This window comes from Crocodylus siamensis, chromosome 1 (assembly GCF_052110815.1).
Source record: "Crocodylus siamensis isolate JL-2025a chromosome 1, ASM5211081v1, whole genome shotgun sequence".
NCBI classification, from domain to species: Eukaryota; Metazoa; Chordata; order Crocodylia; family Crocodylidae; genus Crocodylus; species Crocodylus siamensis.
The window spans coordinates 233673645-233745268 of NC_143395.1; the positions used below are offsets into that span (position 1 = coordinate 233673645).

A 71624-nucleotide genomic window follows, 5' to 3' on the forward strand; every position below is an offset into this window, starting at 1 on the left:
GACATTTGAGTCCCCTTGGGAAATAGTGGGTTTCTCCTTGCAGGTGGGCAGTATTCCAGCCTGCAAGGAGTCCTTCTTGGGGCTGCCAGGAGATGCAGGGGCAGCGCCAGCCTCAGAACTGTCCAATTCCTGACTTTAGGTCAGGTGGCTCATCTAGGGACCATTGCAGGGGGAAGAGTCCAGAGGGCAGCTTGCCTCCACTCTTGCCTGGCTGGGCTCCACACCAGCTGTGTGTGGTGGGGGGGAGAGCAGGGAGGAGAGGCAGTCATGCCCCCCTCACCCAGCTGGGTCCACCCAGCCTCCCCCTGAAGGCCGAGGTGGGCCTCCATGCCCATGGCAGTGGCAGCGCTAGGAGAGGAAGGGGCCACTCTCCCTAGTAGAGTCCAGCTGCCACAGGGGGAGCAGGCCTCCAATATTGTGTTTGCCCAGGGCCCCAGTAAACCTTAATGCGCCTCTGGGATGGGGCCTCTTGCTCTGGCAGCAAGCATCAGTGGATGGTCAGAGGCATCTGTGTTCACTTTCTCCATCTGTAGAATGGGGACAAACATACTGACTTCTTTTGCAAAGTCCAGATGTGTAAGTTCAGGTTCTTCACCTTGAACTTGGGCTGACCTCGTGTTGTCACTGGTGCAATCTTGTGCTAGTCTCTTTTGAGATCTGCAGATGGAACGTGCTATGTAAGAGCTAGGCTTTATCATAAAGCCTACTCAACAGCTAAACGTCCTTCAAGTTCTGTGAAGAGGACTGTTAGGAAGGTGCCCAGAACAACAAACACATTGCCTGCTGGTACAAGATTGAAGGACCTCCAACTGAGTGAGCAACAGTTTTTCTCAAAACACTTCAACACACAAGTCAAGCAGAGCAGGATGTGTTAATGTGTGGTATACTAGTTTCCTTCTGACTCACAGCTGCAGTGGAGGGGAAGGGCAGGTGCCTGATATATTGGGTTGATATGAAACTGTGAAAAGCTTCAGTATGCCTCCATTTCCCCAGTGCTGTGACACATTCCCCAGAAAGCCCTGCAACCAAATGAGAAAACAGATATTCTCAGAAATGCAGTGACACAGCATATCAACCAAGGCCTCTGACTTGGCTGACTAGTAACAAAAACTGTGGGCCTGAAATGCTTAGAAATATGTGACTTTCCATTCATGTTTTCCACCCCTTGGGGAAAGCCAGTTCATTTTTGCTATCTTAGGCACCCTGTGTTATGATAAGTTCTGAGTGTATAAGTTTAGGGACAGACATTACACATAAACCGGTTTAAGTGATCAGAAACTGGTTTAAAACTGTAACAGAATAAAAGTTCAGTGCACATAAACCAGTTTCAAAGGGTCTGAAACTTTTTAAAGATAAATGTGGTTGAATGCAGTATCAGACTTAACTGATTTGGGTCCACCCAAATTAGCAATGTCTTTCCCACACCCCTTCCTGGTCTGAGTTAAATCAGAGTCCCCCAGTATCCCAGATGCATTGCAGCCCTGGGCTGGGCTGTCTGCTCCAGAGAAGAGGGCTGTTTCCACCCCTCTGCTCCCTAGCCAGAGCTCTGGTGGAGACTGCAGGCACTGCAGGGTCTGCTTGGCTTCCCTCTGCCTCCCTTGCCACTCGCTGCTTAAGCAGGGGTCCCCACTCGCTCCTTCCCATCTCCCACAGAATGGACCCCAGCTCCACAAACCCTAGGCATGTGGTATACTAGCTAATGCTGAGAGGTGTCTGTGCGTGTGTCTCCAGTTTCACTGGGACAGGACAAATGCAGCCTGAACAGTGTCTGCTTCGGGCTTTTTGGAGCTAATCAAGAGGTCAGCTGGTAATAGTGTCCTTCCATTCCTTCCTTGGAAAAAGCTGTTTAAGAAGATCATGAACTAATGAAAGAGACTTTTGTTTTCTTGATGGGCTGCTAAACACCGTGTTATCAGCTCCCTGCTGGCTACCTTGCCTGTCAGGTTTGCTGCAGGCAGTATGAAGAAGCAGGGAGAGGGAGATGGTTGGCGTCTGGCAACACTCCCACCCCTTGAGCAGTGAGCAGGGAAAAGCCTGGGGCAGTGCAGGCAGTGTGGGGGTTTAAACCTCTCCCCAATCAGAGCATCCTGCTGGGGCCTGGCCATGTCCCCCATCAGCTGAGCACTGTAAAAGGGAAGGGGGAGGGCTGCTCCAGCACCTCCTGGCTTCTAGCTTGAGCCACTGCAAGCATGTGCCTGCATTTCCTCAATCCAGAGAGAATGTCTAAGCACTGGCAAACTGGTTTAACCCGGGCAGGTTAGACTAACCTGTAAAGATTGAATCAATTTAGACTCAGGCTTTTTGAATGTCTGTCCTTAGACATGAAAGAACTTTCAAGAGCAGAGTACCAGTTAGCTTACAGGACCCAGGACATAGGACTCCTCTAAATTGATTTTTTGTTTGATCAAGAGCACATCTTGTAGGAAGGCATCCAGACTTAGTTTACTAGGCCTCTGTTAAGCAGGGTAAGGTTTGGTTAGTAATTGGATGGGAGACTTTGAAGAAAAGCAAGTCATACCCGGAGGGTGTCAGGTGTGGCGGCATGTTGGATTCTAAGTTAGCTCTGACCAATATTGCATTGTGGTTAGCAGGGGGTGTTATGCTGCTGAATGTGCTATATTTATAAAATATAACACTAAGATCCTCATCATTCATTGATGACAACCCACTATTTCTTTCTTTCTCTTGACCTATAGCATCTGTTGCTAGATCCCTGGCACTTACAAGAGCAGAGTGGTAGTCACAGAATCCCAGACACATTCCAATATAGGGAATTTTCTCCTGCTTCTCTAAATACCCATGCAGTTCCAGCCACACAGCTTGCGGTACAGTGCTGCTTTATTACCCTTCCTGTTTCTTTTTGACATGCAGCTCATTTTAGTGGTTGCTGAAGTGACCCTTTTGGTCTCTCTCTCAGTGCAAAAGTGTGTGTTCAAATGTAAGGAGTATTACTTGATCAGAGGCTGAGGAAATTTGAGGTTTTTGGAAGTATTTTGCCACCCCATGCAAGAATTGCCTGTACTCCACAATCCTACTAAGCAGTGCCCTTCTGTAGGCATTGAATATTAGCTGTATTCTTCCCTTTACCTGATATGGGTGCTAAGAGGTGTGATAAGAAATGCAAAAAGTTGGGGAAACTAAGGAGAGACTTGAGACCAGTTTTACTGAACCCTGAATCTTGGCTTCTAGCTCCTGTCCATCTGTTGCTGAATCCTTACTGAGAGGTGACATTTTTTGGGGGTAGGGGGAGGACGGGGAGAGGTATCAGTCCAAAGCCCTGTTCTAGCCATAGGGAAAAATAATAATTGTACTGTGAAGACAGCCACAGTCCAGACTAGTGCCATCCTCTGTCATAGTTCCTTGCTCTCTGGGCTACAAAGCATGGAGTGAGGGCAGTGTGGGAAAGGGGCAGAGGGACCATGTTATAGCTGTGACTGGGGTTTCCTGCCAGGCGCAAGGAATGGGTTTCATTTTTCTGCCCTGTTGTAGAAACAGACGTTGCCTGACGTCACCTTTGTGCTACCATAAAAATGTTTATGGTGGCACAAATGGTGAGCAACGCGTGTCGCTACCCTTTGTCATACCACTTCAGTGTGTGTTGCAGTGTAAGCTCACGTGGGTCCCAGCATGGAAATCTGACTGTGTGCCTCCAGGTTGGGTCCTGCACTGGGTCCTGTGCTGCCCCATGCTTCAAGCAGAGGCCTGGGTCAGCATGGATCCCAGGAAGAAGCTGCAGGGTGTGGAGGAATCACCCTTCCAGCCTGCTTCTGCTGTGAGCAGGCAGCCCCTTCTCCATCTGTTTCATTTAACACTAGGTTGTGGCCTGGGCTGGAAACATTCCTGATGGAGGGGGGACCTGCTCCCTTTGTCTCAGTTTCTCTGCCATTGCACATCAGGTGACTGGTCCCTTCACCTGGGAAGGTGAGGTCATTTGAAAGCACCAGGCATCAGCCAGTGGGGCTGCTTCTGGTGGGAACTCAGTGATGAGGTCACGACAGGTTATTTAAGGGTCCCTTCTTCCTGGAAGGAGCAGAGCCATTTTGGGGAACATGGCATAAGTACACAGCCTTTGGAGCTCTTCTAAGCTCCAGATGAACGTGTGAGTAACTTACCTGAAACTAATCTAGATATATAGCTTACTGTAATGTAGAAGCATGTCAATCAGCTACTAAGCTGACACTGTTTGCTGTAGATTATTCTTTGATACTTCTCTATTCTGTACCCTTCCCCAAACCTACCCTCTTACCAATAAAGCTCTCCACTATAACAAGCATGGTGGACTTGCTGGGAGAGGAATTGGACATGCCTTTTCTAGTCTGTATGCTTGGCTGACTAAGGGAGGCTACTTTTTGTGCTTCAGGCTAAAGGAAGTACGCCAAGTTCTCACAGTAAGTCAAGCATCCTCAAGGTTTACAAAGCCTGTGTACCCCAGGGGGCACAGGGCCCTATGACAAACCAGAACCCCTCGGTGGTGGCAGCAGTACCCCCAGGCTTGCAGGTGTGTTCCAGGAAGGGGGGTGGCCAGACACAAGACACCCAGAGCTTGATAGGTGGTTGGGCATGCTGAGGTTGGTGGGTCAGTGCAGGAGTGCCCCATACTGGCCCGTCACACAGGGCAGCGAGGGCCCCAGAAAATACATGGGCAATGGGAACTTGTAGCCCATTATCCTGCATTGAGCCCCACCCTGTCTTGATCTGCTCTGGTGAAGTCTGTTTTTACCCTTAGTATCTGTGGGGAAGAAGCCTGCAGGCCATATGTAGACACAGGCAGTAGATAAGCCATCAGCAGGTCCACGAAGGCAATAGACTGCAGGAACATAAAAAAAGGGGCAGGCAACAGTGAGCACATCTACACATGCATTAATGTGCTGTAGTTACTGTGCATTAAGTTTAGTACCTGTCATAAAAGGTACTACCTCAATATACAGTAACTGGCGCTACTACACAGTAGCCCTGGTATATACCTTTTTAGTGACACTAATGTTCAGCAGACTAATTCTACTACACATTAGCATGGCTTTTGCCATGATGCACTAATGCACAGTAGAATTAATCTACTGCACATTTAGCATCTTGTATAGATGCGCCCAACATGCAGAGTTGACGTTAATTTACAGTAGTGAGCAAGGCTCCTGCCCTATACCACTCATTGCCCCAATAACTGCAGGAGGGGAAGATGCCTATATATGTGGTGCAATGCCATGATGCAGTAGCAGCTCCTGTCTTTCAGGTTGACCAGTAGTTCAGTGCACCACTAGTGCCTCACTATGCTGAACAGCTGATGAGAGGAAAAGGAGTTGCGATTGCAGAGCAACATACTGTGCTATCTCATAGCTCAGCAAAAAGCAGGGAGATTTCTTGCTCTCAAAAGGGCTTTACTGTAACTGTTAACACAGGTAAAGATAGCTGACAACTTCCTGTTGATGTCATCATGTCAGCCCTCAGGAAGGGATTTAACCCTTACTACTACACCCCGCTTTCTCAGAAGAAACTTGAAAGATTTCCAGAGAACTGCAAAATCTTCTTGAGAGGAGAAGTTACAAGCACATCACTCTCTTGTGAGTCTTTATCATTCATTTCCCCACAAAAAGAGAACAGAAACATCAATAAACTTTTTGCTTTAAAGTGGATGGATTTGCGAATCAGTTTGGAGGGAACTGACACATGTTCTGACCTAGTGTAGTAAACAGGTGGAATATGAGAGAGGTGCTCTTGATTCCTAAGGAGAAGACCTCTAGGTGTCTCCAGCAGGAATGTAACTATCGTTTTAAAAAATATGAATTTAACCTCCTCTAATTCTGTTGGTTAAAAAATAACTACTAACACAGGGACTTGGACATAGCTGCTGCTGGGAGCTGCTCCCAGCTGCCCAAGCCCTCTGGGGGGAAGGTGGGAGGAGGTAGGCTCAGCCAGACAAGACAGGCCACACCAAGCTTAACACTGGGAAGGAGGGAATACCTGTGAATGATCAGCTAATTGCTTAATTGAGTCATTATTCAGCTGCTTCTGTTTTCCTACTAGGTTTTGAGTAGTAGTCTCCCCCACCTTTCCTCCCTCCCTCCTTCTTGCTCCTGCCTCCCTCCCTCTTGCCTGCTAGGCTGCCTTCTGATTCCTGCTGCGTACTGTGCAGCTTTCCTTCCCCACCCTTCCCTGCCTAACTGCGCCCACCCCAAGCTGAAGGATAACTGGTAAGCTAGCCAGTTATCACTGCACTTATCAGTTAAATGATTAATTGTTTAACCTTTCATATCCCTAGTCTCCACCCAGTATCAATGAGGGTTATATCAATGAGGGTTATCCACCTTAGCCTGGACAGTGCCTTGTATTCCTGCATCTGGAATCTAAACTTCCTGCTGTGGGAAAAGAGCAGGTACATTTCTTGAGGCAAGCCTGGTATTTTAATTCTGTCTCTGGTCCTTTACCAGTTTATCTTTCTCACAAAATTCCTGTGCATTAACAAGTTTGGGAACCGAGTTATCTGTCATCTGATGACAGAGTTGTATGGAGTTGGTGACTCATAAGCAACTCAGCTGGACCCCATCCATGCTGTTATGGTGTTGAATGGTATATCAGGAGAGCCTTATACAGATCTTCATTCTTCTGAAGTAAATTCTTCACAGTCCACACTGCATGTTCTGCTTCCCAATAACTATGTGGGAAATGTGGATTGCCGGTGATATGCTAAAAGTTATACTGGATTGCAAACTGCTTAAATGTAGCTCCAGAAAATTGTGGACTACTATCTGATCTTCAAACTGATGTTATGCCTTTGTAATCCACGTTGGTACTCAGTTATGTACACCCGCTCCAAGCAAAGGGATGTTAGCAGGTGCAGGTGAGCTGTGGGAAGCATAGCTGCCCTGCTGTGTGCAGCTTTCCTCCTCTCCCTATAGAGAAGAGTCAGAACATGTGCTGAGGCTTAACTATATACAAACTTAATAGGATATAAAAGTTATATTATTAACATATACAGGCAGTCCTCAACTTACAACTTTTCAACTTGCAATGGACATCACTTACGATATTTATAAACTGATACCCTATTTTGATGTTCCAACATAGATTTTGTCTTTATGACGGTTGATACTGTGTGCAGCTGGTAAGTGAGGGAAGAGGCAGGGGGTGGGGGGTAGATCAACAGACCCTGCCATGAGGGAGAGACGTGGGCAAGTGGTGCCCAGCCGGGGCCAGGTGGGCACGGGGAGAGGGGTGGTGGCGGCTCTTGTCCCTGTGCACTGCCCATCTGGCAGTTCAGGAGGTGGTTCCTGCTGCTGCTCTGGGGGGGCATGTGCCCTTAGATGTGCTTGGGGTGAGGTGGGCAGGGCCAGGGCTACACTGGGCTGAGCTCCAGGTCAGCAATGGGAGCTATGGTGAATTTTTGGGTGGCTGCAGTCCCCCCATAGCCCCTGCTCTGCTGCTCTCCCTGCCCCAATCTGGGGGGACATCCGCTTCCCCATGGCCTCCCCGCACTTGCCCAGCCAGGCAGGATGGGCACAGGGTAGAGTTGCTGCTGTACAAGTGACATGCTACAGCGGAAGTTGCCCCCCACCCCATGCCCTCCCCCGGACAAGCCATGGCTTTGAGGGCATGGGAGGGCATGTGCTCCTGGATCGGGGCAGGTTGGAGTAGGGGCTGTGGGGGGCTGCATATATAATACAGATCTATGCAAAACACACTCTATACCATTGAGGGATCAGGAGGTGAAAACAAGAGTCTTATTGAATATTATGCAGTCTTATATTCTAATAGGGTGCCAAATTACAAAGCATGAGACACAGCATTCCCAAAGTATGAGGCACAAGATTTACAAATGAAAAGGCACAGGGTTTATAAATGAAAAGGTGCAGGGTCTCAGAGAAACAAAGTTTAGCCCACAGCCTTAGTGCAACTGTTGTGCCCTGAAAGAGACTACCCCTGAGGGGAGAAGGGGGAGAAAAGGAGAGGTTGGATACCCTGATGCCCTAAGACAGGGGTGGTCAACCATGGGGTACTTGGGAAGGCCCCAGGGGGTATGCAGCAGCAGTGCAGAGAAGTGGGGGGTGTTTCCGATTTCGCTGCTGCCGTTTCTGGTTTTGCAGTCGGTGCTTCTGGTTTCACCACTGTGCGCAGGGGATCCCTCCCCACTGCTCACTGATCGTCACCAGGGACCACCCCCCCAACTCATCAACTAGCTTGGGGACTCCCTGCTTCTTGACTGGATGCCAGGGGTACACCAACCAAAACAAAGGTTGAAAACTCCTGCCCTAAGAGGCAGCCTTGACTCTGTCCAAATCACCCAGTTGGCCAGGCCCCAACCCAAAAGCCCTCTTTCCCTTGAGGCATCTCACTCCTCTGTGGGAATCCCCTTTCTTGGGTGACTTGTGACTCCTTGGGGCCTGAAGCAGCTGCACTCATCCCCCGGGGATCCCCTTCTGCAGGGGGACCTCAGCTGCATTGGGGATCTTCCAGCTTTTTGGCCTGCTTGTAGCCCTGTGCATGAGGCCTTCTGGGGGTACTTCCAGGGAGTACTCGGTCCTCCGCTGGCACTTCTGGGCTTGGCAATTAGCTGCAGGGAGCCCACAATTGGCTACAGATGGGTGGGAGTGTGAATGCAGGCAGGTGGGCACTGGAGACCAATGGTATGACCCCCCAGACTCAGGAGGCACCTGTCTCTCATGCCTTGCCTTGTGCAGGGGCTTGGAGACCTGGGCTGCTGCTTGTAGCATCGGGGTCTCAGTCCACTCCCAGACCTTCCATGCACCACATGCCCTGCCTCATGCAGGAGGTGAAAGACCTGAGTTGCCACGTGCAGCTCTGGGGTCTCGGTCTGCTCCCGGACCCTTCATGCGCTGACCTGTGCACTGGCTGCCCTGCTTCATGCAGGGTGTTGGAGACCCAAGCTGCTGCTTGCAGCACTGGGGTTTTGTTTCACTCCCAGACCTTCTGTGCACTGACCTGTGTACCAATGCCGTGTTCCCTCACAGTGGGGTTGGGGGATTTAGCCACTTGCCATTCCCCATTCACGTCATCTTCTGGGTTCTTTTGGGGCAACAGCTCTGCCCCATTGGCCAGCTCTTCTTAGCCCTTTTTTTCAACCCTCGTTGCAGCTGCTCATGTGCCAGGCACACTGACTTTTTAAACTCTTTGGAGGCTCTGCTCCCCAGATTGGAAACAGATCAATCACAGAGACAGAGGTGTTAGTCCCCTCTCTTCCCTTCATCCCTGGGTAGGGATGGGCAAGTCTCTCTGTGTCCAGCACTTGATTGGTGGGAAGGGAAGAAATGCCCCCACAATTACTTTAAACCTTTCTAAAAGTCAGTGTGCTGGGCTGCTGCTGGCAAGCCTGCCACAGAATGGTGCACATTCTCTTTTTGATTATATATTCTTCAACACCGTTATAACTCTCTCTGTTGTGGTATTCTGTAACTGTGCCATCTTTAAGTAATTGGAATAATAGTCAATAACACCAAGGTTAATAGAACCCTTCCAGGTCAGTAAGTCTATTCCCAGCATCTGCTCTGGATACTCTGTTAATTCATTCATAAGACTTGGCTCTGCATGGACTGGTCAATGTTGAACACAAACCTCTACACCTAGCCACCCAGTTCTATGTTATCAGTGACAGACAGCCACCAAACTCTGATGAGCCCTGGCTTGACATCTTGTAGTACCCGGAAGAGCTTCATAAATCTTCTCTAGGATGTCCTGGCATAGAATGGAAAGTATCAATACCTTGTTGTGGAACACGACTAAACCTATGATGACATGGAGATTGAGTTTCTCTTCTTGGTATCTTGCCAGCTCAGTCTTTGACTCTTTCTTGAGACCATCCTTCTAAGCAGTGCTTCTTTATCTTGACAGAAAGGATCAGCTTCTTGAGTTTCCTGGATCCTCATCTGTAATGAAGCAGATATGCACATCCCCACTGCATCCAATATCTGTGATATCTAAAACTAAAGGAATTCAGGAGCCGATGAGATCCTGAAAGGTATTTGTTTAAATTGGTATCATCCAAATGGAGCAATAAAAGTTGTCTTGCTGATGTTATCACATCACTTCTCAGGAAGGGAGTTAGTTAACCCTTACTAATATCCATACCAACAGTGCCACCCTTTGCTAGGCTTCCTAGGCAGTCCACATGTGACACAATGAATTCACTGTTCTTTAACTGACTGGAGTTGTCATGGCTCTGTGGGAGGTCTGCTCCCACTGTTTGTCCTGTCAAAATTATGTGCTTGTCTCCTAATCTGTGCCTGCCCAGCTCTCTCAGCTCATAGCCATTCACAAGCTTATCAACACTTACGTACATGCTAACATATTAGCTCTGTTGCTCTTGTAACCTGGCAGTACTCCGAGAGGTACCCCCTCTCCAATTGAAGGGATCAAAGCAGGTGCACGAGCGCTGTGGGGGGTGTAGGGACTCTCCTCCCCCTGCAGAGCCAGACCACCAATGGGGACTTAACCATATACCTTTTAATACTGGGAACATAACAGGCATAAATCAGAGGTTATAGTGGACTCTACAATGCCCCAATGGGGCAGGATTCAACAAAGGTTAGACTCTTACAATCATTGACAAAAAACAGGGTTAACAAAGTATAAAACACGAACAGCAGAACAAACAATACGGGTTGGTGAAATATAAAAAAGCACAAAATGCAAAGGAACTACAGGGCCTTTGTACCTGGAAAGGGAGAAAGACACAATGGCCCCCTTTCCACTGCAAGATTTGCTTCTTATTATCTCACTCACCCTGGCTGGGACTTAAACCCAGGTCTCCCATGTAGCAAGTAGAAGCACTGCTACACAGCCACCACTGGTAGCACTGCTCCAGGCTGCTAGGGGTCTTGACCTTCCCGGAGCCTGGCCTCATGTCAAGCTGCCTGGCCTCTGATTGGAGGAGCTGGAAGCAGAGCTGGGAACCCCTCAGGTCACTGTTCAGATCCTTCCTGGAGCTGGGGGAGCCTCTCCTGCTGGCTGCAGCCTCTCGTAGGGCATCCTGGAGCCCAGTGGGGAGCCCCTCCTGCCGGCCGCACACCGCGCTGCTGAGGGCCCCACTGCTGCCTGCAGGTCCTGCTCTTTCAGGGCACTGCCCCTGCCCCGCTGGCTCAGCTCTGTGACGCTCCTTCCTTGTTGTCCCTCACCGGTCTCTCTTCTGTATCAGCCCAGGCTGCCCCTTTTATCCCCCTCCAGGTGACCCAAGGGGCTAATTGGGACACGGGGGCGGGGGTGAGTCTCTGGGGCCTGATTGGTGCAGAAAGGGAATCCCAAGTCCTCCAATCATCTTTTACCCCTTCAAAACCCCTGGGCCAGGTCACTGGCAGCCAGCCTGTCACACTCTCAGAACCACAGTCAGGGTATTACTTTCCCACAAACGTAGTGTATGGTCTAATCCTCTCAGCTGTTCACCTTCCCCCTACTCACACTTTCAGCTTATCTTTGATACCCAGAGCTGGAAAGAGCCAATTATTCTTGTTTTGATGCTGTTCTGGTGGTGCTTGTGCTGTCCTCTTTGGGTTTCACTACCCCCTCCAACTTCTTGTTATTTTTCTGTGATGGTGATGGTGGTTTCTGAGCTCTGCAAGTTAGACCATTCTGTGTAAAGATGCCTTATTGCTCTTTTATTGGCTCTCCGCATCTCTACTACTTCTGTTTTTCCCCTCCTGCCATAAGCACAATTCACAGTTTGACTTCAGCTCTCACAGTTGCAGTGAGGACATCAGCTCCATCTAAGTCTGTTCCTGACCACTCTTTCCCTGCCTCTCTCAAATACATTGTTATAATAATGGTCTTCCCAAGTGGGGACATGACAGTATGTTTCTGTATAGGAATTTAAGCTCGGATACTCCCACACTGTGTTAAGTGCTTAAATCCCTTTAGAGGTTAGGCCTTAGGGAGCTCTACTTTCAGGAAGTCCTTGATAAGGGAGGACTTGTGTATCTTTGCAGGGGAAAGAATGAAATCTGAATAATACATTTACAGAAGTTTAGGGCTGGAAAGGACCTTGTAAGATCATCAGGTCCAGCCCACCCCCTCTGGGCAGGAAAGACGACTGGGGTCAAATAATCCAGCAAGGTGTGCGTCCAGTCTCCTTTTGAAGATCTCCAGGGTAGGTGCCGGCACCACCCCTGCTGGGAGTCTATTCCAGAGTCTGGTCCCACAAACCATTAAGTTTTTCCTTATATCCAGTCTGAAACCTTCTAGCAGTTTGACTGTTGTTCCTTGTTTTCCCCCTGGGCACGTTGGTGAATAGTTATTCACCCAGCCCCTGATGCTCTCCCCTGATATATTTGTAAGCTGCCACCAAATTCCTCTGAAGTTGTCTCCTCTTCTAGGCTGAAAGTCCCGTATCTGTCAGCCTTTCCTTATATGACTTGTTCGTTAGGCCTCTAATCATATGGCTCTGCTCTAGACTCTCTCAAGCTTCTCCACACGTTGTCTTAATTCTGTTTTTATCCTTTTGCTTGGAACATACATCAGCAGCTTAGCTTTCTTTTTGTTAAGATTTTGTTTTACATAAGATGGCTTTCAAAACCATCTGGGGCAGTTACCTGCTTGCCCAGTTAATACAGAAAGCTTATAGGGCTGAAATGCCTCTCTCATATACAGTAAAAGCTTTGTTATCCGGCACCCATTGGGAATGGGGGGTGCCAAATAACAAAATATGCCAGTTAATTGAGAGGCCCGAACAGGCGTTTTTGCGCCGTCGCTTCTCCCACTGCATCCGGGGCATCATCGCCCCTCCCATTGCATTGCCACCCCTCCTGCAGGCCCTGAGGAACAGGGAGGTGGGCCATGGGGGCTCAGCAGCGCAGGCTGCTTTGCTCCAAGCCGTGGGGGCTCAGAAACTGAAAGTGCCACAGTGGGCACTTCTGGTTTCACTTTACCTTGCAAGCCAGCATGCCAGTTAATAGAGCATGCTGTCTTGTAAGGTGCCGGTTAATGGAGTTTTTTCTGTAGATGCTTTTGGAAAGCATACAAGGGATCTCTCCAGGTCAGGAGACATGCATTCTTCTCCATATTTACAGGCCTACTACGTGAGGCCCTAAACATTGACCAGGGCCTTGACATACCATCCTGACTCAGACATTTCATAAAGAAAGAATAACCATGCCTCAGAACAACTGTCATGTTGGTCAGAGCAAACACACAGGCTGTTACTAGAAAAGAGGCATTATGACTGAAATGCCTCTTTTTATGACATTGCGTCATAACTAATTCTTTCAAACAATAGAAGAGTAATGATTTGACTAGTCATAGGGAAACTTCTACACTTTGTCTGACAATGTTTGCCTCTGACAAGGAGGAAGCCACAAATAAAAGATCACATAGTGCTCTACTTGTTTTACTTATCCTTCATTTTAAGAAACAGCTGGGGCAAGACATGAATTAACACTAACGTAGCATTTTTCAGCCTCTAAGAGCTTTACAGACATTAATTCCTACGGCATCCTGTGAGCAAGTGTTGTCTAAGGCAGGTAGAAAAATTTCCATCATAACCGTTTTTGGGGGGAAACAACGTTTTTACCTTTTTTGTAGAGCATTTAAGCTCTCCGCAGAAAATTTCAATATTTTTCCAAAAACAAAATGGGATGTAAAGTGAAAAGATTTCCAGCTGAGAACATAAACCAAAACATTTTTGTACCAAAGGATGCTACAGAATCACCTAGAGCAGTTGCCTGGGTGCTTCATGATAAGGGATCCTGGTTTTCTCTGTTAAAAATCACAAATTCTCTGATTCTTGGATTTTAAAAGCTCAAATTACATGTTTTTCCATTATTAAAAAGAAATAATGCTATATACGACTCAGTTGAACACAATGTGTTATTAATACATTTACGTTTTTAAAGGAATTTGGAAGCCTACCAGCACATAAATCATTATAATAAAATAAATTCTAAATACCTATATATTTTCGTGTTTGAGTTTGTTTTTTAGCATAGAAAGTCAGAGCTCCCCCTGTACAGCGCTGGCCACTTCTATCACAGGGGCTCCACGCTGTGCACCTGCAGCTCCCACACTGGTGCCAGGGAAGCCCCATGGGAAAGCAGGGAGTGGGGCTCCCTGCACTCCCAGCAGAGTGCGGGGACCTGTGCAGCAGGGGACGAGGAAGGCAGCTGGCTCCAGTGTGGGGCTTTCCCCACTGTGCATGCTGGAGCTGCAGGCATATGGCAAGGATTTGGAAGCTGCGGGGAGCTGCAGCGAGGTGCAATAGCAGCAGCCAGGTAGGCTGCGCTTCCCCTACCATGTGCAGCGCTGGCCGGACCTGTGCCCCACTTGCTGCCTGCCCCAAGCCTAAGCACCCTGACCTCCCTGCCTGCTGCTGCTGCTGACAGTAGGGGCTGCATATCATGGGAGTGTGTGGGCGCTCCCTACCCTCACACCCACACCCTGGCCACCTGGGATCCCCGCTCCCACTGACCCCCTAGGCACAAGCTCCGCACTTCCGCCTACTTGCAACTCCCCCCACACCCCTACCAGCCCTGCTGCTTTCCTACCTGCTGCCCTGAGTAAGCTGGACTTCCAAGAAGCCAAGCAGGTTCCCATGGGGCAGGTGTAGCTGGAGTCCCACCTGGAAGCTGCTGCTGGTTGGGCAGGGCCCTTCTGCCTAAAGGGGTGGGAGGCAGGGGCAATAGGGGATGTTGATGAAGGGGGTGGGGAGGTGTACATGTAGGTGCCTCTCTATGAGCCTTGTGGGGGAAGGGCTGGGTGGGGCACAATTTGTTGTGGGTTGTTGCAGGCTGGATGAAAGTTCCTGGTGGGCCGGATGTGTCCCACGGGCCATGTTTTGCCCTTGTCTAGACCAACTCAGCCAGGGGCCCTCTCCCCCTCCTTGAAAAGTGGTGCATCATGGGAAGTGTCGTTTTGGCAAAAGAACTAAGCCCATAGACATAAATATGACTGTAAGACTCCCAGAATCAAACTCCCATAGAGCCCTCTAGCACAGTGCAGCGCAGCACACTAAATCTCCAGTGACTGTTACAGATGGGCAGGCTGGGGCACAGAGGGGAGCAGTGTGCCCCAGGTCACATAGTAGGTCAGTGCAGCAAAGCCAGGCATGAAAGGCAGTGGTTCTTGGGTTCCAAGTTTGAGCTCAGTGTGCTGGACCACACTGCCTTTTATCAGCATGAGCTGTAGAAAATTTAGAGACAAACAAAAGGTTTGATTCCCAAAAGAATGTGGGGAGAATCTTTACCTGGTCTTCTCAGTGCCTTTCTGGATCTTGTGCAGGCATTGGACTGGGACTCTGCCAATCTTGGCTCAGTTCCTGGCTTGACCACAGACTTCCTGTATGACCATTGGCAAGTCACTAATCTTTGAATGTCTCAGTTCCCCAATTGTAAGTGGGGATGATAATGCTTCTTCCTCACTCTTACCATCTGTCTGTCCTGCCTATTCAGAAGGTAAACTATTTTGGGGAGGAATTGTCTCTGACTATGTATAAATGCAGTTCCTTGCATAATAGGCCTCCCATGGTCCTGTTTGAACCTCTACAGTTGGCTGGATTACAAAAATATAAATGCAAATACTAAATTCATTTAAAAAGCATGGACTCAAGACTATGTCTCTTCTCAAGAACAAGAGGGAAGACTCCTGTAGAGTTCTTTGCTTACATCAAAAGAAGATGGCCTCCAAAAATGTGAAAGAAGAGGTTTATGAAGGACTCGGAGGAACTGTGGCCATTGCCAAAAACATCCTAGTGTTTGGCAGAAAAAAGATGCTGAGGCAGCATCCTTCTAGTGAAGAAGGAATTAAAGATTGCTTACAACACAGCCAGCTAATGTCACTGCAATAGAGGACATGGAACATCTGTCTACTTTCCATAATTTCCATTGCCATAGTATCTAAGTGCTGCACAGCTCAGGTAGATCTGCAATACCAGGCCAGTACTGCACTTTATAGAGTCTTCTGACTTCTTTTCCAGGGAACCTTCTGACTATACAGAACTGGAGACAGACCCTAGTATGTCAAACTGCTTGTTTAAGTGTGTGAATCTGTGTTTACTCCCACAACTCGTAAGAGAAGACAATTATGTCATATAGAATTAGTAAAGAAGCAAGAGCCAGTGATCGCCTACTTTTCACCTAAATAAACAGGTGACTCTACAAGCAGGTATCTCTAAGCATGGGCTATGGGCACTACTGCACCTGGGAAGCTTCACACTGTATACATCCAAGTCACTCATCCCAGCAAAGGTATGTTATGTAAAAACAGAAGTATCTGGAGTTGTCTCAAGTGTGATTGAATCTGACTGTAAACCACATGCTGTCAACCTTCAAAAAACTCATGCTATATTGCAACACAGAGTGCAGAGACTGATTTCTCCAGTTGCTCAGATAATGACATGCTGACATCTTTCCTCCATGTTGGCTGCATCTACACGAGGCACCTTAATGTGCATTAGTTTAATTTAATGTGCATTATGGGCATGCATCTACATGTGCATGCCCTTGATGACTATTAAAAATGGCAAAATTAGGCTAATCACACCTCAATTTGATACCTGCAAATGCACCTCAATTTGATACATGGGATCATCTGATCCCTGCAGACTTCCTGCCTCTGGTAGGGGGCTGGACGCAATGATCTCACGAGGTCCCTTCCAGCCCCTAATGTCTATGAAATCTATGATGGGGAAGGGCTGCAGCAAGAGCATACACTCATGCCACAGCTGCTTCCTGATCTGGCTTTGTGGGAGGTGCATGGGGTGGGCAGTGAAGTGAACATAATATAATTATAATTAGGGGGTTTATTTAATTTGCAGTTTCATGGATTTCACAATTTAGAAATTGCAAAATCTGGGATTGTCCACAAAATCAATTAAAAAAATTAATAAAAATAACATACGGGCTCCCTAGTGGAAGCCAGTGCCCCTCACTGTTGCTGTGACCCAACTTTGGAGTCCACCCAGGGGGAAGGTGCTGACTGGCAGGGCAGCAGGAAGAGCAGCTGACACATGCTGTCTACTCCCTTATCTTTCCTCCCCCTGCTGGGGCCTACCCACCAATCAGCACTGAGGGGGCGGGATCAAAGGAGCACAATGAGGAAATAACATGGAATTTGGTTTTTATCCTGTGACCAACCCGCAAAAATTGTTTTATCTCACCACGGTTTAAGTAGGTCCCTTATGATAATGATCTAATCAATTACCAACATATGAATTGCGATGTTTATATTATAATATGAAGCTAATTTATATTAGCTTTTTAAATGGGGTGCTGCTCAAATTTGGAAAGTTTTGGAGGGGTGCCTCAAGTCTAAAAACAGTGAGCATCATTTCCCTAAGGCAGTGTTCAAGATCTACATGTGCTGGGGCAGCAGCACTCATCCCCCTGGTCACCATCACTTCCCTGCATTACCTGCTGCCTGGAGTGGTACAGTGGGGGCAGGAGGAAGTGGAGGAGGTGCTGCTGGAGGTGGAGGGAGTTGAGTAGTACCTGGGCAGGCAGGGCATGGCTAGTGCCAGGACTGGGGTCAGGATTTTGGGGCAGTAAGTGTGGGGCTGGGGCCCAAGGTAGAGCCACAATCTGCTCCTTGCATGCCCCTGTGACAGGCGCTGGTTATGCAGGCAGGGTTGTGCGGGGAGCATCATGGGAAGTGTATCATGGCTCTGCCCCAAGCCTTAGCCCCATGCTATCATTGCTGAGTGATCGTCAGGTCTCCGGGGAGACTGCCCGACCATACGCCTTGCCTAGATGGGTCCTGGCCCAGTCTCCATGGAAACCCCCGTGCCTGCTCCATCTGGTACCCCCATGGTGCAGGTGGGGCAGACAGGCTGGGGTGCCCAGGCAGTGGGGCCAGGTTTGGCAGCAGTAGCAGAGACGGGCAGCAGTGGCTGGAAGGAGCCACCATTGCTGGGGCAGCAAGGAAGCAAAGTCCAGCCACCCTGGTAAAGGTCTCTTGCTATTAGACCTGGGGGTGAGTGCTAATTAGTCACCCACTGGCAATTAGAGCTGCAGGCTGTGCCGGAATCAGCTACCCTCTTTCTCTTGAAACATTTGCCTTTCAGCCCCTGGGAAGCGGCTTACTGTTGTGCCACAGCCGAGCTAAGTGTAACCACAGCACTGAATGTTGTCCTGCTGGGGAAGCCGATCATCAGAGCAGCCGAGCTGCGGAGACAGTGGGTAAGAAGAGCAGACATGTGAGCCCCATTGTCTGTGGCTTCTGCTTATGGAAACAATACCAGAGAGACAGAAGGAGCGGCAGAGGTACAGGCGCCTTGTCTGTTCTGCTTTTGATGCAGCTCTTTTACCCGGTGTCAGGAACATAAGATTTACAAGAGGGAGATGGACTTACCAGTGAACCCCATCTTTAGCTGTGCTCCTCAGGAGTCAAAAGGCAGTGCTGGCAACACACAATGATCATGGGAAAACCCCATGTTTTTTCACCCTGTGCTAGTTTCCTGTCTGGCTTATTGTTGGTGCAGGAGGGCTGTGTGTATAAGGCTCTTCCTGTGTAGGAGTGACATGGGGACAGAGAATGAAGTCAGCAAGTGGGAAAAGCAAGGGTATATCTACACTGCAGTCACGTAGATGTGACTAAGTTGGCTCTAAATGAGCCATCTAGCCACAGCAGCGCAGAATTCAGCAAGGGCTAACCGCCTGTGCGTTTACCCTACTGCTTGGCCTCATCTAGCAACCCATACTGAGCTCTGTGCTGTTGCAACTAGACTGTTACTGGTACCTGAGCTAGCTAGCCTGTGCTATGCCGCAGGGGTAGATACTGGAAAGATTAAGAACCATTCTGAACCTAAGTTCCAAATTCTCACAGATGCTTCTTCCTAGGGCTGGTAAAATAATCTTGCTACGTTAACCTTGATTAACTTCCCTCATTCCTAAGGGCATCTCCTAAAATGGCATAAATCCCTGTAGCTCAGGGGCGGGCAATTATTTTGGCTGGAGGGCCACTTAATGAGTTTTGGTGAGATGTTGAGGGCAGCACACATACAATCTTTCAGAACATATAATTTTAACAAATTATAGATGGAAAACAAATAATATACCAGAAATCAAACATCTATTCTAACATATTTTAATTTTATTCACAAAATAATTTCTGTCCTGATTTGTGTGTTTTTGAGTTGTGCATATAGAGGTGATTGCATAATAGCTCAAAAAAAAGTCTTACTCTTTGTATTGTATGTGTGTGTGTGGGGGGAAGGGGAGAGTGTGGAGGTAGGGTGTGCACACGTGTATGTGGGAGGCTGCCCGCATGCTAGGTGCTGGGAGCCAGTCAGGGTTGGGGGAGGGAGAAAGAGGCATTGGGTGCACGCAGCAGAGCTCACACGTAGGTTGCAGTGCAGGGATGGTTCATCCTCACCCCCATCCCCTGCATCCTGCCCATGGCTGCCCCTGTGGTGCTCCATATGAAGCTAAGCCCCATCCTCTTCTGCCTGGGGCAGCCCATGCTATGCTCCCACCTGTGCCTGACAATGGCCCCAGCCCCAGCCAGCATACACAGCTTCTTGGTCGGGGGGTGTACCTGCAATGCCTTAGGCTCAGCTTCCCCCCACCTCCAGCAGCTCCTCCTCCTCTTCTTCTTCCTTCTGCCCCTGCTGCACCACTACAGGTAGCAGGTGAAGTGATGGCAGCCATGGGGATGTGTGTCAAGTATCTCATGTCGAGTCAGGCAGGTGGAACCTGCAGCCAGGTGGCTCCTGTGGCTGTATATGAGGCTCCAGCTTCCAGCTGATTTTCATCCACTCAGCTGCCCAGTATGATGATCAGCCACTTCCAGATGGCCAAGTGGGTGGAAGGTGGCCAGGAGCTGGAGCTGGAGCCCTCTGCACTGGGGCAGGAGCCACCCTGCCCACATCCCCATGGTTGCTCTCACTCTCCCACACTATCTGCTGCCTGGAGTAGCACTGCAGGGGCAGGAGAAAGAGGAGGAGGAGCTGCTGTAGGTGGGGGGAGCAAAGCAGTACCCAGGCAGGCACAGTACAGCATGGCCAGTGCCAGTGCCAGTGCCAGGGCTGGGATCAGGATTGTGGGGCAGTAACAGCATGGGGCTGGGGCCCAGAGCAGAGCTGTGATCCGGTCCTTGTATGCCCTTGTGATGGGTACTGGCAGGGATGTGCAGGGAGCAGATTGTGGCTCTGCCCCATGCCTCAGCTCCATGCCGTCACTACTGAGTGATCCTGGACCATGTGCCCTGCCTACATGGGTCCACTGCCTGGCCACGTGCCCTGCCCACATGGGTCCTGGCCCAGTCTCTTTGGAGACCCCACCTGCCTGCTCTGTCCCCCTGTGATGCATGTGACAGACAGGCTGGGGTGCCCAGGCAGCAAGGCCAAGTCCAGTGGCAGTAGCAGAGACTGCTAGCAGTGGCTGGAAGGAGCTACCACTGCTGCGGCTGCAGGGAAGTGGAGTCCAGCCACTGTGCTGCCCCAGCCCTGCTGCATGCCCAGAGCTGATGGGACTGGCTGCATGCACTGTTGCAAGGAAAATTAAATCTGTTCATGTCAAATTGACCAAACTCCCAGGAGCCTTTTCAAGATGATTCAGTTATGATTAGCAATGATTGGCCTAGAGTTAACCCCAGTAAATTGCCAAGGAACATAGTATCATAGTATCATAGTACTTAGGGTTAGAAGGGAGCTAAACAAATCATCAGGTCTGACCCCCTGCCCCGGACAGGAATGGGTGCTGGGATCATGTCACCCCAGCCAAATATCTGTCCAGCCTCCTTCTGAAGACCTCCGACGTAGAAGAGAGCACTGCCTCACTTGGGAGCTCATTCCAGAGCCTGGCAGCCCTAACTGTAAAGTAATGTCTCCTGATATCCAGCCTGAACTTTCTCCCTAACAATATGTGGCAGCTATACCTAGTAACCCCTGGTGGTGTCCGGGAGAAAAGAGCCTCCCCCAATTCCCGTTGGTCCCCCTTGATGAGTTTGTAAATGGCCACCAGAACCCCTCTCAGCCTTCTCTTGTGGAGGCTGAACAGGTTCAGGCCCTTTAGCCTCTCTTCATAGGGCCTGCCCTGCTGCCCCTTGACCATGCAAGTGGCTCTCCTCTGGACCCTCTCAGTGCTAGCCACATCCCTCTTGCAGTGTGGTGCCCAGACCTGGACTCAGTACTCCAATTGTGGCCTGACCAGTGCCACACAGATGGGAAGGATCACCTCCCTGGACCTGCTCGTGATGCATCTGTAGATGCACGACAAGATGCAGTTAGCCTTACTGACCACTTCTTTGCATTGGCGGCTCATTGTCATCATGGAGTCAACAATGACTCCAAGATCACTTTCTGCCACTGTGTTGACAAGAAGGGTATTCCCCAACCTATAGGTGTGTTGCTGGTTTCTTCTCCCTAGATGCAGTACCTTGCACTTGTCTTTGTTGAATTTGTCTATTCTCATCTGCCCACCTCTGTAATTTGTCTAGATCTAGCTGCAAGACTTAGCAGCAAGAAGTTGGATATCACTGCATACTTCACTGGAGCATAGACATGCATCTGCATGAGGATTTGCTCCTCATTTCGTACCTAGGCTGGCCACCTAGTGTAGTACTGAGCAACAAACTTTGGTAGCTATAACATCTGCAGAGTAATTGGGAGTGAGTGTGTGTGAATGTATGAACACTCTTTTGAATAATCTAAGCAATAAATGTGGCATCTTGCCTTATCTCCCCTTATAAGTCTCACTTGTCATTTTAAGCAATCTATCTATCTATCTATCTATCTATGATATGACACTCGGAAGCCAGGAGCAGGGAGAGGAGGGATCCAGGCACATGTGTGTCCCACACGCACGTGTGCCCCGTTACCAGACCGAGGTGGAGGCAGACGCAGCAGCAGCGGAGCCAGCAGCGTGGGCAGCAGCAGATGATCCCCATAAGGTAAGTGGGCAGAGGGACTGGACACAGATAAGCTGGATCTGGAGGGGAAGCTTGCCCGATCCCTGTTAGCTGAGCTGGTAGGGAGCTGTGCTCCCAAGCCGTGCTGCGCGAACAGAGCACGCCGGCGTTTGCATCGGCGTTCGTGCTGGCAGGCGAGCAGGAAGGTCCAGGAGAGAGACTCCTACTAGGGCAGGATGAAGGCACTGCACTAAGCTAAAAACAAGCAGCAACTCCTATGATGGCTGCCCGGGGTGAATAGCCTACCCGGGGCTTGTCTGAGGCCTCCACCCATACAGAGCCCATAGGGAGCTGCAGGGGTTGCCCAGCCAGGCCCGGGGGGGGGGGGGAGGCAGGGATTGGGGACCCCCTCACTTGTCCTGCAGGCACCCGCCTTAGTGCCCTGGAGGCTTAGGTGAGGGAGCTCCAGGAGGAGGTTAGCAGGCTGAGGCGAATGAGGGAGGTGGAGGAAGAAATTGACGGCTATTTCCTTTCCCTGCAGGGCCACACACCCAAGGAAGAAGCACCTCGGGAAGTGTCCTCCACTGCAGAGTGCCAAATGGTCACCTCCAGAACCAGGGCTGCTTGTAACACAGCAGTACCAGTTCCTCTGGTCCGGCTGGAGAACAGGTACGATGTCCTGGCAACACTGGAGGAGAAGGAAGGAGAGGAGGCAACCGGAGAGGAGGGAACTCCACACTCTCCATGCTTTGAACAGGCCAAAGGAGCTAAGCAGTCCTGGAGGAGAAAGCGTGGCATGATCGTCATAGGCGACTCCATCCTGAGAGGTACAGAGGTCCTGTCGCCAGGACCCCTCGACACACGAGGTCTACTGCCTACCCAGAGCAAAGATTCATGATGTGACGGGGATTATCCAGGCCATGATCCAGCTCACTGATTACTACCCCATGGTCCTAATCTATGTGGGTACTAATGATGTGGCCAGGAGAAGCCCTGATCACCTGATGGCGGATTACTATGCTCTGGGGGGCGTGCTGAAGGAGATGGGCGCACAGGTAGTATTCTTTTCTGTTCTACCAGTGAGCAGACGTGGTAGACGGCATGAGAAGTGCATCGCAGAGACCAGTTGGTGGCTTCAGGAATGGTGTCTTGAGGCAGGCTTTGGCTTCCTTGACAATGAGCCGCACATCATGATGGGAGACATGCTCGGGTGGGATGGGCTCCACCTTTCCCCTAAAGGTAAGTGAATGTTCTCTTCTAGGTTGGAGGATCTCCTCTGGTGGGCTTTAAACTAGGCTCATCAGGGGAAGGGGAAGATGAGGGAGGAGGAAGCCTTGGACTGCTAAACCAAGCGGCACTCACAAGTACAGCCCAGCCTAGACCGACGAGTGAACTTATACACAGGTAAGCAACAGGGGTCAGGGCAATGCTGTGATTAGGGGGCCAGTGCACACAGCCACAGGAGGCCTCAAATGCCTGTACACAAACACTTGTAGTATGGGAAACAAGCAGGAGGAACTTACCCTCCTGCTAGCCGACACCAACCCAGACATAGTGGGGTTCACTGAAATGTGGTGGGACCCAACTCATGATTGGGCCATGAATATCAAGGGCTATGGGCTGTAAAGGAGGGGCAGGACAGGGAGGAAAGGTTGGGGTGTGGTGCTCTACATTAAGGAGGAATACACATCCTCATCAGGTAGCACAGAGTCAGAGGAGGGGCACACGGATGTGCTGTGGGTTAGAATGCAAGGCAGTTGAGGGGAAAGAGCTTTAATGGTGGGGGTCTACTATAGACCACCTAACCAAGGGGAAGAGCTAGACCAGGAATTCTTAAGTCAGCTCACGAAGGTAGTTAGGTCAAAGGACATGGTCATCATGGGCGACCTGAACTTTCCAGACATCTGCTGGGAAGAGCAGTCAGCCAAGTCTGACCACACACGTAGGTTCCTAGCTGAGATACAGGACCACCATCTAACCCAGGAGGTGCACAGCCCCACCATGGAAAATGCCTTGTTGGATCTGGTCCTGGCCACGGGCGACAACCTGGTGAGGGGTCTGCGGGTGCTCATCCACCTGGGTGACAGCAATCATCACCTATTGGAATTCACCATCCAGCGCAGGGTGGCAAAGACAGCAGCCCTCAATGAACAGGCTTCAATGAGCTAAGGAGAATAGTTGGGGAGGCACTGAGGTCCCGGCGGGGAGAGGAGCCAGGTGTGCAAGAAGAGTGGTTGCTCCTTAAGGAGACGATCCTCCAAGCCCAAAGAGAGAGAATCCCAACATGGATCAAAGGGAGCAGGAGGGCACAAAATCCCCCATGGCTCACCAAAAGCATCTGGGAATGTCTTCTAGCTAAAAGGGAGGTGTACACCTAAAGAAAGGGAAGGGCCATCACCAGGGAGGACTATACTGCGGTTGCTCAGGACTGCAGGGGGACAGTCAGGAAGGCCAAGGTGGAGATGGAACTGGGACTAGCAACCTGGATCAAGGACAACAAGAAGTTCTTTTCTAAATACACAGGGGGCAAAAAGAAGGTACCGGGTAATGTGGGGCCCCTGCAAGACACGCTAGGAAATTTGGTCGTTGCACCAGACGACAAAGCTAACCTATTTAACGCCTTCTTTGCCTCCATTTTCATAGCAGGGACCAGATCAGCCCCCCACACCAGGCCCCCCTCAGGCCCCAGGGGAGGCACATCTAGGCCAAGGGTTAGTGAGGATCTAGTCAGGGAACTTCTGGAGGGACTGGACGTATTTAAATCAGCTGGTCCTGACGATCTCCACCCCAGAGTGCTGAGGGAATTAGCTGAGGTCATTGCGGGACCCCTAGCACGGCTTTATGAGCACTCGTGGTGCTCTGGTGTGGTGCCAGAGGACTGGAAGAGGGCCAACATGGTCCCCATCTTCAAAAAGGGGAGGAAGGAGGACCTGGGGACCAATAGGCCAGTTAGTCTTACCTCAATCCTGGGGAAGCTTTTTGAGAGAATTATTCTAGCACATGTCCGTGAGGGGCCAGCAGGGGAGATTATGCTTAGGGGCAACCAACACGGGTTCATTAGAGGCAGGTCCTGTCAGACCAACCTGGTGGCCTTCTATGACCAGGTCACCAAATCCTTAGATGCAGGGGTAGCAGTGGACATAATCTTCCTGGACTTTCAGAAGGCCTTTGACACTGTCTCTCACCCTGTGCTCATTAAGAAACTAGGGGACTGGGGTGTCAACACCCACACAGTCAAATAGGTAGCTACTGGCTGGAGGGCCCCACCCAGAGAGTGGTGGTGGATGGGTCATTTTCGACCTGGAGGGATGTGGGCAGTGGGGTCCCCCAGGGCTTGGTCCTCGGGCCCGCACTGTTCAACATCTTCATCAGTGACTTGGACGAAGGGGTAAAAAGCACCCTGTTCAAATTTGCTGATGACAGTAAGATGTGGGGGGGATGTGGGCACATTAGAAGGAAGGAATAGGCTACAGGGGTGGGCGGATGAGAACAGGATGGGGTTCAACACTGACAAGTGCAAGGTGATGCACCTGGAGGGGAAGAACCAGCACCATACTTACAGGCTGAGGAACTCCCTTCTCGCCAGGACAGAGGCAGAAAAGGATCTTGGAGTCATTACTGATGCCAAGATGAACATGGGCTGGCAGTGTGGGGATGCAGTCAGGAAGGCCAACCGCACCTTGTCATGCATCACAGGTGCATCACAAGCGGGTCCAAGGAGGTGATCCTCCACTTCCATGTGGCACTGGTCAGGCCGCAGCTGGAGTACTGCGTCCAGTTCTGGGTGCCGCGCTTCAAGAGGGACGTGGACAACATGGAGAGGGTCCAGAGGAGGGCGACTCGCATGATCGGGGGCAGCACGGCAGGCCCTACGAGAAGAGGCTATGGGACCTGAACCTGTTCAGCCTCCACAAGAGAAGGCTGAGGGGGGACCTAGTCAGAGGGGACCAGCAGGCACTGGGGAAGTCCTTGTTCCCCCGAGCTACCAGGTGTAGCTCCTGGTGACTACCAGGAGTGACCAGGAATAATGGTCACAAGCTGGCAGAGGGCAGATTCAGACTAAATATCAGGAAGCGCTACTTCACTGTCAGGGCGGCTAGGATCTGGAACCAACTTCCAAGAGAAGTGGTGCTGGCTCCTACCCTGGGGGTCTTTAAGAGGAGGCTGGGTGAATACCTTGCTGGGGTCATTTGACCCCAGTAGTCTTTCCTGCCATGGCAGGGGGTAGGACTTGATGATCTGTTCAGGTCCCTTCTGACCCTACTAACTATGAAACTATGTATATATTTGAATAAATACAGTACTTAAGGACCATTTGTTTTGATGTGGGTTTATGCAATGTCTCAGAAAGCATTTATAATTCTTTAAAAATGAGCATTCTTTCTAGATCTAATCCCATCTTCAGAACTGAACCTAAACTGTCTTTTCCTTGATATTCAGAAAAGGACCTATGTCTCAGAAACAGGGATATAGGAAGCCCTTGTTTTCACTACCACACTGACTGTGAGAAGGAGAAGGCCCTTGAGGGAGCTATCATTCTCCAGAGTGCAGAGTGTAGCCAGGAGATAGGAGGTAATTGCAATCTGTGGAGAGGTTGTTTATTATGTAGGGACGATAGGCATCTCTCTCAAAAAGTTTCAGATTAAGCCTATATGAGTGGTTGAGTTTGAGGACATGCCTACCAGAACTCGTTATCCAGCCCACTGATTATTACCCCATGGTGCTAGTCCATGTGGGCACTAATGATACGGCCAGGAGATGCCCTGATCACCTGATGGAGGACTACCATGCTCTGGGGTGCGTGCTGAAGGAGATGGGCGCACAGATGGTTTTCTCTTCTATCCTGCCAGTGAGTAGTTGTGGCAGATGGCATGAAATGTGCATCATGGAGACCAACTGGCGGCTACGGGAATGGTGCTTCGAGGAGGGCTTTGGCTTCCTCAGCCAGATCGGCACATCACGACAAGAGACATGCTGGGATGGGATGGGCTCCACCTTTCCCCTAAAGGTAAGTGTGCATTCTCTTCTAGGTTGGCGGACCTCCTCCAGCGGGCTTTAAACTAGGCTTGTCAGGGGAAGGGGAAGACGAGGGCGGAGGAAACATCAGACTGCCTGAGCAAACAGCACCCACAACTACAGCCCAGCCTAGACCAATGAGCGAAATGAATAAACAGGTAAGCAACAGGGGCCAGGGCAACGCTCGGACTAGGGGGTCGGTACACACATCCACAGGAGGCTTCAAATGCCTCTACACAAACGCTTGTAGCATGGGAAACAAGTAGGAGGAACTCACCCTCCTGCTAGCTGACACCAGCCTGGACATAGTGAGGATCACTGAAACGTGGTGGGACTCAACGCATGACTGGGCGGTGAATGGTGAGGGCTATAGGCTGTACAGGAGGGAAAGGATAGGAAGGAGAGGTGGGGGTGTGGCACTCTATATCAAGGAGGAATACACATCCTTGTCAATTAGCAAGGAGTCAGAGGGAGGGCACTCTGAAGCGCTTTGGGTTAGAGTACAAGGCAGTCAAGGGGAAAGAGACTTAACAGTGGGGGTCTACTACAGACCTCCCAACCAGGGGGAAGAGCTCAACCGGGAATTCTTAGGTCAGCTCATGGAGGTAGTGAAGGCTAAGGATGTGGTAGTCATGGGGAACCTGAACTTCCCGGACATCTGCTGGGAAGAGCAGTCAGCCAGGTCTGACCGCTTACGTAGGTTCCTAGCTGAGATACAGGACCTCCATCTAACCCAGGAGGTGCACAGCCCCACCAGGGGGGATGCCTTGTTGGACCTAGTGCTGGCCACGGGTGATGACCTGGTGAGGGGGCTGCGGGTGCTCGACCACCTGGGCAACAGCGATCATCGCCTGCTGGAATTCACCATCCAGCGCAAGGTGGCAAAGGCCTGCAGTAAGGCAGCAGCCCTAGATTTCAGGAGGGCAAACTTCAACGAGCTAAGGAGGATAGTTGGGGAAGCGCTGAGGTCTCAGACGGGAGGGGAGCCAGGTGTCCAGGGAGAGTGGTCACTCCTTAAGGAGACGAATCTCCAAGCCCAAAGGAAGGTAATCCCAACGAGGATCAAAGGGAGCAGGAGGGCACACAAGCCTCCAGGGCTCACCAAAAGCATCCGGGAATGTCTCCTTGCTAAAAGGGAGGTGTACATCCAATGGAAAGAAGGGAACACCACCAGGGATAACTATACTGCAGTCGCTCGGGGATGTAGGGGGGCAGTCAGGAAGGCCAAGGCAGAGCTGGAATTAGGGCTAGCTTCCCGGATTAAGGATAATAAGAAGTCCTTCAAATACATAGGGGGTAAAAAGAAGATTCCGGGTAATGTGGGGCCCCTGCAGGACACGTTGGGGAATTTGCTCGTAACACCAGATGACAAAGCCAACATGTTTAACGATTTCTTTGCCTCCATCTTCGTAAGTAGGGACCAGAACAGTCACCTCCCTGCTGGGCCCCCCTCGGGCCCTGGGGGAGGCACACCTGGGCCAAGGGTTAGTGAGGAAGTAGATAGGGAACTTGTGGAGGGACTGGATGTATTCAAGTCAGCCGGCCTGGACAATCTCCACCCTAGAGTACTAAAGGAGCTGGCTGAGGTCATTGCAGGACCCCTGGCGCGGCTTTACGAGCACTCGTGGTGCTCTGGAGTGGTACCGGAGGACTGGAAGAGGGCCAACGTGGCTCCCATCTTCAAAAAGGGGAACTATGAAACTGAAGGTAATCTTCAAGCCTGGCACAGCTCAGCCACAACTGGGTTTCAAAAACTTCTGCATTTGGGAATGACTCTGTTGTGAAACATAAAAGAGTGCTATAAGCAGAATGGTTAGTTCCTCTGTCTTCTCTAGGAAGCATGAACAACTGGTGCCTCCTGACACTGCGGGGGCACCATTTGTAGTCGGCAGCAAGTGGGACCGCCTGCAGATGCCAGCGGCAGTGTTGGTGGCAGTGAGTGGGGACTGCCCGTAGGCCCCAGTGGCAGCATTGGCAGCAGGGGGGGAAGGGGTAGCAAACAGGGACCTCCTGCTTGCACCAGTGCTGATGTCGGTGGCGAGGTGGGGGGGCAGGTGGCGAGAAGCAACTGCCCGCAGAAGCCAGCAACAGCTTTGGTGGTGACCGCTTTCGCCGGGGGCACGTTCAATGCCAGGAAGGCTGCAGGAAACAGGCTATTCTGAGCCCAACAAAAGATAAGATATTAGCACTTGTTCATGGTTACACTATTAAATTGTTAAGGGCAATCTGGTGTGGTTTGTCAAGCTATCACTGGCTTAGTTCCTTCAGGACTATTAAAAATTGCTTAACCTTTTATGCAAGTAACAGGAAGAAAAGGGAAAAGATAAAGCGCTTGAAATGTAACATATTAAGTAGAGCTTTGATATTAACACCACTCTTCTCTTTTTATATTAGAAACATTTTATAAGGAAATAAACTATTAAATGGCTATAACCATCCTCTTTTGCCATTTTGGTTGGAGTCTATTCCTGTTTCCATGAAAACAAGACAAAGCAAATGCACACAAAAAGGGAGAGAAAACACCAGTAAAGAGAGAAAATTCAGCTTCTGCTTCTGGTGCTGACTTCCATTTGCAGCCTGGCTATGGATAAACAGGCCAAGCACATGGTCTAATGAGTTGTACAATTTCATCAGCATTTAAGGCATTAATTACCTTTGTGACCTCAAGCTTACCACTAGGCTATGAGGAGTAGTGTTTTCTTGCTGGCTAAACCAAATTCACATTCGACGGGAGCAAACCCCAGCAGCATTAAATAATAACCTATGTTTTTGTCTTCTATAGACACCAGCAGCATAACCATCCGTTGCCTGGATCAGATCTCACTCTGGCACAATGCAGGCCATGGAACTGACCTTAGATGCAGTATTGTCACTGCCTCAAGTTAAACTGAGCACTAATAAAACCAATAGATTATACTACCTGGATAGCTGACAGAAACACTTTCTTCTTGCTGTATAGTGCTTCCTATGCCCTTCCTAAACCTGGGTCTGGGGAGCTCATAGTCAGTCTCAGTACCACAGGACATCTGTGTAGCGTGTTCAATGTCTTCAGGGACTTGGGTTATACTTTCAGTGTCAACTAACTTCCAGTACTGGACTGCATTTATTCAGAGGGTTAAGTGCTAACATACATCACAGGGGGGAAGAGATGATCAATGAAACACCCAGCCTATAATAATTGAAAAGGTAGGTCATTGGTAGGCTGAGACCACTGCCTGTTTTGTTAATCAAGATGGCCTTACTCTTTCCCTGAACCTTTTCCCCTTACTCTGTTTTATACTCAGACCATAAGTTCACAGGGGTAGGGACAGTTAATTTGTTCTGTATTTGTACAGCACCTAGCAGAGAAGGGGGCTGGTTCATGGCTGATGCTCCTGTACATAATGCAAATCAGTATCATTATTTAGTATTGCTTGATGACAGAAGACAGTGGTAAACAATTGTGGACCGGTGAATAGGCACCCACACCAAAAGGAGAGGAGTACTCACAGAGTCCTCTCCCTGTAGGAGCCCATTCTGGTTGGCTCTGACCTCGCTAGGAACCCTGAGATGCCTTATGAAACAGCCAGCACCTCACCCCTCCATACCGAGATCCTCTGTACTGACAGGAACTGGAAACTTTATGAGAACTAGAAACTGCAAGAGAACTGCCACCAGCAAAACTATGCCTGACATCATGGAAAGAAAGCAGCATATGCTTCTAATTCAGTTTTCTTCCAGGGCATTATTCTGCTGGTTTTACTCTGCCTCCATATGTAACAATGTGCTTCAGTGACAGTCCAAGCACTGCAGGTTACTGCAGGAATGTTTTGAAATTACTGCTGTAGTATTTCCTGATGTTTTCTCACCAGGATTTAGGAACCATGCATAAAGGAGGAGTTATGCTCTAGGTGCTAAAAGAAGTTTCTGGGGATTATGTAGGGGAGGGCTGTAGAGGAGGACTGGACAGGTGGGATGTCACTGCAGTGAGGTATGTGGGACTTGCTGGAGGAGGGATGTGACAGGACAGGACCCTTACAGATTTCTAAAGGGAGAAGTAAGTACTATGAGTGGGTTTAATTAGCAGATGAAAAAGTTCTGAAATACTGAAAAGGAAAAAGCCTGGAGGCCCTGGCCAACCTTGAGGGATGTATCCTCCTTGGATTATACCCACACCTTAGATTTACAGTTTGTTTTTTAAAATGCTTCATTTCCCATTTGTCCTGTCAAGGTGTGTCAGAGAGTCTTTCTGTTCCCTGTCTTGGGATAGGGAACGCTCTAACACACAGGTGGGCAAAATACGGCCTACAGACTGTATCCAGCCCACCAAGGGATTTTGTTTGGCCCGTTTTGTGACTGTTGTACCTTCACATCCCTTAGCATGCTCTGGTGAACACCTCTTATGTACTTATAGGCTGCTGCTAAATCACCCCTGAGCCTGCACTTCTCCAGGCTGAAGAGTCCCTTGGCTCTCAGCCTGTGTTCATAAAGCCTGTTCTCTCACCCTCTGATAAGGCGCATGGCTCTCCTCTGGACTCTTTCAAGTTTGTCCATGTCCTTCCTAAATTGTGGAGCCCACAATTGGATGCTGTACTCCAGCTGTGGCCTCACCAAGGCCAAGTACAGCAGGAGGATGACACCCTGGGTCTTGCTTGAGATGCATCGGTAGATGCAAGCCAGAGTTTTGTTCACTTTGTATTGCATTGGTGGCTCAGGTTCATCTTGTGGTTGATCATGACCCACAAGTCTCTTTTGGTCGTGGTGCTAGCAAGTGTAGCATTGCTGAGCCTGTAAATGTGATGTGGGTTTTTTCCCTCCCCAAGGTGGAGCACCTTGCATTTCTCCATATTGAATGCCATCAGGTTTTCATCCACCCACCTTGCAAGTCTATTGAGGTTGCCCTGTATCACCAGCCTATCCTCAAGTGTGAATATTCTTCCTCAAATTTTGGTGTCATCAGTGAACTGGGCTTGTCTGCTTCTGACACCAGAGTCCATATAGTTTACATTAAAGAGTACAGGTCCAAGAACAGAGACTCTGTTCAGGGATCAGAGCCACTGTCACTGAGTACCATGTTGATTCAGTTCCATCAACTACCACTCTCTGAGTCCAGCCTTGGAGCCAGTTCCCCAGCCATCAGACCAAAGGATAGTTGAGGCCGCAGTTGCCCAGTTTTTCTGTGAGGACATCATGGGACACCAGATCAAAGGCTTTTTTAACATCCAAATATATGATATCAACCTCTTTCCTTTTGTCCAGCTGATACGTCACCTGGTCATAGAAGGAAATGAGATTGGTCAAGCAAGACCTACCCACAACAAACCTGTGCTGGTTTATTTGATAATATTTTCCAAGTTCATTCCAGGGATTGAGGTCAAACTGATTGGTCTGTAGTTTCATGGATCACCTTTCCTCCCTTTCTTGAAGATAGGCAGTACACTGGCCCTCTTCCAATCTTCAGGTACTTCACCTGAGGAGCACCACCAGTTCTCGAATATCCTTGCCAGTGGCTGTGCTATGATGTCGGCCAGTTCCATTTGCACTCTTGGGTGCAGTGTATTTTGACCAGTTGATTTGTGGGTGTGTAGCCTCTCAAGATGCTCCCTCACAAGATCTACACCAATGGTAGATCTACGCCAATCACCCTCACCCTGGTCATCCTGCATCATGTTAGGCAGGGTGGTGAAAAACCGACACAAAGTAATCATTAAGCAGACTGGCTTTTTCCTGGGCGTAAGTTGTCATCTGCCCCAACTGGTTTAGCAGGGGTCCAATGTTGCCCTAGTTTTTCTTCTGACTCCCCAGGTATCTGTAGAAGGACTTTTTATTGTCCTTGATTAGTATAGCCAATTTGAGTTTGGTTGCAGCCTTGGCTTTTCTAGTTTGCTTCCTACGGGTGTGGACCAGTTCAGAGTACTCCTCCTTGGTGCTTCCTGTCTTCTCTTCTTTATAACCCTCTCTTTTTAGACATAGGAGGTCCATGAGTTCCCTGTCAAGCCAAGGGAGTTCCTGAGCCCTTCTATCACCTTTCCTAAGTGATGGAGAAGACAGCCTACTGACAACAAAAGTGAAGATGAAGCAAGAGAAGGAACCAGAGAGAGAGGCCAGGAAAAGAAAGAAAATGCAGGGGCTGAAAACGAGAAAAAAGAAACCTGTTAATGAGGGAGGTGAGTTGGAAAAAGAGCCAGAGAGCAGTTCCCTGCTGCTAATGCCTCTGGGCTCCATCCCAGAGTGGAAACCAGCAGGTGGGAAGTGTTGGGGAGGTGGGAATATGCAACGGTGATGCAGCAGCTTGGAGAAGCTACAGGAATGTGAGTGGTGGAGGGGGAGGAGTTGACCAATCTCAGCAGTGGCAGAGATGAATCTTAAAGGGACAGGCACACTCAGCTCAAAGCAAGCATAGACAAACCTTAAAGGACTAGGTGTGGTCATTTTAAAACAAGCATAAATGGTGTTGACAATAGTTTCACTTAGCATAGTAAGGAGTATCTTAACAAGGAAAAGACTGTAACAGATTGAATCAGTATTGAACCAAGTAAGGGCAGACATAATCTACCTATAAAAATGTGGTATACCACAGGAGCGGGGTTATAAATGCTTTAAGAAAGGGTGGAGATGGGAAACATCCTGATGGTTAGGGACAAATGAGAACAAAGAAGCAAGGGTAGCAATATTATTCAAGAACCCAGAGATGAGAGCAAAACAGGTAGAAGAGGTAAGCAGTGGCAGATTGGAATGAATGTTACTATCAGTTGCGGGAACAGAATTAGAAATTTTGAATGTATATGCACCATCAGAGAGTGACGGAAGGAATGCACTGCTTAGAATGCTAGTGTTTTATGTGGCCAGAGGGAGACAACGCAGAATAGCAGGAGACTTCAATTGTATAATTGAAGTAGGCGACAGAACAAGGGAAGGAGGAAATTGAGCATTAGACAGCTCATCCAGACAGTTAACAAATATAATAAAAGACGAGTCGCTAAGAGATGTGTGGGCAGGGGAGAAGGTTTTCAGTAGAACAGACCCCAGTGGAAAGAAACAGTCAAGAACTGACTTTGTGCATGTATCAAAAGAAATAGGGATAAGGAAGAAAGAAATCATATATGTGGCTTTTAGTGAACACTGGATGTTGAAGGTGGAAATTGTTGGCACTGGATTTATGATCCAGATACCCTGTTCTGGACGGCCCCAAATACTCAGACTGACCATGGCTTCTTCCATTTGATAATAGGCAAATTTTATTGATACACAGTGAGTAATGCAGGCAAGGCAAACAGAATAATCCTCCCGATTCTATATTTACCAGTCCTAGGGTTCACAGAGGAAAGGTACTCCTGGCAAGTGTGCAAGCTTTACCTTGTGGTTCTTTCTTGAATATCATCAGTCTTGGAGGTCAAGGGCTGAGGCCCACCCCCGACAGGGTGGTTGAGTAAGTTGGATGATGGTGTGCCCTCTGTCCATGGCCTTTTGATGCTCTGAAATCCCTCCTTTTGTATTCTTTTTCTTTGATGACACTTCATTCCCAGGTGTCGTTGATTGGTTTCCCTGTGGTCATCATACTGTCCAGGTTCTGTTCTGCCACATACCCCTTTATTCCAACAAACTCATCACATGCATACATCTTAATTTGGGCATTTACTGGTGTTTTAATTTGGGCATGCCCAGCCTCCTAATTTAGTCCATCCACCAAAACTAGAAATCACAGGAGCTCTGTAGCTGGTCACTGTGACCTGGCTTCAATGTTGCAAGCCCATCTTTTGTTAGGATTTTTACAGAACACTGAAAATTTCCCAGTCTGTTTGTCCATTAGCCTCGGACCTGATTCCTTAAAGGCTGTGAAACTTTGTGACAAACAGGCTTTTAGAAACAGTTAACCCTTTCTGTTGCCCTGGACCATTGTTCTAATGCAATATCTACTTTACCTAGAAGCCAGTTTCTAAAAGCAAATCTTTAAATATTACTTTTCAGCCATCAAAAATGAGTCTTGGTAAGAGCCCCATGAGAGTGAAGGGAGTGTGCAGCTGGTACAAGATGAAGGGACATGTCAAGTGTATACAAGACAGTGTGTGAAGAAATATTTTAGGAGTACTAGAGAATGGGGAGTACTAGAGAATGGTGGATGATGGTGAAGAAGAGGGTGGGAGAACTCTTCAGGAAGAAAGTCCAAAGATGCCCAAGGAAAAGAACAAAAGTGCTAAAAGAGCTGCAAAGGAAGTTCCAACACCTGCTAAAGGAAGACACAGAAGGAAGATAGGTACAAGAAGAGCGAGATAAAGCAAGATAGAAGGACAAGTGAAGAAGGTGTGGGGAGCAGTGGTCGGTAAATAACTAAAAGGAGAACATGCGGACCTAGTGTGGATGGTTGTAAGAAATATCTTGCCAGTGAGAGAGATGCAACACAGATGGAGCTTGACAAGCTCATCATAGGTGCCCAAGAGAGAGGTGCAGGGAAAAAGAAATGGTAGGACATGTTTTGGGAGCATACATATGCAAATGGAGTATGGGAAAAGGTCCACCACTTTCTGAATATCACCAGAATAAACCTGTTATTAGCACAGGAGATGGTACTATACGGACTCATACCAAAGGGACCAGAGGAAACACTATTAAGGACTGTATTAGCATGTGTTAAAACTAGTTTATGGAAAGTAAGAAACCTCTGGGTGTTTAAGGGATTGGCTTTCACTGAAAGAGAGTGTAAGAAGCTGAGGCTACGTGAACTAAAATGCTGCATCGATTGAGACAAGCTAGAAATTGGAGAGGAAGAAACTGAGTAGAAGTGGAGGAAAAAGGACTAGAAACATTTATTTCACTGAACCAACAGAGAGGACTGATGGGACAGGCAGAGAGTTTCAGGTGGTTACTGAGGTGGTAGTTTTTTCATGGGGTTCTTTATGAAGAAAAAGTTTTCTGTAAGTGTTTAGTTTGAAGTTAGAGAAGTCGTTATAAGCTATTTAAAGGTTCAGCTGTATATTTTTCATATGTAATTATTTCTGTGATATGAACTTTTGGTAAAATAATACGTGTAGCTTTGTAAGTGTAGGGTGATAAATGTGTTTTCAATAAAATTGGTTAAAAAAAAAAAGGCTCCCATCAGCATGTTTGCCCAATTCGGGTCATGTATGTTATAGTCATATTTAAGTGTTTGTTACATTTAATTAATTTTTTAGTTGGTTTACGTTACTGAGCACATGCTGCTTTTAGCAGCAGTTTAATAATAATGCATTTGATGAGGTCTCCTTATCTATAAGATGAGAAGCTTTTTCCCATGGTGATTGGGTGGGGTGGGGAAGATGAGGGGGAATTCATCTTGTATTTGAGTAAATACGGTACCTTATGAACAGAAAAGGGAACCCAGTTCCACCCTGAATGCTCTTGTAACAGAAATGAAACGTAGTACAAAAAACAGCAGGAGGAGGGGGTAGGAGTTAAAGGGCTGGACTAAGGTGCCGAAAGATTACTTGCTTGCAGCAGGACCTCTTGCCAGGAACTTTCTTTAGGCAAAGACGCACTGTGTGGATATATGGTCTTGAAAATGAACTTTAAGGAGATTTTTCTAGCAAAGTACCTGGAGATTTTATTTTTCAGTGTAAAAGGTGAGTTTTGTATTAGCTTTTGGCTCTTTCAGACTGGCTTTGCATTGCATTTATAGTGTTTAAACTAGTGGCAGAATCCTTGTATTCATACAAGGATTGGGGGCATCTTAATATGACAGCTGCATCTGGGGCACCTATATCCTGACTATAATGGAATCAGGGAATCCAGTTAGGTGGATGAGACCTATCTCACCATAATTGCACATTTGATAGATTTGAGCTAGTTATGAGGATTTGTAGTGGCCCTGTCTAAACTACAAATTTTAAACCTCTCTCATGACTTAATTATTGTTAAAACCAGGGGAGCAAGCTATTACCCATATGTTTCGGTTCATTCCTCTAATTAAACTTAAATATGTAGACTTAAATGTGACTGATAAGGATCCCTGCCAAACAGCTTCTGCTTTTATGGTTTAAATGTGAAAGCCTGAGGGACAGTAAAATGGGAAGCCACTTGAATCTTCTGTAAAAATCACATCCCATTCTTCCCTGGTTTCATCCAGCTAAATTCACTGGACTTATAACAGGGTAAATTTAGTCTTGGTGCTAGGAGAATTACTTAGACTTCAGAGCAAGTACATCAGACATTTAAAGGGTGTTATGTACCTTGTTATACCTTTGTTAGCCCCTCCAAAACAGCAAATTTCAGATATTTGGGGGCTGGAGTTTTGACACTGATCTCAAAGGAGGCAGGTTTTCACGCTAAAATTCCTAGGCTCAATCCTGAAAACTTCTGAAGTCTTGTCCCTCAGCCTGGCACTGTGCATTAAGTATTGACTTCACTTTAAGTTCACGAGGTGTCCCATTGACTTCAAAAGGATGGTTCACGTGTTTAAAGTGAAGCGGGTATTCAAGGCCTTTTCTGGACCAGAGACCAAGCACCCTGTCAGCTCCAGTCCATACTGTGGCTAATGATATACCTTTTCCTTTTGGCAACAGAGGTTACCTTCCTTAGTACTTACCTTCCTTTGCAAAATGCCGTGAGATTTTTGGAGTATTGTTATTTTGTTCATCCTTTACTCAAGGGAAACCGAAGACCTGAGCTTCCCCTTGCATTTAGAATAATAATTAGTGAACAGTTCTGTTTTCAAGTTCATGATCCTTAACTTGAGGACTGCCATCAGTGAAGCCATTATAGGATTTTTTTGGTAACCCTATTTAAGATATACTTTACTGTGCATTATGTAGACCTCCAGCTCTTTTATAACTGCTTACTTTTTACTGAAGGTAAACAGAATGATTGAAAGTGCAAGTTATATTCAGAAAAAGGTGGCAAAAGCACAAGAGAAGAGAGGGTTTAGGAAATAGTGGGTTTCATACCTACTGATACTATAAAAATTAGGTCTTTTTAAAAATTGTGCTCTAAACATGTAGCTAAACTGTTCACTCACAGATTAGAACAGGTGAAATGGATTCAGCCCACAAGAAGCTTTCACAGATTTATTCTTATCATTCAACTGTAGATCATTCTTGATGGGTGTTTAGGGTTCTCTATATTTCATGGCAAAATAAGTAGATAAAAAAAAATATTGTTATGAACTTGATGTAAAAAGAACACTCTTGATTCCTTCAAATGGAACTATCTGTTGAAAAGACTTAAAACCTTGAAACACAACAGTGCTTTATGCCTGAGAACATTGAATTGACTATGAGTGCACTTACAGTTCAAGGCACCTCCAGTATTCTACACGCCTTCTGATTGTAACTGAGCTATTTGCTGCTACATTTTGATTGCTCTGTCCCATAGCACTATCAAAAATGCTGCTTCATTATCCACGCAGGTGACTGTGTGCTGGGGGTGCTCAGGCCTCTGTTTCATTGATTTAGGAGATCATGCCAACATTTAAAGATGTAACAGCATTGTCTGCCAATTGGAATACTACAAAACTGTTGCCCCTCAAAATTTGCTTGGTTTTTCACATGTAAAATGCATATTATATAATGCAGAATACATGTAATAGTAAATAATTCTTGATATCTGACAGTAGTCCTGAGCAGAAGCAACTCAATGAATTACTTTTCTTCTTATCACTTAAAATGTATTTACTGGGAACATTAATTTTATTAAAACACTTCCCTCGAAAACTGACTGATTTCAGACTATAGTGTTAGAAATGCCCAATACTTATTACGGAACTTGAAAGTACAGTAATAACATCTCTTTGGTTTGGCAGGCTCTAGTAAGTGATTTCCCGGGTTCTTATGTTAATTATATAGACATAATACACAATATTTTAAGACTTTGCTTAGCTCAAATACTGCTAGCTCTATGGAGCAGCAATTAGGGTTTCATTTTCCTTTTGATGATATATTTCACTATAATCTCACAGATACAAATAACAGCTTTATAATCAAGGATTAGGTATTTTAATAAAGGATTATAATAAATGATTTATAAACACTGCTTTTCTCTACAGGAAAAATGGCTTAAAATGTTTAAAAATAGTTTGGTGTAACTTGTTGTGCTAATAAGCTTTATCCTGTAGATTGGAGGGGATTTAATTTAGTAAATGGAAAACTGAATAATCCCTGGTTATGAATGAACATTTTGTTGCTAATGAATTTATTTCATTTGAAGCTGGTAAGCACATGTTTAACCCCTGTCTTGTCTGTTTCAGTATCATTATTATTCCTCAACTTGACTGCCTAAGGCAGGCAAGGGGCCTACAGAAATATCTGCCTAGAGTCAGTTCCTCATTTGGAATGACCTTCAGGCTTCAAAAACCAAAAAAAATAAAACAACAAGCAAACAGGAAAACTCCGGTCTGCCTCTTGTGTTTGTAAGTGAGGTCTCCCTGTTGTGACTGTCACAGAAATGTGCACGAGATCTTACAGAAGAATATGCAATGTAGAAGCACAACAGGACAGCTCCGATCTCTAGGTAGTTGCGGGACAGCACTGGCTACTGTGCTGCCCATAGTGGTGGCTAGTTTTGCACCCCTTTCCCACAAGACAGTGCCCGAGGCTGCTGCCGCTGTGTGCCTCCTTGCTCCCAGTTATGTTACTGGTGCCATGGGAAGATGCATGCTCTTTTTTCCATAATAGCAAGATTCACACGTAGCAACTTTTGCTTTTCTTTACTACCAGTATATAGCCCTTTTGTGACACAATGGGTGAATCTACACAAGATGCTTTACTGTGCAGTACAGCAAATTATTGCATAGTGAGCATCTGCGTTTATAGTTGCAGACGCTTACCGTGCAGTAATTGCCTAATTGTGAGTAAATTTGCTACTTTTGAATGCCAGGAGCAAATATATTTGAGATTACTTACTGTGCGGTAGTGCACATGTACATGCCTAACTGTGAGCAAATGTGCTCCTGGTCAGCTAGGCTTGCTTCCTGCCCCAGGGAGCTGCCAGCTGCCAGGTCAGGGACAGTGTCCCCCTGGCCTGGCAGCAGGGATATCCTAGGCCCTGCTCCACTATCACAGGGCTGGTGCTGGGAGATCCTTATCTTCCAGTACTAGACCTGTGGGCTCAGGACCTGGGCTGAGAGATCCTTCTTTCCCAGCCCAAGCCCCATGGTTGTGGGATCCAGGATGGGAGATCCTTCTGTCTTAGCACCAGCTCTGCAGTCACAGTGCTGGTGTTGGGAGATCCTTCTTTCCCAGCCTGAGCCCTGCAGTTACAGGAGCCAGGCTGGAAGGATCTCCACACAACTGCAGGGCTTGGGAAAGATCTTCCAGCCCGGGCCCCATGATTGCAGAGCTGGGGCTGAGAGTTCCCTGCTGCCTGGTCAGGGAGACATTGTTTTTGCCCAGGCTCTGGTGGCAGAGCCCGCCCCAGGAACAGGTAGCTTCTGGTGGCAGAGAGCAATGCTCCAGCCCCTGCCAGGAGACACCTGTCTCCTGGCACCTGGGCTATGCCTAGGGGGGGCCTAGAGCTTCCCCTGGCTGCTGCAGGGCCGCAGGGAGCAGAAGCAGTCTGCTACTAGGAGCAGCAAATCTGCTTCTGTGTTTCTGCATGTGTAAATATGTGCCCAGGAGAGTTTAATCTTAAGTAGTTTCCTGAAAAGTAAACTGCTCCCAGATTATTTGCAAGTGTAGATGCGCCCAGTATCTTGTAGTCCTGAGCAGTCCATTTCTATACAAACCTTGCACTCCACCATGGGATAGAGTTGTTGTTAGAAATTTTGCAGATGGGAAATGGGGTCAAAGGGTATGTGTAAACAAGAAAAAAAATAGCTTTTTCTGCCATGATTTTGCTTTCTTATGATACAAAAACAACTGTTGAAAAGCTGCATGGTCATGGTTATCTGTTGCGTTTTCCCTCATTTTTTTCTGACAGAACCTATGCAACAGAGGTCCTGTGGTCAGAACAGTGAAGGAGGAGACTGGGAGATAGGATGCCTGGGTTTTAGTCCCGTGTCTGTCACTCATTCCCTGTTTGTCTATCATATTTTGCGTTTTTTTAACCAGCGAATTGAGGTGTCCAGTGGTATCCAGCTCAACACATGTTAAAATGGCCTCGTTCTCAGAAAACGTGAAACATTTGCTCTTTTAGGCTATCCCAAGCTGGGCACAAAAATCATGGCATTATAGATTTCATAGATTTCATAGACATTAGGGCTGGAAGGGACCTCGGGAGATCATCGAGTCCAGCCCCCTGCCCAAAGGGCAGGAAGTCAGCTGGGTTCATAGGATCCCAGCAAGATAAGCATCCAACTGCTCATCACTTGAAAATGTCAGCCTTGTACTTACATAGCTGAAAGTGTCTAGTGCTTTTGGTTGCCCATCTGGGGACTCTTAGAGATAGATCCTATTCCAGCTATTAGACATTTAAGTAGACTTAGGCGCATAAATGTGATTCTATTCTATACTGTTCATGTCCATGAACATTTGTTAATTTGGGTCCTTTTCCTCCTTGCTGCTTTTTGTGACTTGATTGGAAGGGGCAGATGCTGGGGCATCGACCAAATGGGCATTTACCAAAGTAGATGATTTAATGCAGGGGTCAACAGCCTTTTACTTAGGGGGGCTGCAGCTTACAACCTGGCTAATGCTATGGGCCAGCATTCACACCCCCTCCCCCCTCCCAAGCCACTCCAGGGATGCTGAGCACAGGCTGCAACAAAGAAGAACAGCTTTCCACTCAGGTTAAGACAGCTGGCTTTAGCAGCTGGAGGTAATCTGTGTGCCCTTAACAAAACCCAGGCCATATCAAATAGCTAGGGACTGTGCTCCCTTAGTAAAATGTAGACTGAAGCAGACCTTCACAGGCCAGATCCAATCCCACATCTGGCCTGTGTGCCGTAGACCCCTGAATTAATGGGTTTTCAGGACTTGAGCAGGATAGAATAGAATTGTACTTAGGTGCCTAGATGCCCAACAAACTCTGGCCGGTACAACGTGGCCAGATTTTCAGAGGCACTGTGCACCTAAAACCCTTACTGACTTCAGGAGCTGTGAGTGCTCTGTCATTTTGAAATCAGGCCCAAGTTTCAAAATAACCCCCCTTGAGCTACCTGCTGGGAACTTGCCCTTTATTTCTCAATGCATCAGAATTACAGCTGTGTACTGGGAGGCATAACTATTTAATGGCTGGTCGCTGCTGTTCAGACCATGAGATGAAAACATCCCTATTAACACGTTATTAGTGAAGAGTGGCTTGGAGATCAGTGGGGAAGCATTTGTAACCATGTCATTTAATATTGTAGTGTTAGCCACTAGCCCTCTTCCATAGACTCTTTGGATGTTCACTAATCATCTACATTGCAATTTTTCTCTTTTCAGGTTCACTTGGAGAACCTATGAAGGTTCCAGCGATTCTGAGTGAGTCTGTTCTCCTGAATATTTCTAATCCCCTAAATGGAAAACCACATGAGATAAGATGGCTCAGAGATACACATATGATTGCAAAACTCACCAATTCTTCAACAAAAGTTTATTACTCCAACAAAACAAAGTATTGCCTTTTTCCAAATGGGACCCTGAAAATTGAACAATTGGTGCAACAGGATGGTGGAAGTTACACAGCTGAAATCTATAACCCTGATGGTATTCTATCAGAGAAGAAGGACATTGTTCTGAGCTTTATTGGTGAGTCTGTGGGCTTCTCTTCACTGCCTGCTTAGCTGGTAGAGCCTCCTTTGTTATTATTCTGCCCTTTTGCTAACTGAGTGTCTCACCATTCCCTTTCTCCCTAACATTACTTCTTGCATGACTACCTGGCAGGGTTACTCCTCCTGTCCCTATTCCCTTTTTCTGTTGGTGGGTAAATACTGCTAGGTATAAAACCCTTTTTCCATCCCAAGCAATGCTCTCCATCCTCTTTTTTTCCTCTGCTGAAGACTGGTGCCATGGCAGGATATTTCAGATGCTGTTGAGTCCCTCTGCTCCCTTCTTCTCACCCTGCTGTTTGATTTCTTCTATCAACTGCCACATTTCCGTTTCTGCCATGTAAGCACCCCTCCATCAGTGTGTAACAACAAATTTTTAGCTTATGGTGAGTGTTTGCTTTGCCACACAAAATACCCAGACATTGTCTGTGGAGGGATAGGAGGTAGAGGTTGAATATCGGAGGAGGGAAGGGTGTGGAGATAGAACTCTTCTAAGCTCTTCATGAAAGAGAGTAAAATGAGAAAGATGTTTGTAGTGCTCTTTGAAACATGGTCCTACATGTTTTGCTGGACTCATCTGGGTGCCATGTACTTGACTTCTCTTAGTAGGGTTCATATACACTGTGGGTCCCTTCATGATTATGTAATCTTCTCTTCCCTTTGTGGGGACTTAACTTCTGGAATGTCAGAAGCCACTTTGGGAGAGTTGTAGTGTACCCATTGACAGTTGATAGCTCTAGCCAAGCCTTTATATCACTCTATGCAGAGATCCCTTTCTTAACTACCCATTCAGTGCTCTGATAAGGAGTAGCTTCTTAGCTTGCTTAAACAGTGTGTAGCAGTGTTTTAGGAAAGGTGGTATAGAATTGTGCCCTATGCATTTGTGAAGCCTTTTCCTTCTCTAGTCAATTTTCTTTCTTTTTTTCCCTCCTCATGCTTAGCCTTTAATCCTACTGTTAATTCAGTGAAACTTTCTCAATGCAGGATGTAAACATGGAAACTATTTTCAATTGTGCATGATGCATAATCATTAGTAAATGATGAAGTCGGTGGAAATGTATTTATTGTAAATTTCCCATGTCTCCTGCTTTCTATTCCTCAGTCCATCCTTCAAAAGAAGAACTGGTTGAATTTTTTGTTGTTTAGTAAATTTGGACCAACTTTTAAATAGAAAATACAGGGAACGTGTTGGAACATGTTTAAAGTTTCTTTTTCTTTGACCGATTATGAGAGCTGGCTGGAATTTCCTGAATTTTCTGAATCTCAAAGATTTGATGATATCTAAACAGTCTTTAAAGAATGGAAAAAAGTAGGGGGAATTAAAAACACTTATTTTGACAATCCTTTCTGCAATTTGAACAACTCTTATGAATCCATTCAGTTAGTTTTGGCACTTCTTAGCATTTTAAAAGTTTCTTGTGCTGGCTTCTTTGTGGCTCATGAATCATTGTCAGTAACAGAGATCTGCATTTATATCATAGTAAAAACTTTACAGTGAACAAGTAGAAATCAAATTACTCTGTCAGATATGCTAAAGTGCCTATATTCTATTCTGTATAGATTCTTATTCTGTGGTCATTGCCATAATATATGAATGCCCTCCAATAGCACAGTAAGCAACAACTAAGACCTGTCAAGTCTCCGTTTGCCTTTCATACATAGCAGAGTGATGTGCCTTTTAGGAACACATGACAGAAGAAGTAGCATACAGTCATACTCTCTTTCAAAGCAGTAACAGTGACACTGAGTTTGCCCAGGAACAGGCCTGAGTTCTGAGGAAAGTTGCCATTTTTACAGGAGTGTTGATTATAGCCGTTGTGGTCTAAGGGCATAGGCACACAAGGTTCTTTGGGTAAATGAGATATCTTTTATTAGACTAACTAAATAGTTGGAAAAATTGTTCTTTGCAAGCTTTCAGGCATAAGCACCCTTCTTCAGTCTGTTGGTGTTTGTGTGCTCTCCTGGGTGGAATAGAAGCCAACATGCAAAATGCAGGTTGGAAAAACAAAAATGTGTAGCAGTGAGGATCAGAGGCCCTGGGAGACAACAGGTGTGAGACAAGTAGGTGACACCCAGGAGAGCACACAAACACCAGCAGGCTCTCCTTATGCTAGAAGAATTGTGGTTGTGCTTGAAAGCTTGCACAGAACTATTTTTCCAACTATTTAGTTGGTCTAATAAAAGATATCTCATTTACTCAAAGAACCTTACCTGCCACTTTTACAGACACTTTTCTGATCACAACTGCCCCTTAAACTTTTTCCTCTTTCCTTTATACTTATTACCTTTGGGTCCCTACTAAATATTCTCCAGTCTTCTAGGTGCTCAAACTTGAGTCCACCGTTGCAGGTACCATCACGCTAGAGCTGTATAGCAGTGTACTCTTGCCTCTGTGCTCCAGTGACGTAAAGCCTTTCTGTTGTTTCCTTTTTCCACCCCCACTTTCTCAAATGTGGCATTGCTCTTCCTCCAAAGCAACTGCAATATACATTTGCTTGGATGTAACTTTGCAAGTAGATCTTGCTCATTCTGTGTGGAAAAGAGGACATTGCTACCTCCTCTCTTCCTTTCTGTCACAACTGAGTGTCTATTGTTATCTATAGCTGGATGTAGTTGCCCAGGTAATGTGGGCTCTTTTCTCTGTCCTTAAGCTCAGATTTTTACATACAGTCCCAGCTGGGAGAGTTCACGTCCCACATTCAGACTCCTCTCTGTGGCCACGTCTGCTTAGCATAATTGCGGTGCTCCAGAGCCATGCCTTTACACTGGCTATACTGCTCTGGGCAGAACAAGACATAAAACAATGTAGCTTTCCTCAGGCAGTGTCACAGCTGGGTGAATTAGCATGGAGGCAAGCTTACTAGCCAAGTCAGTTAGCAGTGCTAATTAGCTAGCCCAAAGCACTGTCTGGGGTAACTACACTGCTTCCAGTTGAGAAGGGATTCCCCACCCAGAGCAGAGCAGTGTGCTAGAGGGAAGCTCTCTAGGGGGAGTGGCAAGTTTATTATGTAGATGTGCCCCATGTTTGCCAACTTAGTTACTGACCAACAAACAATACTCAGACTATGAGGAGCATATTGCTGGCTTCCTCCAACTCATGCTGCTGTATCCCTATGGAAAGGCCAGCCCATGCATCAGCAACAGTTGCACTTCAATCCATGCCAACCAAGCTTGAGTTTAAAGCACTACTTCATTCAAGCCAGGGTTTTGTGTATGGATGGGAGTTGGCCTAGGAATAAAATGCATGCTGGAGCTAAGAATGAAGGAAGGATAAATTGAGAATAGAACCAAGAGACTGGGATCCTCTCTCTGTAGGTGAATAGTGAATCTTATTTTAGCAAGGAATGCTCTATGGCTTAATAGGAAAGGAGGAGAGAGGAGAATGGGCAGTAAGCCTAAAAGGTGTTAAACGTTTTATGAAAAAACAAGCCTGAAGATCAGTCTCTTGATGGCCTTTTTTTTCTTATTGCAGTAGGACACTCTGATCAGGTTCAATTTGCTGTCCATTCTCCCTCCATTCTTTCTGTTGGCATTGCTACATCCTGGCTTCCTCCTTATCAAATAATCTGTGTTTCAATTTATTTTACCTCAGATCCTTCCACAAAAATAATTTGTTGCATGCTTTACATGCCTCTAAAGTCTTCTACATTCCTTTATCTCATGGTGTGGATATTTCTGGTTCTGTTTTAATAATGAATGCTGTAAAACAAAAAAAAATCTTCACAACCTGCTTGTCTCTTTTCTGTTTCAGTGGCTGTCCCACAACCACTGCTCACATGGGATTGTACTAGAAAACAACTTAAGTTGACATGTGAGGTAAAGCAGCAGCCTAAACCAGTTTCTCAGATCATTCATTATGATGACAAACCTCTCAAGGCGACAAAAGAATGGAAATCTCCAAATGGCTCTTGGAACGTGGAATATCAAGGGACTAAAAATGCCTCTGGGAAGTACAGGTGCACTGTTTCAAATGGCATTTCCAGCAAAAGTGATATCAAATACATCAAGTGTGCAGGTACAAAGTCTGTGCTACAGAAATGTCCTCCTAAGATGTACAAGCTTACGAATAGGTGCCAGGCACTGCCAATTCCCAAAGCAGTAGAATCTCAGTAAAATAAAATGGAAGAGTGGGAGGGAAGAAAGCATTTTTGACAGTGTACAGTCATCTCTAGCAGGCATCAAAAGTCCTTTCTTAAATTATTATTCCTTATTATGTTTGATCACTAATGTGCTGCTGACGTGCCAGAAACTGCAGAGGTCATTTTAGTTGTAGGGACAAAATGACCCAAGTTGAAATTTGGCTGGCCTATCAGTTGACACCCCACATTTGCAAAGAATAGACTTGATATTTCTCTTTTTTATTCTAGCTGTGCCCAAACATGGCATTAGTTTCAGTGGAGTTGCTCCTGACTTTTATTAGAAGAACAAGAGGACAAAGAGTTTTCCCCCCTTTCTTTTCTTTCATCTGCAAAATTGGTGGTGTCCCAATGGTGCATGGATTTCTTTTACAGCTAGAAAAAAGTCTGTCGTATCGGTATCTTTCTTGCCATGTGCATACCTGTGGGTGTTTGCAGGAAATTAATCAAGCCTGAGAAGCTCAGCACAAGGGCATTAAGTTAGTGCAGTGGGAGTGAAATGAAATGGAAAATACAACTGAAATTTACCCATTCTTTGAACTAAACAATAGCTTTCAGGGAGGGGGGGCAGATCTTGTGCTTGAGGCACTGGATGCAGGAGGGCTGCAAGAGCTAAGGGGAGGTATGTTTCACAGAAAAGCCTAAAATGGAATAAAGTGAGTCAGATTTCACACAGCACATGGACAGACTTCTACGCTATAGGACTGACTGAGCCAAAGGCATGATGGCCTGGCAAATTCAAATACAGAGTTTGCAGTTTGATGGAGGAAGTGGTGAGTGAGGCATATCTACATGGGACACTCACTGTGCCAGGAAGTGGAACCCTCCAGCATGCTGTGCTCCTTCATGCAGGCTGTCTCTTGCATAGTGCCAGGACTGCACTAATTATGTTGAGGACGAGCTATTGGCATGGTTGCTTAGCATTGCTAATTAGCCCAGTGGAAGTCCCATGCAACTCTGGCTACACTGCTTCCAGTTGTGGACATGGCCTGCCCAGAGCTTGTTTGAGGCATGCCACCACTGAACATGGTGAGTTTGCTGTGGAAATTCAGCAGTAAGAGCAGGTGCAAGACTCAAGGAGTGAGTCTGAAGTGTAGCCAGAACTAGACCTAAATGGCTAAACCGATGTGAACACCAGGTGATGGATTTACTACAAGGTATATTCACTGTAGTATATCTTAAATGCTTGTACCTTTTGTATGAGTTTGATGCTTTAAACACTGGAAATTAGGTCCCCAGCTGGAGTAAATTCACACTGTTTCATTGGCTGCAATGGTTTTAAGTCAAGAAATGGGATTCAGGACTAGTGTATAAAGGATTAACATGACAACTCGTTTGGGGAATGACAGAAAGGCTTATTTACTACAAGTATTCACTGTTAAACACACCTAAAGCAAAGAAAAGTCCAGTACTTAGCTGTAAAAGTGACAGTATCTCACCAGTACAGGCAAAGAGGTAGTCTCAGTTTTGTCAGCTTCTCAAGATGTGGATCCATTTAAAAGATTAGTTGGCCACAGTAGCAGTTCTTATCAGAAGGATGTCTCATTCTTGAAGCATGCCCTGTTAGTTGTTTTGTTTCCTTTTTTATTCCCCATAGCTCAGAATCTTCAAAGCATTCTTGTAGTTGTGTAAATCAAGATAGGATCTCAAGCAATAATTAACAGGAAAATCCTGTTAATCATGCTCTTCATTATTGGTTATCAGCAAGTCCCAATTTTGATTGAATTACTTTCCTCAGTAACAAGAGGTTCTCAATTCTACTAAATTGGAACATATCAAGAAACTGATTGACAACCAGGAAAAACACAAGGTTTTTGAGGAGCTGTCCTTGGAAGATCAAGGGGACCACTGAGGCAAAACAAGAGAAAATCAGGAGGAGACACCTATCAAAGACCATATGGAAGCTGTCTCTTCCTATACATATATACGAGTTAATTGCAAAGAAATATTTACTATACTAATTAATCAAGGATAGACATTTCACAGTTACATACCAGACAAATAGCAGCCTGCCTAAAATCATCATAAATATAGTAAGATAAGCTGCTCACTATTTCTTTTCAGAAGGTCTAGCCGCAAACTTACAACCCTCTTGCACTATGCATTTCTATTTTAACTTTTGTGAGCAGGCCCAGCTCAGCTTGAGTTTCACAGTCATCAAAGGTGCTGGGTTGATTTGCATTGACTATGGATATGGCCTTCTGTATTCTTCACTGTGGCTAAGGAGCTGATCTGTATGAACCAGATTCCGGTCCACCTATTAAGCATATAGGTGGACTTAGCAACTTAAGTGTGAACCTATTCTGCCCTCACCAGTCCCTGAAAAACCGCTAACACAAAAATGGGTGGGTCCTTCTCTTCACTGCTTTTGTGAGACTCAGTCATAGGGTAAGGTAGTACTGATTACATGCGTGGGTGTATTAATGGATTTTCAGGGACTCCAGCACAGAAAAACAGACTTACACTTGGCCATGCAAGTCCATTTATCAGCCTAATAGGTGGGTCAGAATCTGGGTTTGTACATCAGTTAGCGGCGTGTGGAGTTGTATAATCTGGTACCCCTGAAAATTAGTAACCATTCAGGATGTATGTTGGCTTGGCTTGGTGTCTATCTGCTACACTGACAGCTAACAAAAGCATTTGTCATGGAGGTTGTGAAGAAACAAATATAGCAGAGGTGTCAGAGCCTAACAAAACACAAAAACCATTGTGGCTTTTTTTCTGTTCTAGTTGGAAACCCGGACAACTTTTTTGGCCTTGGGGGGAAAGGTGAGCTGCCCTTCTTAGATTAAAAGGCCTGCAGGTTATAATGAACACTTTACCACTTACATCTTGTAACTTGTAGTAGTTTGGTATGCTGTGGGTGTAGGCATGGGAAGCTGATGCAAGCTGCACACAGAGAAACAGGTAGAAAATGGCTGTGTGTTACACCCTTCTACTGGGTGCCTTGCCTACTTCCCCACTTCCCTTTTGCCAAATCTGAGGTCTGTATTCAGATCAGTTCAATGAGAGCTTCGAGTAAGAAAGGGCTGGCTGAGGACTTCAGCCTTTATCATCATATGGGACTCACCTGCTTGTATGTTTTGGCCAGGCTACACCCAGTAAGTAACTTTGCACCTCAGGCAAGCCCTTAAAATCTTTGAAAGAGCTCTTGAATGAGGACTTTCAACTGGGCAGTCCGGAGGCTGGGGGACACTCCAAAAGCACTGTGGTGCTGGAGTGAAGAAGTGGGGCTGTGGTCAAGCCTATTTAGCTAAAGAAAGGAATAGTCCCCATAAACTTGCCCCCTCAAGTCAAACAAGACTTTTTATTCTGAACTGCATAAGGTCTGGCTTCTCGTTTTTGTGTTCCTCACTATTTTGTATTTGCATGCATCTCTTCCATCCACGTTTCAGCCAACACTGGAAGAGGGAGCTAGCTCTCTCTTGTAATGTTTCAATCTGTTCTCAGTGTATTTCTGGCTCAGTAGGAAACTCTGAAAAAAGCTTGTTTTTATCAGATGCAGACCCATTTTTGTGCAGTCAGTGCATTTGGGAAGTCCGTATAACATTCATGGGGGATCCAAATGTTTGGTTGCCTATATATAATCAGATATTTAGGGTATGCCAATCACTAGCAGAAGGTGTAACTGACTGTTACATGGATAAAATGCCTTGGCATTCCTATAAATTCTGCTTTAAATGTTTACTTCAACTCTGGCCACATAAACTATATATTCCATGAAAATTTGGCAGGAAGGTGGAAGCGTACCTCTTTCTGTTTCAGTAGCATTCTATAATATGCTGAGGTAGCTACTAGGAACCAAGCATCCTGGTCTCTATTCCAAACTTGGCTGCTCTACAGTTGTGAGCAACAGCAAATCATGTAACCATTTGCCCCTGAGTTTCTGTAAAGTGGGAATAGTAAATCTTAACATTAATGTCTCATGTGGGTGTTCTGAGCCTTAATTCCTTGCTGGTATAAGTGTTTTGAGATTGTGCTGTATACCCACGGTGTATTCATGCCATCAGGATCTATGCTGTAAGCTTTACACATGTATGTCCTCTCAAGAATTGGGACCAAACTCCTGACTTAGCTTTGGAGTTGTTTTCTCTCTCTGTGACATTTGTTTTTTTTTCCCCCTCTGATTAGCAGGTCTGGACCTCCTTCTCATCCTGTGCATTGCAGGAGGTGCTGTCGTCTTTGTCATTATTTTGGTTCTGCTGATTTATTATATCAGGAGGAAGAGAATGGAACACTATGAAGAAGAAGATGGTAAGAGTTTGAAGCATTCATGTTGCTGCCCAATCGCCTAAAATCTTTCTTTCTCTTTCAAAAAACCGTCTATCTAGAGATGAAGGATATACTGAAGTCTTGAAAGAGAGTGAGAGAGAAAGAAGGTATGGGGGAGAGAGGGGTCAATTAATTTTCACAGAGATTCCTGTCCAACAGTCAGTTTTAATTCTGGTTTCTGATGATTATTTTTAACAAGATGATCCTGTTTTGAAGTTATGTTTATTTATGAATATTGGGAAAATGGACTCTCAGAAATCTTAGCCCATAAAAGCACTGATTAGTTTTACATACTGGGTGTTTGTACACTTTATGGTCTACATTTGGGCTCCTCAGAACAGATTTTCTAATAAAATGAAGCCATCTGCAACCTCACATTTGAAAGTGTAGGCATTATAGAGGCATGCACATATAGGGATTGGTAGGGCTATGCGGAATTTCAGCAGCCGTTTCATTTTAGAGGTATTTTGGCCCGTTTTGGCGCCCAAAACACCGAATCTGAAATGTAACAGAGGCTCCGAAACATCTCAGAAATGAAACAAGACGAAACAAAATGATCCAAAACATTTCAGAAATGTTTCAGAGGTGTCCCTGGGAAGAGTCTGGCACAGCCTTGCAGCCCTCCTTTTAAAGTGCTGGGAGGCTGGGGGTGGGCGGGGGCTGGGGCTGGGCAGGGCAGCCATGGGGGCTTCTCCTGCAGCTCCCCCCACCGGGGCAGAGGCAGGCACAGCTGGAGGGGCTGCAGGAGAAGCCCCCCATGGCTGGCCTGCCTGGACTCATCCCCCACCCTCCCAGCACCTAAAAAAAAAATGTCCCATACTCACTGGCTGCAGGAGCAAGGCTCAGGGCCTCTGAGGGCTTGTGGCAGAGCCCCCCTGCACAGTGTGGGGTAGCAAGGATTGGCCCCCCTCGCTTGGCACCTGCATGGCAGATGTTGCATAGTGTGGGTGCAGCACAGCTTGGCAGGGTGCCACATGCTGTCTGGGAGCTGGTGCTAGGCTCCAGGTGACTGCTGCAGCTGCCACAGCTCCCAGACAGCACATGGTGCCCTGCCAAGCTGCACTGCACCCGTGCAATGCGACAGCTGCCACATGGGTGCTGGGTGGGGACGTTATTCCTGCTCTCCTCTGCTGCCCCATGCTGTACGGGGGGCTCTGCCCCAAGCCCTCAGAGGCCCTGATCACTGTTGCTACGTCTGGCTTTTTTAATTTAATTTTTATTTTAAAGTGTTGGGAGGCTGTGGCCGGGTGAGGGATGTGGCTGAGGCTGGCACAGTCAGAGGAGCTGCGAGAGAACCTGCAGCCACCCAGCTGTGCCTGCCTTTCCCTGGCCAGTCCAAATCTCCAAATTAGCACTGAAACAGCGTCAGAAACCCTGAAACAGATTCGGCTGAATCAAAATGGAACAGTGATCCGAAACACCAAAACAAATCACTGTCCTCTGAAATGGTGGAATCTGAAACTGAAATGAAACACAGCCATTTCGCACAGCCTAGCTGATGTTCATCAACTTTTTGACACTTATTTTGGAGACCTCTCCTAGGGCTTGTCCTACTAAAAAATAAGGTTGTTTAGATGCCCATCAAAATTCAGCTACCCAATTAGAGGCACTTTAAAGAGACCAGCTATTCAGAAAATGAAGGGCATTCATTCTTTCTCTTAAATTCTAGCTCTGTTAAGATGTCTGAAGTTGGACATCAAAACACTGACACTTAGTAATCCAAAGTTACTAGGCAGTTTTCAAAATTTAGCCTATGATTTTTTAGCTTTGAGTATCACAGGAAAAGAAGGAATGCTATGTAATGCTGAAGCTCTACTAGATTATGCAATGTGGTGCCTGCAAGACCAGGGGGTTGGGGTTGGTGGCCCAGGTGTTGACCCAGTTGTTCTGCATTCTAATTAAAATATTGCAGCATCACTGCAGTGTCATGTGTATTAAGGCACCACACATTTATAAATGGCTGAGGGACACTTTAACTAAACCTTGCTGAATGAGATTTAGATAAAGCTTCCTGCAACCATTTTAAAGGCTCAGGGGTTTAATACACATGACAGTACAGCGTTGTAATTAGAGTAGCTCTTGGGAATCACTCTTATTAAAACACCACTGCCCCCCCAACTCTGAGCACATGTGTAGGCAGCCTACGTTCCTAAATCTAATTAAAAATACAAGAGAAATATTGATTAAAAAACCCATTAACAATGAAGCTGTCATGAGAGGTGAATTACATAATTACAATAAACAGAGCATAAGTTAATGCCACAGTCTAATTAAATATTTTCATGTTATGTGTAGCTTTAATAACTATGGCCAATGGCATAAATTTCTCTGTAACTTTTTTCTTGGAAAATGTTACCTTCACTTTGCAGACCTGAAAGACTTAGATAGTTTGGCATCTAAACTTCTGGGTGCTTGTCTGAATCACTTCCAGACTTCAGAATTACTGAGCTTGTCTTTACCAGAAATATAGACATGCTCATTTATGTTCTAATTAGAGCCTTACCATCCTGTGTATAAGCCCTTGTGCATTTTAAAATGGCTGCAGGGGTGCTTTATTTAAACCTTATCAAAAGAGGTTTAGATAAAGTGTCCCATGGCCATTTCTAAATGTGAGGGGGGCTTAATACGTGTGACAGTGAGCCTTTTTAATTACAGCAGCTGTCTGGGAACTGCTGTAATTAAAATGCCCCTAGCCCCAAGCCTGAGCACATGTATAGGCAGTCATAAGTTTTACTGGAATACAGCCACCATGACTCACAGTGGGGCCAGATCCAGGGAAGGTGCAATGGTGTGGTCACATTTGTCTGGTGTTCATTTTTCCAGTAGTGGAGCGGAGCAGAGAAAGGTGGGGGCAGAACACAGCTGTGAGAGGTGTAGCTACCAGGACAGATTAAATATAGTTAATGTACACAGGGCTGTTGCATATAATATGTCAGCTGGTGACACATAAGCTCTATTGAAACCAAAAATACATCCATGGCCAATAGATGTGATGTTGTCTTGGTTGACACCATGTATTCATGTGCTTTACAGGTTTTTTAGTTACTATTAAGGTGTATTCTAACAATATTTCTCTAGAAGGACCAGCTCTGAGGCAAGCGACTTCCTAGGTTGGATTGGTCTGGAAATACCCTACCAAGAACCTCTCTCATATTATGGGCCTGCTTTTATTGCAAAAACCCTCAAGTTATAATTTAAGTGCTGCTCCTAATTCTCTACTATCCACATACAAAATGTCTTAGCTTAAGTATGGAGGTGTTTTTAACTTGAGTTGGCTAACCCATGTGGGGGAGTGTAGGCTAAGGTAGGAAGGAAGGGGAGTCCAGGGATAAAGATTGTATCCTAGAGTTTAGGAGGTGTAGATCCAAGTCCCTGCTCTGTGACTGATTTGCTTTCTGACTTTGTACAAGTCTATTACTATCAGTTCCAACCTGTAAAAAGGGGATGAGAGCATTTCTTTTCTTCACAAATGTGTTGTGAGGATGAATGCATTACGGACTGCAAGGATCTAAGGCATGGTGGGCATGTGTACATGTTGCCTTACGTTGCTGTAGGCATGAACAGTGCATGCCCCTGGTGGCTCAGGAGGCACTGCCGGTGGTAGGGGGAGAGGGTGGTGAGTGCCGGCCATGGGTTGGCAACCACCCTCAGGCACTGCCGGCAGCAGAGGCAGTGGCCAGGGGCGATCAGGGACCGCCCAAAGATGCCAGTGGTGAGTGGCAACTGCCCACAGGTGCCACCAACAGTGTCGGCGGTGTCTTTTTGCAGGGGGTGCACTGACATGCACAGGGAGTGCATGTGCACCCATGTGCACCCCCTATGCATTGCCTCTGGTTGTAGCAATGCACTACATTGCCCTGTGATGTGATACAGCGACATAGTAATCACATGAGTCTACATGTGATCAGCTGCTACTTCATTGTAGCAGCACACTGCCCCATTTTAGTGCACCACTATGGTGAACTAGCAGTGAGATCTAACCATGCCCTGTGCATACAGCGCAGTATGGGTGGTTACTGTGTCATGCTTTAGTACTTCCAAAAGGAAATAGTAAAGCACAGTGCAGTAACAACATCATCATAGGTGATGTGTAGACATGCCCTGTGAGTACTTTGGTGTAAGTGGCTTACCTACCCAGCTGGCTTCTGTAGGTGGGCCTTTGCTCCCTGAAGAACCCCTCAGCCAAACCTCTCAGGAAATTCAGTCTTTAGGCCACCAGCAAGCTACCAGATAAACAAAACAAAATCTTCCTGTCCATCCCAAGCATTCGAGGAGAAGTGCTTTGACTCTGGCTCTTAGCCCAGTAGCTTAGTTCCGTTCTTGTAGCAAGCAGTTGCATATACTAGCAGTCAGGACCCTTTTACGGCTGTAGGCTGGATTGAACCAGTTTGGGTCAAAGGCAGGTTGGCGGATGGGTGGGCAGGCACTAGGACCCAGGCACTGTTGCTGCTTTCCCCTTCCTCCAGCATGTGGAAAACATCCACCAGTGTCACTTTTCCCTGAGGTCGCATAGGAAAAGTGCCTGCTGCTGGCATGCCTGCTGTCACTCTTCCTGTGGTGACACTGGAAAAGCGACTGCTATCAAATACCCCCATCACCCAATTGCACTGAAGCCCCATGTCTGCAGGCTGGATCAGAAGGCTCAGCACCTTCAGGCTGTAGGTTGCTACCCCTTGGCATACACAGCTTGTTTCCTCAACCCCAGCTTATTCTTCTGGTAGCTTTGCAACTGGGCTTCTTCAACAGGGCTGCCTGGTCCCTCTTAAAGGGACAGACCACCCCGTTACACTTAGGTATACAGATAGTTTGAGTAAACAGAACTCCTCAGCTCTTAAGATGGCCAGGTGTGGACACATGATAACTGTATTTGACTATCTGTGGGCCATCAGTGCCTTTCTGCAATTCCCCATATATGACTTATCAGGTTCTCCCACAATTCACAGGGAAAGGATTCCAATTGTAGGGCAGCTGCAGTACAAAGGATCATGGTATATGGCTGTAGCATTACACATGATCACATGTCATGCTAGTGAGTGCTGTGCCAGTGCCAGTAGCAGTGCCAGTGCTTGAGTGTTATCTTGCAGCCTGGCTGGTTTCACTCAAGACAGTGCTGACATACTCTGAATGCTGAATGTGAGAAAAAGTTTGAGGTAAAAGGTTTGAGCTTGGCTGTTCTTGAATCTAGCATCCTCCCTTTATCTGCAGGAAAGGTACAGCGTAGATGGTAACAGAGCAATGTTCTTTCATATAGTTCCCTTCTAGACTCCACCTAGTCTTCAAGGGAACATGTTGAGAGGAATCAAATCTCCATTACAAATTTCACACTTGGCAGGGGGGTGAAGCTGACTAAAGTAATCTGCGAGTGCCCTCCCCTCAGCTAGTCAACACTGAGGCCTTAGTGGCAGTCAGGAGGAGATGGTATATACAAAACTTACTATATTATTGAAAGAAGTAGATTCCCTGACACCATTGTGGTTATGTTCCAAACCATGAAAGCTTTTGACTGCTTGGCACTATCCAGGTCTCCTTTCTCTTGCATCAACTGCTCACCATAACCAATGCCACATTCTGTTTTCAGTCAAGCTGGGTTGCTAACTAATTGTTCACATGTTCTGTTGTTGCAGATGAGGAGATGCCAGTGCAGATTTTTCCAGTGGAAGATGGAATGAAGCAGCGGGAGCTTCCGCCTCCTCCAGGTCATGCTCCCCAGAGGCAGCCAAGGCAGCTACAGAGACCACCTCCCCAGTCTCAGCCTCAAGCACAGCAACTCGCAGCGCCCCCACGGCCCAGACCACGCACTCAGCAGAGACCTCCAAACCGCATAAAGGAGAGAACATAAATGCTTGGCCAGGAGGAACAGACACTGCCCCACAGTCTTCCCTGATGTGAGCCACCAAAAAGATAGCCTTGCAAATAACCAGGAAATCCTTCATACTTTCAGGACTCAGCAATGCAATGGCAGCATTTGTTGAGGAGGATCACTTCATATACACTTATGTCCTATACACTGAATCTGAAGAGAGCCAGTGATGTGAATTGAGTTGATCAAGGTTCATCATCTTTGTCATTTTCCCCCTGCGTACACCCTGCTAATGTGGAGCCTTGAAATCTACTTCATTGTGCTTTGCTTGGTTTCACCAGATTTTACAGTCTTTCTGCTCTTGGGAGAGATTCTATCTAGAAGTCTCTACAGCTCTAATGAGATGCCACCAACTCATTCCTGTTGCATGATTTTAACACATGAATCACTCTCAACACCTAAAGGCATGCAAACACTTCCTGAGCTGTTGCAACCAAATACTTGACCTGCTGATGGTCAGAAAAATAGCCCTGTGTATTACAGTGTGGGTCTGATGCACAGGAGTCCTGGCAAGAAATTGAAACTGTGTTTCAAGGCCCCTTCATGCAAACTAGATCAGGGTTTCTGAGGCAGACACACATGTCAGCATCTATTGCTTAGTGAGATTAATGTTACAAATCCCACCCAGAACCAAGCAATCCAATTAATATCTATGTTCACTGAATCTGGATGGCTTTCTTGTCATCACATGGTAACCTCTTGTTCTTGGAACGGGTCTATGTGTTGGCCAGTTCAGATGCTAAGGCTGGTGTTCCACCTTCAGCCTCCTTGCGTGTGCCAGAGGGGGATGTTTATTATCTTGTTTTTTCTGCAAGTGCTCCTGCAGCTCTTATACTTGTCTGCCAGGTCCCCATCCAAATCAAAGGCTTCAGGAGGTCTTGTTTGTTCTTTTTGTCCTGTGAACTATTTAGCAGAAATCTGACACTGTGCTTCAGGTGATACCCAGAAGGTCCTTGTTTGAGAGTTCTGGATACAGATAGGCTTGTCTCATGACACATATTCACTGATTTCTGTGCTAACTGCTACAATAACTACCATGTCCATAGAGGAGCAATCTATTGAAAGCTCTCTCTTTAGTAGAGAAGACAATGCTTGGCTGGACTGCAGGACTTTGTATGTCACGGGAAGGCATTTTTTCTTATTCTTCTGAACCTTGGAGACTTCTCTAACTTCTCTCTTTGGCTCTCAGCTGGGACAGCAGCAGAGAGCCCAGCCTTCTGTTTTTTACTATATTGTTTTGAATGGATAAAACAGGCCCTCTGACTGCGCACTGAGCAAGGGGTGGAAATGAGATGTAGTGTGAATAGAACCTCTGCTGGAATTGCTACTCATGGAGCATTTCAGTCGTGGCTCTTCTACTTAAAGCAGATGAATGTATTGCATGTTTCTGGGCTTGGAGTAGTTAATGTATTCCACTGGTGTTAAAAGATGTGTTCTGACTTTTTTCAATGCACATGACTATTTTGAGTTTGCCAGTGTTGTTGCAGGTGGAGGGAAAGGGACTGGGGAGAAGATGGATGCCCTGCCTGTTGAGTTGCTTTGCTTTGTTTTTCTTCAGATGCTACTCAATATGACCTCCTGACTCCATTTCCTGCAGTCTGTCCTAATGCTTCCATTATTTAAAAGTTTATTGTTTCAATATCCTGTACTTTATTTTGCATGTGAGTATTAGTGTGGTGAGTAAATAAATAAAGATTAACAAATGGATGATGGGGCTTTAGCTAATGCAGATCCTGAATTTTTGACAATAGGATTTCATATTCTTATCAATGAGGCCATGAAAATTGTGTGATCCCAGAGTTCAAAGTGCAAAACTGTCGGTGTCTAAGAGGAAAGATCCTTATCACTTTAGTGGTAGGGAAAGGTACCTGATATGTACTGCATGGGAGAAGAGTGTCTATGTCACCTGATGTTCTGAGATGGATTGCTATGCCCAGCCTGGATCTCCAGAGGTTTATCTGAAAGGTCCATCCTTAGTTACCATGAATTCATTTATTCCTTCAAGTGAGAGCAGGGGGAGGAGGCATGAGTCTGGGTAGAACTGAATAGGGAGAACTAGGCCTAAGAGTGGGTGAGGATTTCACTGTCATCCTGATGCCCAACATCCTGTAACCCAGTGTTGGGGGTGGGGGCGGGTGGGCACCCTGTACCCATCCCTGATAATGCACTGTTATGGGTTAAAAGAATAGAATAGAGCCAGAATAATGATCAGCTACAGCATTTGCTCTATGAACATGTTATCCCTCAATCCTCTCGCTGCCCTATGCTGCCCCTCCTCTTTCAGAGTGATTTCCAGAAGAGTTGAGATATCTGCAGGGTGATGGGAGCTGACCGAGCTTCTTCACTGCCACAGGAAGACCCTTTTAACAAATTTTCACTGCCCAGGAAGGTGGTGTTACCTCTCAGATCCATGTTCTTGGGGAACCCTAACACAGGACTCAGCCTGTCTGACTCGCAAAGAATTTCCCCCTGCCTCTCCCCTCCTCTACCTGAACAAGAACTGATTATGAAAGACAAGATGCAGTGGGAGACACACCTAAAGCCCTCCAAGATAGGGGTGACAAGAGTGAAACAACTGCCCTAGGTCTCATTTGCATCTGAGATGGAACCAGATGACAATTCATTTACATGGGAGATGGAGAACAGAGAGCCCGAAGCAAAGACTGCAGTGAATTCTGGGATCAGAAAAGCAGGGGAGCACTGCATGATGGGGAATCTGTGCTCCAAATGCTAATCAACTCACATATACATACACCCAGCTCAGCATTTATCAGACCAATTCTAATCTGGATTTACAAAGGACTTTCCCTACCCTGCACACACACCTCATCTAAGCAGAAGTAAAGTTTAATAGGCATCTTGGGCCATACATTCTCCAGTCCCACTATGGGAAGCCTATTTAAACTTGAGTGACTAAAACTCGGTTGCCGGGTTAAGGAATGCTGAGACAAAGAGACTGAGTCAGAAGGGGTATGGGCAACATTTGAACAATGGTTAAGGGTTCATCACAGCATCCAGCCCGTTGGAGCCCTGACCACAAATGCTGTCATACTTTCCCCAGGATGACTGGTGGAAGTCCTCCCCACAAAAGTTTATGAACACTTCAAGTAATCAGTCCCTTCCAGTAAGATCTGGACAAGTCATGCTAAGCTGAGGCTTATTCACAACAGGTAAAAATCCAAAAACCTGAGGCTGCAAGCTATCTATTGTTTCTGAAAACACAATGAGGTATCCCATACAGTATATTTGCTATCCATAAGAATTTCAAGCTGGCTCCTAAGTGTCTGGCTACTCCTTAAAAACTTATGTTTTCCTGGCTGTTAATCAGTTTCTTGAGATGTTGCAAACCAGATAACCCCTTGTCAATAGAAAAGACAATTATTTACACTATTAAAAGAATGCTTTGAAAAAGCTGAACTGAGGGTATAAAAATCTGTAAAAAAAAAAGCAGCAAGGTGTGCTTCAAGAGGAGAAATCTCTCTGACACCATCCACTGTTGTTCTTGAGAAGCTGGAAGAAACAGATTGTCTCCCTTCAAGGATTGTGCTAAGAACTTTACCTGTCAGTGTCAGCATTGGAACCCGAGTGCCTTGGACTGGTGAGATCCCAGCTCTCGCCCTCTCTCTCTTCTCTTTTCTCTCTACGCATAGATTTCTGAACCTGAACTGTATTAGTTAAGCTTGAGCTAAGATTCACCAAATACGTAGTGAAACCAGGGTAGTATTGTAATTGTTTGTGTTTGTTTTTCCTTTGCATGTCTATTACTACTAGTACCATCATATATTTCATATACTTAACAATAAATAAGTTTTATAGTCAAACTAATAGTAACTGGGTATATTTTTCCTTCTCTAGTTCTCCTTCCCCACTTGCTCTGCAGCAACACTTCTTTTACCAGATGGCTTAGATTTATGTTATAGCCCAGGGGCTTGTGTTTCATTTGCTATTTTCACTGGAGGTGTGGGTGAGGCTATTAGGGGTTGGAGGAGGCCTCATAGGGGACCCATGATGGCGTGGGAACCCCAGAGAAGGCACAGCGAGAGAGACAGGGGCTGCAGAGAGCCTGAGTGCTGGACAAGGCACAGCGAGAGACACAGGGGCTGCGGACAGCCCGAGCACCAGTGAGACCTAGTGGGAGACTGAAGAATGTCCGGTACATCTGCAAGCCTTGGGGTGTGGTACGGGGTGCTTGGAGCCACGCATAGCCTATTAGGCTGGTGGCCATGGAACACCCATTATAAGAAACGGGACGGGTGATAGTGGGAGAACCGTGGCCAAGAGGATGAAAGGCAGCCTCCCTGTAATATATATATATATATAAAAGACCAAAGATGTGGCGGGCGAGATTTGAGGGTGCTTGTAGGCAGCTTGGCATGGTACAGAGGGCAACTAGGAAAGAGCACTAGGATGCCCTTCCTGTTACAAAGGGGATCAGCTTGTACAGGCTGATTGACCCAGTTTGGCTCAGACGTGCCCTAATGAACTGAATGCAGGCCTATGAGGGTGTCGGCTGGACACCCAGCTGGATTCAGAGGTATTCTGTTTACCTGCGTGCTTGTGTCTGACTGTAGTTTATTGTTGTTCTGATGAACCAATTCTTGGCATATGAGGGTGTCAGCCTGTCCATGCTGATCAACCCAGCCAGGTCAGGCATGTCACGTTACTCTGTGTGTTTGTGTGTATGACTGATTTAGTGACTGGAGGAACCCAACCCCATTGAAACTGAGTCCCGAAACATAGCGCCATTGGGGGTGAGGACTTGCAGAAGGGAGAGATACAGCTCCATATAGAAACACAAGCAGCATACTGATAGAATTACCAAGACCCTAGAAATGTATTCCTAATAAATGAGCACATCCCAAAGTGATGGGCAAATCTGGTAACAGTGGGGAGTAAAGTTGGTGTAACTAGTGTGCCCTTAGTGTTAGGTCTGTGCTTGTGAGGGGACCGCACTGCCATTTAAGTGACCTTTGGAGCTTACAACTACTCCAGTGTGGCTGTACTCAGTGAGACATTGTGCCCCAAACCTAGACTGGGCTGGATAGCCAAGAAAGCTAGGAGAAAATGGAGCAAAGGCTGGCCTGGCTGATATAGACAGTTGTCACCCCCTGCATTTTTTTTTTATTCTGGGTGACAAGCAAAGTAGGACCCCACTGGTAGTACTTGGTAGGGCTCTGCGAAGCTTCAGTCTCTGATTCAATTTGGCAGAGATTTGGCCCAATTTGGGGGTCGAATCTCCAAATTCGAATCGAATCAGAGGACCCTTTAATTTCTCCAACTCAAATTGGAATCCTCTTAATCGATTCAGAGATTCGGACATAGGCACAACTTTAGATGGTTTTTTTCACGTGCCTCTAGGTAGCAGGGGTTCGTGAATGCTGCGATGCTGGGGCGGATGGAGCATCCCACAGAAGTGCGGGGGGCTCCCCAGCGTGCTTGGCAGCAGACTTGGAAGTGGACCAGAAGTACTTCCGGTCCACTTCCAGGTCTGCCAGGGAGTGTGCTGGGGGGGCCCTTTTGCCCTTCCAGCTCAGCAACTGTTGCCTCCTGGGTCTGGGGGGCCACCCAGGGTCCCCCCATGGCCGATCACTGGGCCAGGAGGACATAGGGGGGCCCCCAGTGCGTTCTCTGGGAGACCCAGAAGTGGACCAGCAGTACTTCCAGCCCATTCTGTGTTCACTGCCGAGCACATGGAGGGCTACCCCGCACTCCTGTGTGATACTCCATCCGCCCCAGCATTGCAGTGATCATGAACTGCACTGGTACCTCGAGGTATGTAGAAAAAACTTTTAAATCTGTGTCTATGTCCGAATCGCTGATTCTCTGAATCAACATCGGATCTTCAGATTCAGCTGAATTGAATTGGGGACAGTGATCTGAATCAATGAATCAAATCACTGTCCCCGATTTGGGCCGAGTTTGAATCAAATAGGGCCTGCTTAGCACACCCCTAGTGCTTGGTAGCCTGAGTATGAACTTGCTGACATGTTCTCAAGGACCCTGGTCCTTCTGGGAGGTTTAAGCTTTGTGAATTGCTGTAATATTGCTCTCCCTCTGAGGCCTTTTTAAAGGAAGGGGCATCTGCATTTCTTTGTTTGCTCTGGCCACTCCTTGCCAGGTTTCTTGACTGCTCTGTCATGAGAAGAGATTGCCTCAGCCCCATCTTAGTGTCTTGTTCTCTGGGTTGTACTATACCAAGCATGCAGGGGGAAACTTGGCTTTGTGGTTCATGGCAGCAATCTCCCTACTGGCTGTGCTTCCAGTCCTGGGCTCTTGCTTTACTCCTTGGGAATGGCTTTGGGCTGTCCTCGTGCTGGTAAGCACATCAAAGTGTGATCCAAATGTCCTCTCCCCTCTCTTGAGCTGGAAGGGGTGATGCAGCATGCTTGGACTCTGGGTGAAAAAAAGTTTCAAGTTTAGTTGAAAAGCAGTGGTGGGCTCATATTTTTATTTGAATCCTCTAAGCTGTTTTGCAGTCCTTGTGCTCTCCCTCATTTCTTGGGGTGCTGCCTTTCACTTGCAAATGTGGAGGGCTGTGAAGAAACTTGAACATGTGGGTTCTCCACTTCCTGCCAGGCTGCTAGTGCACCTGGAGTTTCCTGTACTTTGCTGAACAGTGTCACTTTGCCCTATGCCTGGAAGCAGCCATGGCCTCATGCTCCCAACTGAAAGTATAACGTCTGTGCACAGAGGACTGAAAATATAGCTGCATGCAATGATAATAGCAAGGAGCAAGGAAAGCATTGTTTTCTTTTTTTAGGCTCTATATTAAGTGTCTGCCTGTGAACCTCTTCAGGATTTGAGCATTCCAGTTTTCTATATTGTGTTGTTTGCTTTTTAAAAATCAACTCAAAAGCTGAATACATAACATGCCTGAGAAGCTTAAGCTTTGGGTAAATGCAAAGGATGTTTCAGGTCTGAATTCTTGGTTGTCATCCAGATGTGCAAAAAAGAGGAAAGAGCTTATGTCTGGGAAAAGTTTTACAGGTACTTTTCTTGGTTCCTTTTTTGTTGCATTGTTTTTAGGGGGGAACAAGAAAGGCTTCTTTTTCAATGAATCGGTCATTTGTTAGGGTGTTTGTACATGCCACAAGGGTTTACTTCAGTCTAATTCTCCCTAAATTGAAGCGGTGGGTCTTTTAAAAACACCACTTCAATATAAGGTGAAGTAAGTTTCTTACTCCATGGCTGCCACGGAGGGGACAATTGGATTACAGAGGGAACTGGCTAGCCAAGTCACTTTCCAAACTGCCAACCAACTCTGCTGTGGCGCTGAAGACAGGAAATGCAGCACTGAGCTTTGCATCTGTTGGCAAGTTTCCTGACCTGGTTTGTACCAGGTGCTAAAAGACTGAGCTATAACGTTTCCTGGCACAAACCTAACAGTCAAATATTTTGAACTACAAACTATAGGTACATATAGAGCATGACCTTGTTCTGTTCTATGACTGACTCATTTGAAAACAAGCATTTTTTGTTCCCCCCTAAAAACACTGCAGCAGAAGTGGAACCAAGAAAAGTACTCGGAAAACTTTTGCCAGACATAAGCTGTTCCTGGTCTGTTTTTGAGGCTCTGAAAAACAACCAGGAATTCAGATCTGAAACATCCTTTGATTCCAGATCACCTGGTTTCAATCTGTAAACCAAAGAATAACGGGTCTTTCCATTCTGTTACTGGCATCAAACTGATGTAATGGTGTTGATGTCAGTGGACTCAAAGTAGCATAAATTGGTGTTATAGCAAAGGAAACAAGGCCTGATTTTTCTCGATGCCAGCACTATCACCTTACCTACTGCCCATGCAGTCAAGCAGGGCTTAGGTTGCTCTGACACTACTAAGGCCATTTGTACATGCTACACAATTGGCCTTTAAAGCAGCTTAATGCATGTGGTGGTGGTGTAATGCACTTTAATGGCGCGGCTGTTTGCACATGTCGGCGGCATAATGTGCGTTAAATGACTTTGGGGCACATTAAATGACTCCAGAACACAGCAAAATAAAACAACTCTGAGGTGTTTTAGTTTGCTGCAGGGGGGAGCACCAGGCACCCTGCAGCTCAGGGCCTGTGCAGGCAGCCTATGCAAGCACACTGCACTGAAGGAAGGAAAAAAAAAAAGCTGTGAGCCTAATCCTTTTTTTTTTTTTTCTTTTTCTCCCAGGAGTTTGCCTGACTGCCTGAGCCCAGGGCTTCCCTCCACAGTTGCGGTGCCCTCCAGGACCATTCAGGCTGGGTGCTTGCAGGCAGATGCCCCCTGGGTGGTGGCAGTGCCGCTGCAGAGGGAAGAAGCAGCCTCCCTGCCCCCCATAGCTCAGGAATTGCTCGGCCTACCTGCAGCTTGCCGTCCCTCCCTGCTACTGGAGAGGCAGGTAGGGATCAGGCCGGACCCTTGTGTACATGCCATGGGGGTTTACTTCACCCTATATTGAAGCAGTGTTTGTAAAGACCCACTGCTTCAATTTAGGGAGAATTAAACTGAAGTAAACCCTTGTGGTGTGTACAAATACCCTAAGAGACCAAGTGCTCTTCTATTGATTCTCTTGGTAAGTCTTAACAAAGATCTGTATTGAAAAAAGTTCAGACAGTTAAGTCCTGGCACCAGGAATTTTCCACTGGGGCATTTATTAGCATCAGAGAAAAACCAGGAAGAAGAGACACTTGGAAGAGCTCTTCTGAGCAGCCTGCTATGAGTCTGTCTCTACCACTCTCTTAGCACTCTTGACAGCACAGCTGACCTTGCACCCCTTTACCACATGCACCAGAGTGGGAAATGAGGCCATGAAACCGTGTGGGCACTCTTAAGCATCACTTACAAAAGACATGTCTCTTGCATGCTGGAAAGCAGTGCTCCATGTGTGTTACGGAAGCAGTATAAACTTCCCCTTTGAAATATCACTCTCAGCATTATTGCTTCTCTTGATCTCCTGCCATAATTCTTGAGGAAGATGGGAAATTAGGGAAGCCAGAGCACCAGAAGGAGGCTGTCCTCAGTTTCAACTAGAGCCATGTTGCACTAGTGCCACAACTGCTAACAAGTAGAAAGTGAGCATTCTGTAAAGCAGAAGCAGGTTAAGTAAAGAAGCCAACATCTTTGCTAGTAGCAGACTCTGCAGAGAACGGAAGGTTGGAAGGAATTTGGATGTACAGGAACAAGACATAGTTACCTTAGTCCCCACCTGCACAGAAAGTAAAGGAGCAGGTAAATCAGCATGGTGGAAATGTCTGGTAGAGAGCTACTTTGAATAGCCCAGGTGAGGAACTGGCCTAATGTCTTGAAGGCCATTCCACTTTTCATTCCTCCCACATATGCCTGTCTTTTTCATTAGTTTGATCTTTCAACCATTTCTATTTTCTTTCCCTCACCCCACTGCCAATGCCTCTTCTTTAAGTTCCCTTGCATCAATTAAATACTGGGCTCATGACACATGACATTAATGCAATGCAATAAAATCTGGTGCATATCACACCAGATTTTATTGCTCCTGGGCATGGCATTTACACATGTGCCCAGGACCTCAGCACGTTGAGCTGGGTTGGAGCAGCCCCAGCTGGCAGGGGGCCTAGCGATTCAGCCTGCCAGCATGTGACTGGTCTGATTCTGCTTAATGTGTTGTAGAGGGACTGGCTGCAGTACAAAGGTGCTCCATCGTGGGGCTAGCTGGCAGACAGCTTCCACACTGAACCACCCTCATGCCCCAGCCAGCCATGTCAACTTTTACATACGCATTGATACACACTAGAGTGCTGACACTCATTTTACCTCTTATACAACTGCATGTGCTGCAGCGCCAAGCACTTTTAAAAGCGCCTGATACTGTGGCACAATCATGTGTACAAATGCCCTGTGTTTACAAGTACTAACCTACAGCAAAATTAATTTGTTTACTGCAGCGTAATAGCACTGCATGTGTAGATGCAGACTTTACTGTGCAGCTAATTAGGCAACTGCAGTAAATGTGTTGTGTAGATGCACCTACTGGGCGCATCCACACATGCAGGCACATGAGCTTGCAGCAGCTCAAATAGAAGCAGTGCAAATATGAGCCGGGGCTTTTTGCCTCAGTGCTTGTGCCCGGACATGCACTTTGGTGTGGGGCAAATTGTGCCACTTGGGGCAAAATAACCCTGCCTGGCTTCTCCTGTATCTGGAGCCAGGGTGAGCTAGAGTTTGGGGCCAGCACCTACCCCTTTTGGTCAGCTGCCAGTGGGCTGTGGCTGCAGAGTTGGCTTTTGTGCGGCACTGCTGTCATGTTTGCCCCTGCCCAGCCATCTGGGCAGCTATCACCCGGGAGATATTCCCAGTGTGGTGGTGTGCTTTGAACTGTCAAAGCATGTCCTCCTGGCCCCAACTGGCCAGGAGGTCAGCCACCTCCAGCTGGGTCCAAGGTGCCATCTCTGAGCAGGCTCCCCTGCCTGGGTCCTGCCACTTGCCTCCCTAGCAGGAATTCTGGTGATCCCTATTTGAAAACTGACAAGTCTCTGATTAAAAAAAAGTCCCAAAGTCCCTCCACAATACCAAATCCATTATCCTCCACAATTAAAACAAAAGACCACCATATATACACAGAGAGTGAGAGACGGTGATCAGTTGGGCCATGTTTTATTGATATATCAACAGTGTTAAAGCAATTTGGAAGCCTACTACTGTCTTTATCCTCATAATAAAATGAATCTAAATACCTATATGCTTTGCTGTTTGCCTTTGGTTTTCTTACTGTAGAACAGTTAGAGCTCCTAGTGGCCTCTTCACTAACCAGGATGTGGGGACAGCTGCCCCTGCAGCCATAGCTTCTGGGTGTGCAGGGTGTGTGTTGCAGGGATGTGGGGTTTGCAGGAAGGGGCTGGGAGGGTGGGTAGGGGGATGTGGGTGGCTGTGGAGGGATGTGGGAGGCCTTGGGGTGTGTGAGTAGGTGTGCATGGATTGTGGGGGGACTGTGTGGGGGGCTGCTTAGGAGGGATGGGTCCCCTGCCCCCCACGGTGTGCAGCCCCCCTGCACAGCTCACAGACTTCCCCCCCACAGGGCTACAGCCCCACAACAGGAGTTAGAGCCCCCCAAAAGGGGCCACATGGCCCCTGAAGGGCCCACATAACCAATCCCTGCTTGCTCCCCCAGTCCCCTGGATTGCTGCTCCACCTGGCCCCATCCCCCGCCCCTCCGGTAGCTGCCCCACTCAGCCCCACCCCCCACTTGCACCCTCAGGCCCCCCCCCGATGGCTGCCAAACCTGGCCCCAGCCTCCCAGCACTTAGAAAGAAACCCCCCCCCCCTGCACTCACCATCTGTATCAGGGTCTGTGGGGCCTCCTGACAGAGTCCCCCTGCGCAGCCTGCTCCCCAATTGCTCCCCACAACCCCACCCCTAATGCCCCCCACTGCCTGGCCCTATCAGTCTGGGACTCAAAAAAAGGCCGTGTAGAAGCAACTTCCATTGGGGTCACTGGAGCCTTGTGGCAGAGCCCCCCTGCCACACAGCAGCCTGGCACCCGCACTGCCACTGCCCCATCATGTGGGCGCAGCTGGGGTTGACAGGGAGCTGCGCAGCTCCATGCACTGTCGGGCAGCTGGGGCTGCTGTGGCTGTCACCGGGGCCCTGTGTTGCCACAAGGCCTCAGTGACCCCAATGGCAGCTGCTATTGCAGGGCAGCGCAAGACTTTTTTTTTTTTAATTACCAGGATGCTGGGGCTGGGTGGAGCAGCGATGGGGGAGCTCAAGGGGCAGGCGGGAGATGGGGCTGGGCAAGGGAGTGATCCAGGAGGCTGGGGGAGCAGGCAGGGCCAGCCAGGGTCCCCCCATGTCCCCTCCAGCACTTCTCCAGCCCCACTCCCCATTGCCTACTTACTGGGACAGAGCCTAGGTCCAGTTCCCTGTGGCTGGCATGCTGCCTGCCCTGTATAGGCAGGCAGCGTGCTTCAGCCCCTGGGTGAAGGCCTCCCATATAGACACTCTAGCTGGCTACCAGAGCATCTCTGTGGAGGACTGAGTTTCTGGATATCCAGGGGTCTAATTTTCCCCCATGCTGCAACCTTGCAGCATGGGGAACATTTTTTTGTTTTCACACATGCCTCTTGCAGTGTGTCAAAGGGCTTTGAGACGCTGCAAGATGCATGTGCGCATTCTTGTGGATGCACCCCCTGAGTCCTGGTTAACATTTATGTTGTATGTTATGTTGGGGAGAGGGGCTTGGCACCTCAGAGCACCTGACCTGCTCTCATTTCTCACCTAATGTATGTCACTTGACAAGGCAATGTTTTGAGTATGAAATAACAAGTTGCTGAAGGGCATAAGGGAGGCTAGAAACTAAAGCAAAAAAGCAGTTACAGCAGTTATTTCTGAGGTGGTTTCTGCCTGCTTATTTTCAACTGCTCCAGCTCCAGCAGCAAGCCACTGCTTATGCCTTGTTGATTTGAGGCACTGTTGTTAGACTGCTTGAAAGCATTTGCTGCATTTGTCTGAACTGCATTGTCTATGATAACAGGAAGAGATAAAAAACCTCCACATCGCAGTTTATATTGCCAGAACTTCCCACACACTTCTCAACCTACACAATGACAGAAGGGAAATGTTTCCAGACTTCATTTCTCCCCATCCTTGCCCCCCTGCATTATATGCAGATGCCTATTTCCAGTTCTAGCTCTCATTTTCTTAACTTTTCTGAAAGGTTCAAGTTGCCTGGAGGTTCAGGTGCTACTGCTGGGTGCAAGAAAATGTTTGGATACCTGATGGCCATTAGCGATGAATGAAGTAGAGTGGGGTCTGAATTAAAATGCTGTATACAAATATATCTGACATTTTGGGAGCTATGGGAGTGGTTAGTTTTTCTAATTCCCAAATTTTACTTGATGAACTCATATGGAACAGGATGGGCAGAGGAGCTTGTCCACCAGGCGTTCAAGTATCCCAAGACCTGGGATTATTTAGAAGGCTTTTGGATGAACTACCATTCTGGAGAAAAAATATGTAACTGTAAGTAATGGCTGTCAGACTTGGAACCAGTATCACTGGTGATCCCAGACAATGCGACCTCAGCTCCTGGCCCTCCCATGAGAATGAGCTCATGCAGATATCTGGATATTTGGTGACCTGTGAAGGGCATAACAAGTTATTAAGGATACACCACAGCAGCCACATAGCTTTGCACAGTCTCGCTTCCCCACTTTGCAACCTCAAGTCAAACAGGAGGTCCTGAGCATTACGGAGTGCTTTTGTTTAAAGTACAAATTTAATATGTCACTGGATTAGTGTGGATTTCTGTACCTGCTGCACTGTTACATTATGCTCAGGACAATGGCAGTGTTAAAAGGGAGCTCTGCATCAAGTCTGCCTTTCTTTTTTTTGTCTGTCCTCCCTTGGGGATAACTACATAAGGAGTCAGAGATAGAAAAGTGTGCAGGCTTTGTATTGTGTACCTCTGGGGCTGTGGTTTGAGGTTGGGAGGGGAAAAGACATAGTTCAAAACTGCCATCCTCCCCTTCTTGCTGGGCAGAGGTAGCAGCTCTGCTCTTGCAAGGCCCTGTGGCCAATATTGCTTTTTCCCCCAACCCAGGTATAGCTCAGATTCGCTCCCTAGCCCACTTGACCAGTGGCACAAGTCTCAGACCCAGAGCTACAGAGCACCAGGTCTGCATACCCTCCTCTCTCAGATGCCTTATGTGGTTATCCCTGAGGGACTGCACCTCCCCACCCCACCTTAAAGAAAGAAAGAGGTGCTGCAGAGAGACACTTCTTTAAAACAAGCCCAATGAGGATCCTCTCAGCTTGGGCTAGAGAGACATGCACACTGACTACTAGGTGACAGCCACAGCCCTATTCCCCTGTTTTTTGATACTCCCCTTCTTGGGCTGGCACCCAGCCTGGGAAATGAATTGTGTTTCAGGTGCTACTCACTCAGCCCAGTAGTAATTTTTTGGCCAGACAAGCAACTGATTGCCATAGACACTCCAGCCACTTGGTTTGAAGCAAGGCCCAGAATCATGGGGTCTGGCTCATCAGCTAAGCTTCAAGAAGTGCCTATTTCCTGAAAGACTTGCAGCCTGAAAAAGGGTGGAGTAGGAGAATTGCCACAGAGCCTGCTATTATAACCCAATGGTCTGCTTGCTGGCCCTCATGTTTGAAGTTCTGGGCTCATGACCTCTGGCTGCCTAGACCAGGGGTCCCTTTGGTTGCATGTGACTTTGTTTCTTCTATTTGCTTTGGGGCAGCTGTGACCCCCTTGGGCCATACTCAGTCAGGAGCTCAGGAGAGAAGGGAGGGCAGACTTTGTGCTTTGTAGCTTAAGGGTGGGCCTTTCAGGAAGGGAGGGGAACCAGCGTGTGTTCAGGATCGCCCCTGTCCTTTTCGTGCTGGGCAGAGGAGCCCACTCAGCTCTTCAGAGGACTTATCTCTGGGGGTGCCAAGTGTTTCCCCCTGCACCATAAGCAAGGTTCAGATGTGCTTCTGAGCTGATATACTCAGTAAGAAGGCTTGGATTCCCATCCTGAAGTCCCTCAGAGGGCCAGGATAGAGAGCCAGGCCCCACAATTTTGAGCTTTGCTTCAGTCCAAAAGGTTAACATATGAAAGGCTGAGTTTATCCAAAACCAGGTTATGGCACCAAGTAATGCCTGAGGCCCAGCGCATTTACCACAAGCTTGACAAGGAATGGAGCTGGAGGAAGGCCAAAGGGCCTGCAGATGTAGGTTAGTGGTCAGCTTGTTGGCTGCCTAAGGTCCTTGGTTCATGATACCTGGGGACTTCACATCTTGATCTGCCTTTTTTTTTTCTTTTTTTTTTAAGCCATGTATGACCCCTTGCAGCATATATTATAAGGAATCTGAGAGAGAAGGTTTAGTTTTCTGTAGCTCAGGGGTTAGGCTTTACCACTAGAAAAAATGCTCACAATACAAATATTCCCTTCATCTACCAACCCCATTTCTCCATAAAACTCTGAATTGTGA

The 71624-nt window shown here is 47.1% G+C and overlaps 1 protein-coding gene across 2 annotated transcripts; it reads left to right on the plus strand.

Moving 5' to 3' along the window:
• Nucleotides 1-36245: 36245 nt before the first annotated feature.
• CD2 (CD2 molecule) lies at nt 36246-60461 on the plus strand. Of its 2 annotated transcripts, none has more exons than XM_090059284.1 (5): nt 36246-36365; nt 42099-42404; nt 46176-46439; nt 50692-50814; nt 56457-60461. In XM_090059284.1, the coding sequence occupies exons 1-5, from the start codon at nt 36293-36295 to the stop codon at nt 56669-56671; spliced, it is 981 nt and encodes a 326-aa protein (XP_089915410.1). In that variant the 5' UTR covers nt 36246-36292; the 3' UTR covers nt 56672-60461. The 2 variants fall into 2 exon arrangements, with proteins under 2 accessions (XP_089915410.1, XP_089915417.1); XM_090059291.1 differs by having other exon boundaries at nt 50695-50814.
• Nucleotides 60462-71624: the final 11163 nt, after the last annotated feature.

What these genes read in the sequence shown, in the direction of transcription:
- CD2 (XM_090059284.1), top strand. Translation starts at nt 36,293, where the DNA reads ATGGTCTTGAAAATGAACTTTAAGGAGATTTTTCTAGCAAAGTACCTG. An exon ending in TTTATTTTTCAGTGTAAAAG is followed by an intron (nt 36,366 to 42,098) that starts GTGAGTTTTGTA and finishes TTCTCTTTTCAG; the next exon opens with GTTCACTTGGAGAACCTATG. An exon ending in CATTGTTCTGAGCTTTATTG is followed by an intron (nt 42,405 to 46,175) that starts GTGAGTCTGTGG and finishes TTTCTGTTTCAG; the next exon opens with TGGCTGTCCCACAACCACTG.